The following is a 71,802-nucleotide window of genomic DNA, read 5'->3' as shown; positions in this document are numbered from 1 at the left end:
AGCTTGTTTTCTTCTTGTCACCATTGGCCTTTGAGAAAGGAACTACCCATACCTCAACCACTGACAATGTACATGGTATCCGAAAATGGATAAGCAGGACACATGGAAAAAGACTGTCAAATCTTGCAAAGACAGGGTAAGACAGTTATAAAAATTTCTTGCCTCTGAAAATGGTCTGTCAGTTACTCTAGGCCTTAGCCAAAGTTGGTTGCTTTAACGTTGCAGATGAGACTTTAGGTGATTGCACAGGTAGCTAATTGTCTCTGTCATATATTGCTCACTTTGGAAGCTGCTTGATTGTACTTCCTGCCTGCTCAAGTAATATTATCTCCCTTCTCAGGCCAATGATGTGGTTGAAGATTAGATAGTCATAGTTACTGTACTCTTCTATCTAGCCAAGCCATTTCCTACACAAGACTTAGACTCCTTAGGATAAAATGTTTATTAAAAAATTTAGCATATTTTCCTTGCTTAATATTGTTTATGCTGGTTGTAATTCTAATTAGACTTGATATCTGTTCCTAGTGTATATAGGTTTGTATTGGGTTTGGAACTCTCTTATTTAAACAAAAGGGGGAGGTGCTGTGGGAGCACTTTCCATTCCTTCAGACAATAACCTTTAAGATACCAGCCCACTTGGGCATGGTCTCTGATACTCTAAAAGCAGTTGTAAAGCATACACCTACTCTCTTGCTTTCAGCTCCCACTTCCCACTCCTAGACTCTGTTCCTGTTCGCGCAGAGGACTGTTTTCTAGAACAGTGATTTGAAAGTTTTCCCCTTAAATAAATAACTCTTTTATTATTCATAATTCTCAAATGGTGTGGGAATATTTTGTGACTTCCATCATCAGATAACTTCATCTTTCTTCTCCTTTTTTCTTTTCTTTCTTCTTTTATTTCTTCATCTTTCCATTTTTATTTATTTACTATTATGTGTATGGGTGTTTTTATGCCTGTATGCATGTTTGCCTGTTCACCACTTGTGTGCAGTGCCCACAGGGTCCAGAGGAGGGATTCAGATCTCCTACAATTGAAGTTTCAGACAGTTGTTAGCATAATGTGGGTGTTGGGAAGTGAAACCTAGTCTTCTGGTGCTGAAAGATCCAACTCTTGGCTGAAGAAACTGGAGAGGAGGTGTGGAGTCATTGAGGTCTAGACACACACACACACACACACACACACACACACACGGACATTATCTGAGGTGCAATGCTTAATTCTTTCTTTTATTTATTTTTTTCTGTATTGTTACATACATTATTTTTCTCTTTTTCCTTTTATACCATCCAAGACAAAAGCCTCTATGTAAGAAGAAAATTACCTTACAACCACAAGTTGCGTATTTTCCAAAAACAAATTAAAATCTTTATGCAGGAAAAAAATCATATTATGATCACAAGTTACGTGTTTTTCTTAGAAGCCCACAAGTACTTAAAAACTTACCTTTGTATTAATTTTCCCACCATAACATCTTCTTCTCAAAGTAATGACTCTTTTATTATTGACTAACTTTTTTTTTATTTTCAATTTTTCAAAGCAGAGTTTCTCTGTGTAACAATCATGGCTGTCTGGGCATTTTCTCTGTAAATCAGTCTGGCCTTGAACCTACATTGATCCACAGGTTTCTGCCTTCTGAGTGCTGTGATTAAATACTTGCACTGCCATAATTAACAAAATTTTAAGCAAGTCAAGTATATTTCAGCCATTTCCGTTTGAACTGGCAGGCAGTTGTTTGCAGTTTCAGTGTAGCAGATTCCTATCTTATTTCTACTCTACAGAAAGTTTAGACATGTGGTCAGCTAGTCATCTATTTTGCTTTACACACAATAGGGTGATTTAATTTCCTTTCACAATTTTGTTTTTTCAAGGTATATACCAAAACCTGTGATTAATTATGTAAGCTACTTGATCAAGGAACTCATTCTAACCTTGGGTACAAAGACAAAATTGTTTTCTTTGATCAAAAGACTGTTATTTTTACAGGCAGAATCCATGGGTTCATAATGCATAAAACTTCTTGCTTTCATTTTATCCACTGTAGATCTCACATCTAATAGAGGGGAAGGTGACTTCTAGCCTACTTTAGCCTTTTTGTATCTCTTATTGGAGCAAATGACAGAATAACCTAAACCATTTTCCTAAACATCTTTACTTTCTTAACCCCTTGTATCTTAGGCTGACTCAGAAAGCTCACTTAAATCATTGATTCAGGTAAGTGTTATGGATCTTATAAAAGTCATCTTCATTATGATCTTTAAGTAAATTTCCCAGTGAGGAGTGGGATTTTCCCATGAAACAATCACATTATACTAGATACAGTGGGATCCTTTCACACAGCAATCACACCATGCCAAATACAGCAGGAACATGACAGTAACAAGCAAGAGGAAGCACAGCAGAAGCAAGGAGCATTCTGAAAACAATACTCCCAGGGTTTTGACTCTCCAGGATGTACCCATCTTAGCTTAGCGGGTGGGTTGTATTCCATAAGCTCTACTGCTGACTGACATGGCGACCAACACTCGGAAAGAGCAGCCAGTACTCCTACCCAGTAAGCCATTTTGAAGCAACACTAGCCCATATGAACCTGGCACTGGCAAGGCTTGTCTTTCTCCCCCATTTCCTCTGCCTTGCTAAAAAAATGTTAGATAACATTCCTAAAATAATTCCCTTATTTGGCCACTTCCTCCTCCTTAGGTTGACCACCAAAGTCCAGCAATCAAGAAAAAAAATAAAAAACAACATCTTAAATTTTGTAGGCAAATGGATAGAGCTAGAAAACATCATTTTGAGTGAGGTAATCCAGATACAGAAAGACAATTGTCACATGTACTTACTCATAAGTGGTTTTTAAACAGAAAGCAAACAAAACCAGTCAACAAATCACAATTCCAGAGAACCTAGACAACAATGAGGACACTAAGAGAGACAGAAATGGATCTAATAATCTACATGGGAAGTAGATAAAGACAAGATCTCCTGAGTAAATTGGGAGCATGGGGATGATTGGAGAGGGTAGAAGGGGATGGGGAGGAAGGGAGAGGGGCAGAGAAAAATATATAGCTCAACAAAAACAATAAAAAAGAAAAGAGTATAAATATCTAGTCTTCCAACTGCCATCAGAGACCCATATCTAGTCTTCCAACTGCCATCAGAGACCCAAGAGGGACAAAATATTATCTGAGTAAACTGGAAGTGCAGAGCAAACAACTTCCAAAACTATAGAAATGACAGATACAGCTGGCTACCTAGACATTCACCTAAGTTTCCTCTGCCACATTGGAGCACCCATCTTTTGCCTACAGGCCTAGAATATCTGACAGGCTTCTGTGAAGCTGGAACTTTGAAGGGCTGTCCTAACTTTCTTGGCAAAATTTGACAGCTGCCTTCCTTTCTGTCCTGCTTGTCTAATTTGGACAGCACAGTCAGCAGGTGAGAAGAGGACAGTTTCCTGCCAAGTGACTGACTTTGCCACACTGAGAGTAAGCTCCATATGGAAGTTCCTCGATGTTCATCATCTTCTCTGAAGTAGATCGGTGCTGCCAAGAGCAGACATGGATCACTGTCATGAAAAGCCTTATGTTACTAAAACACCTTAAATGCCATATTCTGTAGATCTCTGAAGTGTTTGAAGGTCACCCATCTATCTAAAACATATCTATTTGACCTTGAAAACATACCTAACATGATTATAAGTTTGTTATAGATGACTAACTACTAACCTGCATTTCTACTACTAAACTGCCTTTCTTAATTATCTTAAATAGCTTGTAATGACAAATTTCAAGGACTAAGAACTTTACATTTGTAAATGAGCTGCATAGGTATAACCTTAAACTAGAGAAGAAAGATAAATACAATACGTTCTAGCAAAAATAACTTTCAACTTGTATCAGTATGAAAAATATCTTAAACATGAGTAGAAACATATATACAGTATGTTATAACAAAAATAACCTTAAATTTTATTAATATACAAAAATTCATACCAATGTAAAATATTTGAGACTAGTGGTTTTTTTTAGTTTAAAAGTAGATATAATAATGTACCCTTTTATCCTGCCATTCCTATGTCCCCCCGTTTTCTTTTCAGAAAGAGATCCCTGAATCTACCCTTCTTTGCTTAGTTTTTTACCTGACTATGACTAGTAACAACTTAGAACCAACTACCCTAAATGGTGACAAACATGCTTAAGCTGCTGAATGACCAAAACCTACCCACTCCACCTTTTGGGAATGTGGGCATCATGTTCTTAAAATTACTTCCTGTTATCTGGGGGTGAAAGTATCTTTAGGGGACCCTGAGAAAATTGAAATAATGGTCAAGTCCTGGGAGACCTTGCTCTTGTCCAGTTTCAGTGCGCTAGGAAAATGTGGAGCTTATCTGAAGTCCTGAATGCAGTAGTCTTTGAGGCTGGACCATCTTAGCTAACTGCTTTTAAGTTGGCATGAGCAGTTTGCAGTCCAAAGCTGATCTTTGGGTGGTTTATTAATTTACTGGCATTATCAAAGTCCAGGTGGATTTGTTTTTGCAGGGCCCCATAATCTTCTCGAAGAGCTCAAATGTTACTGCTAGGAATGGTCATAATTCACAGCAGAAATCTTAAACATTTCAACTTTCATATACATCTAATCTTTGAGAGGTTAAAGGACCACAGTCTGTTAAATACACACACTTACTTCCTAGTTACCTGCTTCAGACTAAAACCCAAACACATGTACAGGAAGCTAGATGAAGCTTATTTCTAGAATTAATGAGTACTTTATTGTGATCACCAATATCATGGCAGAAAGCTTATGTATATAATAATATTATAAATTTTGAGATAATATTTTTGATTTAAGAAAAAATTTAAAGAATCAAATGGAAACCAAAGGATTATGAGATTAGTGGCAATAGACTATTTGTTTAGTTTTGTTTTTTCTTCTATCCCATACCAGGTGACTCTTCTGACATGAGACAGAGATTTTGGATTCATTAAGGAGCATGCTTGGGTTTATGGAAAAGAGTTACACTTAAAGCCAGTTTTAATTTTTAACTGAACAGGAACCACAAAAGACTATTTGCCTTATATGTCTGTAGAGAACAACAGAGAAAAACATTTGGGAAGATTTATGAAATTCTACTCTGTTGGAGGTGTGCTATATCATTAGGCCAATTTATATTTTTTCTTGGGACACTTTCTTTTCAAAATTTCTTTCCAGGAGCAATTTGTAATCCCCAACAAAGCAAAATTCTCTTTACTTTATCATAACATATTTTCTAAGGTATCTGCATCTGAATCAGCTAGTAAGATATCATCCATGTTATATATTATATAATATATAAATATACATATAAATTTAAATTGTACATTGGGGAAACTGTTTACAAAATATTTTCTAATGGCTGTTGTATGAAATATTGACACAAAGTGGGGCTTTTTAACTTGCCTTGAGGTAAGACCCTCCACTAACATCTTCTAAGAGGTTGAGAATTACTGTAAGGGGCACTGTTTTTTGTTTGTTTTGTTTTATAAGTAGGACAATTTTTTCTATCCTGTTTTTAATAAATGTATAGAAAAAAAGCACTCCTTTAAGTCAATCACTAACTAGACCATCCCTTAGTTAATAAGGAAGACAAAGAAATTTCAGACTGTAAAGAATTCATTGGCAGGATCACCTTACTTACAGATCTGTTATCATTCTCCATTTTCAAAATTTTTAAAATGACAAATATAGGAGAATTCCAAGGAATGAGAAATTCAATATATTGAGCATTTGGCTGTTTCTGGGCCAGCTGTTATAGTGCCTGAAATTTTTCTGATGTCAAAGGCCATTGTTCCACCTACACAGGTTTGTCAGTTAATCTTTTCAAAGATAGGGCTGCTGATACTATTGAAAGACCAACAGCTGTTTTGCCCTGTTTATGTACAACCTGAATGGTTGGTGACTGTTCTTGATAACACTTTTGACCAATTCTCTCAGAAGCATTATTTATTTATGGTTTGTTTCTGAGGTTGGAGGAATGTTAATCTATGTTTTTCCTCTGCTGCAAAAAAAAAAAAACCACATCCCTGTAAATTAATTGCTGTGTTAGCTTTAATTTCCCTATCTGTCCTTCTGGTCCTATACAGTTGACTCATCTTGTACTTTGTTTTACCTGAGATAAATTCCTAATCCCTAGAAGCTAAATATTTACCTCAGAAAGATGCTAATCTGGATGCCAAAATTTTGGTGAAATTATTGTTATATCTGTATATATGTCTAACAAACATTCTATTATAATATCATTTATTTGTATTTTTAGCAATGGTCTTTGATCATTTATAGAAGTCTGCCAAAATACTTATCTTATCATCTCTCCTAAATTTTTTGTTTTATCTAATGAAGCTTTTTTTTTGTCCTTGATCACATTGAAAGCAGTATGGTTTTTAACAACAGGCATTAAGTCTTTTAATTGCTTTTTGGATGCATTTTTCCAATGATGAAGGAATGATTGAACCAAATTTGATATTGGGGCCTGTGGGAGGTTCCCCAAGGTATTTTCCAATGCAAAGGCTTATTATGCACCCCATCAGACACTGTATAGCATGAAGATGGGAATCAGGGAGTTTCATGGTATTCATCAATACAAATGAGGATATTGGAGCATGAACAGGGATCATGAGTACCCTTTCCAACTTATATTTCTTGCCCTTTGGTGATCTGCAGGTCAGTCTTTGCCACACCTTCTGCATACACCAGAAGTCTCGGGCTTTCTATTTGTATTATCTCTAGAAAAAAAACATTGTTTTTTTTGAAGGAATGTCTTGCCTTCAATCCCTTTTCAGATGATTTTGTTGATCACAATTAAAACATCTGACATTTTGATTTTTCTTAAAATTTTTAGAAATCACTTCTATCAAGAAAGCATCATATGTTTGAGATTCAATATCAGATGAATACTCCAATTCATCTATTGGTGCTGATCTTGCTTTTAAGACCTAAGCACCCTTTTGCTGAATTAGTGTTTTCAAAAGCCAAATATTATATTAATATTTGTCTGAAATATGGATCTGATACTATTCTATTTGTAACTGAAGTCAATCTTTGAAAAAATTCAGTAAAGACTTCTTTGGGGTCTTGTATAATTTTAGAAAATGACTAAGATCTCTTTATTGATTCTTCAACCTTGTCCCAAGTATTTGAAGCTTCTAGATACAGACATAGAGCCAAGGTGTCATCATCAAATCCATACAGTCCTTTCAAATCACCATATTGATCCTCATCAAGAAACTGGTCTTGGAAAGTACCAATACCTCTATCCCTATTTCATGGCTCAATGACTCTAGTTTCACCACCTTCTCTATTGTAACTGGGTACCAGATACCAATATTTGCTGGTAGAAAAGCTAAATCTTTTCTATCTCTGGAAATAATTCCATTCTGAGTTGCCTATAAATTTAACATCTGTTTCACATAAAGTGAAAACATACCGTATGAACAATTGCTTTCTTAAATCTCCTCAAATCTAGCATTTCTTATAGGATTCTGTTTAACTTCTGAATAGCCCTAGGATTGCCTATCATCTGCTGGTCATTCTTGTATAGTAACTGGATAAACTAAGGTTGATTTTCTAATAATCATGGGCTGCTACCCTTCATTTTCATCTTACAGTGGTGCCGTAGGTTGTGGTCTAAATTCCTCTGTCTGTGTCTGAATATTTTTCTTATTTTCATGAGTAGGACTTTCTAAGCCTTGTACCTTATCAATAATAAGACTTTCTAAAGCTTACCAGCCATTTTTTTTTGTACTTGGCATAGTTATCAACCTCCCTTTTAGGATAAAATATGAATTATCAAATTGACAGTAATTATAACTGACATTATGCTAATCTCAGCTAAGTCAGTTAACCCTTCATTTATTTTTTTTTCCATTTTCAAACCATCCATTTTGGTACTATATAGAGTCCAAATTCCCTGCATGGTGAGGTTTCCCGTTCTTACTGAGGGAAAGACTTTTCTTTGGACTTTCACAGGTGTTTTACCCAATCTGCTGACTTTACAGTTTGTTCCTAGCAGCAGTGACTGGCAGGCAGCCTGGGCACTGGGTGTGTGGGCAGCAGGATCATGACCAGAGACAAGAGTGTGGTTGACACTGGCAGGAGGGTGCCTGGATGACATAGCAGGCTGTGAGCTGCAGTGTCCTGTGTGTATATGTGGAGGATTAGCAGTAGCAGAAGCCTGAATGGGTATTGTAGCAGGAATGGGTGTCACATGGTTGGTGCCTGCTGTGTTCAGGGAACACAGTGTGGTTGGGAAGGTCAAAGCCCTCAACCTCCGGAGAGAGCTTGAGAGGGGGTGGAGTTGGAAGAAGCCACCAAAGCATTGGCTGTGGCTGTGATGGGGAGAAGTGGATCTTGTGCCACACATTGAATTCCAGATGTTGTGTTTATCTATCTATTACCAATAAAGACTCGGGAGTCAGTTACTGGGATGAAAACCTGATAAAAGAAAGAAGTGGCAGAGAAGCAACCAGTTATCTTCTATCTACAATTTCCAGGTGAAAAAGATGGTAAATTCTCTGAGTCCCTCCTTACTCTTTCTTGTGTGTCTTCTCTATCCACATTTCTGGGTTCTCTATGATTAATTCTGGTCAGCTAGTCACTGGTTCTGCCCCCTGATTCAAGGTTAACTAAATTAACACAGCCTCAGGGTGTCACAGTATGGTAAAATATGCTGCAACAGATGAATAAGGGAATTCCTTTGGTGTAGGAGGTCCTTTTCTCTATGTGTTGCTTTCATTGGTTAATGAATAAAGAAACTGCCTTGGCCTTTTGATAGGGCAGAACTTAGGTAGGCAGAGAAAAGAGAACTGAATGCTGGGAAGAAAGCAGAGTCAGAAGAGAAGCCATGGATCCTCCGCCTGAGACAGACACGGGTTAGGATCTCCGGTAAGCCACTGCCACGTGGTACTACACAGATTAATGGGGATAGGTTAAACAAATATGTAAGAGTTAGCCAATAAGAAGTTAGAGCTAATGGCCAAGAAGTGTTTTAATTAATACAGTTTCTATGTGCTTATTTTGAGTGTAAGCTAGCCAGGTGGCCAGTATAAACAAGCGGGCCCTCTCCCCCTGCATCATTCCCTCATTTTTGGTAACATTTGTAATTCTCTTTGATGCTCCTCCTGCTCTTTAATCAATTTACAATTTCATTATAAATGACTTTAATGTGAATTGAAGTGTACTTAGCTTCAGCTTTAGCCCCTACCCACTAATTACCAGAAGTGCATTTCCCTGTTCCAGTTTTAATCACCATAATGACTCTAGAAAACCTACCCCATCCAAGAACCACTGAGGTAGATTATTCCTATCCAAGGCTTTAAAGTTGGGAAGACAATGAAGTTTTACCATCTGCTCATTTCCCTGTCCTATTCCCATTATTTGGTTTGCATGCATGTTATATTATGGTGGTAAACCAGAACTGTTAAATGGACTTTTCGAAGGTGTTGTTTACCACAATAGCAATTTGTACTAGAATGCTAACGTTGTAGGTTTGGCATTGTCAGAAAATATTTTGTCAGTGTTTAGAGAGTGCTTTCCAGAGAGTGAAGCCAGCAAGGGGAAAAAGAATAAGAGATAGGACAGATTCTTCAGGAAATAAACTAGTCTTCGGTTCCTGTAGGTTTTTTTTCTTTTTAATTATTTTATTTTCTGTGCCCGGCTATTTTGTCATACATGTATGTTTGTATACCTTGTGTGTGCCTAGTGTCATAGCCTCCAGAAGAGACAGTCTAATTCCCTGAACTAGAGTTATAGACAGTTGTGAGCTGACATGCCAATTCTGGGAATCAAACTCAGGTCTTCTGGAAGATCAGCAAGTGTTATTAACTGCTAAGCCATCTTGCCATCCCTCCATGTGATTTTTCTTATTTTTTATTTTTATTGAGATCTACATTTTTCTATGCTCCTTTCCCTACCACTCCCCTCCCCTTCAACCCTGTCCCAAGATACCCACGCTCCCGATTTACTCAGGAGATCTTGTCTTTTTCTACTTCCCATGTAGATTAGATCTACGCATGTCTCTCTTAAGGTCCTCATTGTTGTCTAGGCTCTCTGGGATTGTAATTTGTGGGCTGGTTTTCTTCGCTTTCTGTTTAAAAACCACTTATGAGTGAGTACATGTGATAATTGTCTTTCTGTATCTGGGTTACCTCACTCAAAATGATGTTTTTTAGCTCCATCCATTTGCCTGCAAAATTCAAGATGTCGTTATTTTTTTCTGCTGTGTAGTACTCCATAGGGTAAATGTACCATATTTTCCTTATCCATTCTTTGATCGAGGGGCATTTAGGTTGTTTTCAGGTTCTGGCTATGACAAACAAAGCTGCTGTGAACATAGTTGAGCACATGTCCTTGTGGCATAATTGAGCATCCTTTGAATATATACTCAAAAGTAGTATTACTGGGTCTTGAGGAAGGTTGTTTCCTAATTTTCAGAGAAACTGCCACACTGACATCCAAATGGGCTGTACCAGCTTGCATTCCCATCAGCAATGCAGGAGGGTTCACTTTACCGCAAACCTCTCCAACATAAGTTGTCATCAGTGTTTTTGATCTTGGCCATTCTTACAGGTGTAAGATGGACTCTCAGAGTTGTTTTGATTGGCATTTTTTTGATGACTAAGGATGTTGAGCATTTCATTAAGTGTCTTTCAGCCATTTTCGATTCCTCTGTTGAGAGTTCTCTATTTAGGTATGTACTCCATTTTTTTTATTGGATTATGTAGTCTTTTGGTGTCCAATTTCTTGAGTTCTTTGTATGTTTTGGAGATCAGACCATTGTCTAATGTCGGGTTAGTGCAGGTCTTTTCCCATTCTGTAGGCTGTCATTTTTTCTTATTGATCATGCCCTTTGCTATACAGAAGCCTTTTAGTTTCAAGAGGGCCCATTTATTGTTTCTCTCAGTGTCTGTGCTGTTGGGGTTGTATTTAGGAAGTGGTCTCCTGTGCCAATACGTTCAAGTGTACTTTCCACTTTCTCTTCTATAAGGTTCAGTGTGGCTGACTTTATGTTGAGGTCTTTAATCCATTTGGACCTTACTTTTGTGCATGGTGATAGATATGGGTCTATTTTCATTCTTCTACATGTTGATATTCAGTTACTCCAGCACAATTTATTAAATATGCTTTCTTTTTTTCATTTGATATGTTTTGCTTCTTTGTCAAAAATCAGGTGTTCAAAAGTGTGTGGATTAATATCCAGATCCTTGATTCAGTTCCATTGATCCTCCTGTCTGTTTTTATGCCAATACCAGGCTGTTTTCAGTACTGTAGCTTTGTAGAGTTTGAAGTCAGGGATTTTGATGCCTCTAGAAGTTCTTTTATTGTGCAGGATTGTTTTGGCTATCCTGGGTGTTTTCTTTTACATATGAAGTTGAGTACCATTCTTTCAAGGTCTGTGAGGAATTTTGTTGGGATTTCAATAGACATTGCATTGAAACTGTAGAATGCTTTTGGTTATAATGCCATTTTTACTATGTTAATTCTACCTACTCAAGAACATGGGAGATCTTTCCACTTTCTGGTGTCTTCAATTTCTTTCTTCAAAGATTTAGAGTTCTTGTCATACAAGTCTTCCACTTGTTTGGTTAGAGTTACTCCAAAATATTTTATGTTATTTGTGGCTATTGTAAATGGTGATGCTTCTCTGATTTCTTTCTCAGCCCTTTTATCATCTGAGTACAGGAGGGCTACTATATTTTTTTTGAGTTAATTTTGTATCCTGCTACATTGCTGAAAGTGTTTATGAGTTGTAGAAATTTCTTGGTAGAATTTTTGGGATCACTTATGTAAACTATCATATCATCAGCAAATAGTGAGAGTTTGACTTCTTTTCCGATTTGTATCCCCTTGATCTCCTTTTGGTGTCTTATTGCTCTAACTAGGACCTCAAGAACTATATTGAATAGATATATTGAATGGAGAGAGTGGACAACCTTGTCTTTTTCCTGATTTAAGTGGGATTACTGGGAGTTTCTCTTCATTTAGTTTGATGTTGGCTGTTGGTTTGCTGTATATTGCCTTAATTATGTTTAGGTTTGTTCCTTGTATCCCTGCTCTCTCCAAGACCTTTATCATGAAGGGATGTTGTATTTTGTCAAAAGCTTTTTTGGCAACTAATGAGATGATCATATGGTTTCTATTTTTCAGTTTGTTTATATGGTGGATTACATTGATAGATTTTCATATGTTGAACCATCCCTGCATCTGTGGGATGAAGCCGACTTGATCATGGTGAATGATGGTTCTGATATGTTCTTGGATTTGATTTGCCAGTATTTTATTTAATATTTTTCTTCAACGTTTATGAGTGAGATTGGTCAATAATTCTCTTTCTAAGTAATGCCTTTCTGTGGTTTGGGTATCAGGTTAATTGTAGCCTCATAAAAAGAGTTTGACAATGTTCCTTTTGTTTCTATTATGTGGAATAATTTGAGGAATATTGGTATTAGTTCTTCTTTGAAAATCTTATAGAATTTGAGCTGAAGCCATCTGGTCCTGAGCTTTTTTTTGGTTGGGAGACTTTTGATGACTGTTTCTATTTCTTCAGCAGTTATAGGTCTATTTATTTGCTTATCTGGTCTTGATATAATTTTGGTAAGTGATATTCACCCAGAAAGTTGTACATTTCCTTTAAGTTTTTTAATTTTGTGGAGTACAGGTTGTCAAAACATGACCTGATCGTTCTCTATTTCCTCTGTGTCTGTTGTTCTGTTCCCCCTTTCATATATGATTTTGTTAATTTGAATATTCTCTCTGCCTTTTGGTTAGTTTGGATAAAGGTTTGTCTATTTTGTTGATTTTATCAAAGAACTAACTCTTTGTCTCATTGATTCTTTGTATTGTTTTCTTTGTTTCTATTTTGTTGATTTCAGCTCTCAATTTGATTATTTCCTGCCATCTAGTTCTCTTGGGTGAGTTTCCTTCTTTTTTTTCTAAATTCTGCAAATGTTCTGTTAATTCACTAGTGTGGGATTTCCCCAGCTTCTTTATGTAGGCATTTAGTGCTGTGAAGTTTCCTCTTCACACTGCTTTCATTGTGTCCCATAAATTTGGGTATGTTTTGTGGTCATTTTCATTAAATTTTGGAAGTCTTTAATTTCTCTCTTTATTTCTTCCTTGACCCATTGATGATTCAGGTGAGGACTATTTAATTTCCATATGCTTTTGGGCTTTCTGGAATTAGTATTGCTGTTGACTTCTATTTTTAAACCATGGTGATTTGATAAGATACATGTGGTTATTCCAATTTTTTTTGTATTTGTTGAGGTTTGTTTTGTTACTGAGAATGTGGTCAATTTTTGAGAAGGTTCCATGAGGTGCTGAGAAAAAGGTATATTCTTTTTTGTTTGGATGGAATATTCTATAGATGTCTGTTAAGTCCATTTGAGTCATAACATCTGTTAATTCCCTTATTTCTCTGTTAATTTTTTTGTCTGATTGACCTATCAGTGATGAGAATGGAGTGTTGAAGTCTCCCACTATTAGTGTGTGGGGTTTAATGTATGGTTTAAGCTTTAGAAGTGTTTTTTTTCATATGAGGGTGTTCTTGTATTTGGGGCATAGATGTTCAGTATTGAGATTTCCTCTTGATGGATTTTTCTGTGACTAATATAAAATGTCCTTCTTTGTCTCTTTTGATTGATTTTAGTTTGAAGTCTATTTTGTTAGATATCAGGATAATTACTCCCACTTGTTTCTTAGGTCCATTTAATTGGAATATTTTTCCCAACCCTTTTACTCTGGGATGATGTCTGTCTTTGAGGTTGAGGTGTGCTTCTTGTATGCAGAAGAAGCATGGATTCTGTTTTCATATCCAATCTGTTAGCCTGTGCTTTTTTTATAGGTGAGTTGAGTCCATTTATATTAAGTGATATTAATAACAAGTGATTATTATCTTCTGTTAATTTAGTTTTCATTGTTGGTGATGTTAATTTGTGCATTTTCCCATTTTTTGGGATTTGCTGCTATGAGACCATCAATTGTCTGTGTTTTTGTGGATGTAGCCAACTTCCTTGGGTTGGAGTTTTCCTTCTAGTATTTTGTATAGGGCTGGGTTTGTGGATAGGTATTGGTTAAATCTGGTTTTGTCATGGAATATCCTGTTTTGTCCTTCTACGGTGATTGAAAGTTTTATTGGGTATAGTAGTCTGGGCTGGCATTAATAGTCTCTTAATGTTTGCATAACACTTGACCATGACCTTCTGGCTTCCATTGTCTCAAATGAAAAATCAGGTGTAATTCTGATAGGTCTGCCTTTAAATGTTACTTGACCTTTTTCCTTTGAAGCTCTTAATATTCTTTTTTTACTCTGCATGTTTAGTGTTTTGATTATTATGTGGTGAGGGGATTTTTTTGGCTCTAGCCAATTTGTTGTTCTGTAAGCTTCTTGTGTCTTCATAGGCTTGTCTTTCTTTAGGTTGGGAACGTTTTCTTCTATGATTTTGTTAAATATATTTTCTGTGCTTTTGAGTTGAACTTCTCCTTCTATACCCTTTATTCTTAGGCTTGACCTTTTCATGGTGTCCCATATTTCCTGGATATTTTGGGTTAAGCTTTTGGTAGATTTAATGTTTTCTTTGACTGGAGTCTATTTCCTATATTGTATCTTCAGTGTTTGAGATTCTCTCTTCCATCTCTTGTATTCTGCTCTTCTTGCTTGCATTTGTAGTTCCTGATCTTTTTCTTATGATTTCTGTTTCTATAATTTCTTTGGTTTGTGTTTTCTTTATTTTCTCTATTTCAGTTTTCAAGTCTTGAATAGTTTCTTTCATACGTTTGATTGCTTTTTCTTGGTTTTCTTTAAGGGACTTGGTGATGTCTTCCATTTTTTGTCTTTTCCTCCATTTCTTTGAGAGAATTTCTCATTTCCTCTTTAAGAGTTTCAAACATTCTCCTAAAGTTATTTTTTTTGGTCATTTTCTTCTGCTTCTTCTAGATTTGGTTGTTCAAGTCTTGCTGTTGTAGGATCTTTAGGTTTTACTGGTGTCATATTGCTCTTTGTGGTGTTGCATGTGTTCTTACCTTTTCTACTCACCTTTTCCTCTAATAGGTGTGTTTGGGGCTGTTAGTGATTCTGTTGATTCATATTCTAGGTGCCTGTGAATCCAAGGCTCAGATGGTTGTTCCTCATGGTACAGTCAGTGCCATGGTTCTAGTTACCACTTTGGTCACTCTGTGTTTTGGAGGTCCCTCAGTGCTCCCGGGCTTTGCTCCACCTTCTTGGAGTTTGCTATCTCAGGCTTGCTCTAGCCTAGGTTATCGGCTCAGACCAGTTTCTGTAAATCTTTGTCTGGATCTGTTCCTGCAGAGGTCCCTGACTTGGTCCTGCAAAAGTCTCTGTCTCTGGTGTACTCCCTCGGAGTTCCCTGACTCATGCCTGAACCTGCAGAGATCTCTGGTTCCTGCCTACTCCCTTGGAGGTCCCAGATTCATGTCTGGACCCTCAGCGGTCTCTGTTTATGGCTTAATCACTCAGCGGTTGCTCCCCTGTATCTGTTCTTGTGGAATTCCCTGTTTCAGGTCTGCTCTGGCCCAGGTCACTGGCTCAGTCTTGATCCTCCAATGTCCATGAAGTGGATCCACTCCTCCTCCTGTGGAATTTGCTTCCTCAGGCCCACTCCAGCCTAGGTAGCTGGTTCAGTCCCACTCTTGTGGAATTTGTTGTCTCAGGCCAGCTCCAGCCCAAGATGTAGTTTGTTGTTTTGGGCCTACTTTGGCCTAGGTTACCCTCTCCATGTGATTTTTATAGCCAGAGTTATAACTGTGCCACACACACACACACACACACACACACACACACACACACAATAGCACACCTCCTCTAGGAGATGAGGTAGAAAGCTGGTTAGTGACGGGAAGGTTTTGTTGTTGCTGTTGTTTTCCTCAATAGGCTATAGTTTAGATCTAAGGTAGAGTGGAAGAATACAGTGGGTGGAGGAAACTTGTTCCATGGATATCATGTAAGTCAAGTTGGAGGGAGCTAAATCTATAGATTGAGGCATTGGCTAAAATAACCAAATGGTGTGTTCCAGAGTGAATTATTATTAAATTATAAACTCTAAGACCCTAGAATTGTGCATATTATTTAGGAAATGACTGACTTCAGAAAGACAAATCATTTAAGATTTTTAAAAATACAGTTTATTTGAATAGTGAATATATTACTACTAAATGGCCTTTCATAAAAAGCTGAAGCTTATGAGAAAACTGCTAAAAAATAAACAAATTTTGAATAAAAACTCAGCTTTTATAGTTTCCAAAATTTTGTGAAAATTGGAATTACAGAATGATTGTGAATAGGCAACAAATACACAATATTATGAGAAAAACATTAACCGAAGTGAGTATGCTTAGCCAAATCCGAGAAGGAAGTTTCTATTAAAGTCATTATTTCCAGTTAGGTGTGCTCATCACAACTGCAGAAAATACTTCAGAAACAAGAATGCCCAACCTTTTGGTTTTTCCAACATGTGTCATCATCTAAAAAGTTCCTACTTGAGAACTATACAACTAAATTACAGAATAAATGTTACAAAAGGAAATTCCATGATATTTTAAGTAAGTTTTTGATTTTGTGTTGGACTATATTCATAGGTATCCTGGGCTTCTTTTGGCCCACAGGCCACAGTTTGGTCATCCTTGGTAGATGTTGAAATCTCTATTGTAATCCAAAGCTGTTCTGGAAATAGCTCTGTAGCACAGGCTGGCCTCCAACTCACAGAACTCTGCCTGCCTCTGCCTTCTTAATGCTGGGATTAAAGGCATGTGCCACCACCGCCTGGCTAAGAATTAGTTTTCTGCTTTTTTCTTTTTTTCTTGTTTTTAAGATAGGGTTTCTCTGTACCTTTGGAGCCTGTCCTGGTACTAGCTCTTGTAGACCAGGCTGGCCTCGAACTCATAGAGTAGTTTTCTTTAATAAGCTTATGATTGCAGTGTTATTTCTAGTTCCATATCCACAGCCTGGCTTCAGTCCAGTCACAAATAAAGCTCCATAGAGTAGGCCTCACTGCAAGATGGCTGTGAACCATCTTTAACATCAAACAAGCATTGCTTAAGAATAAATTGCATATACAAAAAGTTACAGTTTATGGTATTAGTTCACTGATGCTACAATCACTCAGAGATTTACTGATACTCAGATGCTTTCTTTATTATCAATGCTCAATGCAATTTCAAGCCACAAGACACAGAAGCATAATTTCTATGTAGGTGACAATGTGAATAATATAACTCAAGTTTAAATAACATGACTAGAACATCAACATTCTCTCTATTTGACAACTAAAACCATTAATGAATTAGATGATATTATTATATTAGGAAGCACTTTAAGTAATATGAACTGGAGCACATAACTATATTTTATGCTGATAAATACAAATAAAATAACAATCAATGTCTATGCAACAAATAAATAAAACCTTTTGTTTGGGAACCTTGTTTTGAGTTTGGAATCCCTCTGATACAATGTTCCCTTTCTCCTACATTCCTTTGCTAAGACTCCCCAGGAGCAAGTAACATTTTCATCTTCAAATACTACAACAACTTCTCTGTACTTTGCCTATGACATTTATTCTTATTCTATGGTATTTGTCTTTTGTCCTAATAAAGTAAGTCCAAGAGGACAGAGTGTAAGGTGTATGTCAAATATATGGGAATCATTTTAAAATCACAACTGGCCCTAAATTAATTTTTAAAACAATTTATGCATATGTGTGTGCCTGAATGTATATATGTGCACATATGTGCAAAAGCTCACAGAAGTCAATAGAAAGCATCAGATCTTCTGGAACTGGAGTTGCAGATGGTTCTGAGCTACCATGTAGGTTCTGGGTATTAAACTTGGGTCCTCTGCAAGAGCAATAAGTGCTTTTAACCTCTGAATCATTCATTTTTCCAGACCCTGATCTGAAGTCTTTGGCCAAGAGAATATTTTAGCTTTAGTTTTTTCATCTGGACTGTTACTTCAGCTTGGTATCATCTTTCCTCTTTATTTATACAAAAAGTCTTGTCAGTTACATTAACAAATTTTATGCTGCTAATCCAATGGTCCGTTTTCATTTCTTATCATTTTTGAGCTATTAATCTTTCAAAATGATCCTGAGGTCTGAGTGAAATACGGTATCAAATACTCAGCAAAACATACCTTCTAATGTCACCAGTATTTTCTGTGACCTTTGGTAGATTATAAATAGTGCTTGTTCACCTTTCTGAACTTTTCATCATTCAATTTTCTACTTCCAGATCACTTCAATATTTTATCCTTTCTCTTAATTTCTAGCATCTCCTCCAGTCTTATTCTCATTGAACCAGTTCGCTTCCTAGTCACTGCACACTATCACGTTAAAGGGGAGTGGATGTGCATTTGCCATCACATCATATGGGAGCATCTTCTTTGTTTCTGTTTGTTATAGTTTTCATTTTATTTTATTAGTAAGCCTTTATTTCCGAGAAACTACTCCACTAAAATTCAAGCTTAGAAACCCTTTTCTTTCTCCCTTGCTTTCATTTTTTTTTCTATTAGGTCATCTTGATCATCTTATAGGAACTGTGGGATAGATGCATATATTAATCATTCAAAAGTCTTTTTTAAATAGCTATTTTTCTATGATTATCTGATCCATTACAGAAGCACTCCTAGATATAGCACATCTACCTATAGTTTGTACTTCAATTTCTGTTCTTTCTCTTAAGATTAATCCAACTTCTTTCTCCTTTATTTCTACTAAAACTATTTTTGTCAGGTTCACCAACAAATTTTGTGCTCCTAAATCCAATGGTCAATTTTCATTGCTTGTCATTTTTAAGCTGTCAATAGCAATTTCCTTCTTCCCCAAGCTCTCTGTACCTCTGCACACCACACTTGTGGGTGGGTCTCTCTTTTGCAGCCTTTTTTTCCTTATTTTACAGCTCCTCACATTAGAAGTCATAAGGTTCGGTTCTTGGACTTTTTCTTGTCTGTAGACTCTTTAAACTCCATGATGATCTGATTCAGTCTCTTTATTTATGTATGCATTTGTATGTTCAGTATTATCTGTGATGGTTGAGATGTGAATTTTTCAACTGCCTCCTTGATACTTTTATTTGATTATTTATTAGATATCTCACATTTAACGCCCCCAAAGTAGTCTGTTCATCACATTCTGAATCATCTTAATAACAACTTTATCACTCCAATGACTTAGGTCCCAAATTCCTGGCATCATGATCAATACCTTTCTTCATCCTTTAAATCCAGACACAAAACATCGTTTAAGCTCCCTTCCTAATTATCTTTAAAACGCATGCAGTGTATGGCCTCTTCTTGCCAGATTGTTGTTCCTTGCCTGAATTGTATCAGCCTCTTTGTTGATTCCCTTCTTCTACCCTTAACTTTCTATAGCGTCTTATTTACCCAGTAATTAAGATGACTATGTAGTTCTTCTGCTTAGTATGCTTCACATCTCAAAATAAAATCTTATTACAATGACCTAGCCCACCCTATCTAATCATCCAGCTCCTTCAACAGTACCTCTCTGAGTATGTATTTCCTATTTGATCAATTCACTTTAGGTCACACAAGCCACTTTGTATGCAAACACAGCAAGACTTCTTAGTCTTTGAACTTGCTCCTGTTTGTATATTCTTTGCATCCTCTTCTTCTATGTACTTACTTGGTTGACTCACTACTTTCTCCAGTCTTTGAATAAATGCCATTTTCTTAGTGAATACTTTCTATGTAATCACTTTCATTTATCTATCTTCTTTCCCTGTTTAATTCTCTTTAATGATACTTACTTTATTCTTATCCCCCGCCCTTTGAGACAGGTCCTCATCCAGCCACCCTACCCTCAAATTCGCAATGTGACTGAGACCAGGCATAAATTCCTGATCTTTCTTCTGTTTCCCAAGTGCTAGAATCATAAGCATGCACTACCATACTTGACTTTATTTCATTCTTAAGCATTTTAAATTATTCTTAATAATTTTATTAATCACATTTGTTACATATTTACTAAATAATAGACATTTTAAAAACTAAGACCTTCAGTTAGCAATATAAAGTAGGTAAGTAAATAATATTGTACATGACTATTAAAGACTGATACAAACAATATTTACTTAAGACCATGTTTAAGAAAGACTTGAGAAAATATTAAAGCAAATCTTGAACATATATATATATATGTATATATATATATTTCAGTTTCATTATATACCAGCTTGTCATGTTATCAGCTTGCTGAGTTGTATGGATCAACAGAATATACTTCTCGTGTTTCTAAATGAAAAGTTCCTTCTTTAGGTCTTGTCTTTGTAGAATAATTGCTAAAAGAGAAACATAAGAAAAAGCTGTCAAATCTTTACTAATTAACTGTGATTATGGTGAGGGTTCATTAGCTGTCTGCTTTTTATCATCCAGAAAATTGTATTTTCATGTGTGATTTCATCTCATTTTCTTAAATATTAAAAACCATAGGCCCCCATTTTAAGGGCACCTAAAAATAAATAATTTACTAGTTTGATATTTGTTCAAGTTAGAATTAAATTTAGAATTTAACAAGTCTAAAATGTTATCACTAGAGTGAAATGCTTTGTGATATAGAGGGTAGACTTCTCTACAGGAACTTAAAAGATACCCAATACACATCTTAATTTGTAAAAAGTAAATTAAAAAATGTATAAAATAACACATAAAAGTCAAACAAACAAACATCCAATGATAACACTTGAAGATATTTTGAAATATTCTGTTTAATGGTTTTTTTAATATTCCTTCCTTTGTTTTGTAAACTTTCATATAACCTTTTGTGTAACTTCCTTTGGTTTATATAAAGCTTTTCAATCATTATTGTATTTCTAAAATATAAAAGTAAATATATTGGTTCTAAAATTAAATGATTTATGTAGGAAATACTGCATTTATTCTTCTATACTACTATTGATGTCTTTAAAGCCCAAATGTTAAAGAATTCCAGTGATTTTCTGAGAATATATAATGTGTCACTATGTCTAGGATTCATACACATGATTTTATAAAAAGTTTGAAAGTAATGCTAGAGAAATAGGAGGCATATGAAGAGATAATGATCATGTCTGATCATTGGTAATATAGTAACTATTGATTGCCTCCTTATATTAGCACCATGCTATACTACCAGGACATAGACTTTGACGTTAAGAAGGTCATAGTAGGGTAAAAGAGGTCAAACTTGCAACTCAACAAGTATCATGATGTTACCATAGTTAATTATATTTGGTGAGGACACAAAGCAGTGATTAATGTCTAATAGTTTTATTTGAATAGTTAAAAAAACCCCAAAGGTAAAAACAAAGAGAGGACTGTGTTCTAGGTAGAATGAAGTATTTGATAATGGACAAGAGCCTTGGCTTTCTACTATGGACTTTGAGAACATCCATATAATTGGATATGACTGGAAATAGTGTATGTGACAGTAAAGATGGCATAGGTTTAGATACAGATGTGACATAAAAGCCCTCTGACCCTTGAATCTTGTGGAAACTACAGAACAATGCTATATGTAAAGGATATCTTTCATAAAGTATGTACACCAGGTATCTACCTGGGTATGTTTTGTGCATGCTAGTATCAGAAAAGATACTCAGAGAAAAATTTGCCAAGTATCAGGTAACATAGAGCTGGGAAAGCTTAAGTCATGCTAGCCCAACCATTACACACACACACACACACACACACACACACACACACACACACACACACACATCAGTTCATATAAGTTGTGTTTTTAAAATTGGAGACAAGAACCCAAAAACTGTAGTACTTATTGGTCAAACATTCATTTGAACTTACCGTTCTTTATGTCTTAACATCATACAGAAGATGACACCAACCAAAATAATGACTACTGAGCCTGCAGAAACACCTGAAGGGGGAAAATAAACGTTTAATGCCAGAAAAAAATGACTTAGATTGCTAGGAGCTGATTGTAGGGCTTACTCCTACTGGTACAGAAGTTGTTAATGTGATTTTTTTTTATGTAGGAGGGTTATCTGTCTATGTGTTACTTTCATTGGTTAATAAAGAAACTGCCTTGGCTTTTGATAGGACATCAGCTTAGATAGGTGGAGTAGACAGAACAGAATGCTGGGAGAAAGAAGCAGAGTCAGGCAGACACCATGGCTCTCCTCTCTGAGATGGATGTGGGTTAGAATCTTCCCGGTAAGCCATGAAATCGTGGTGATATACAGATTATTAGAAATGGGTTAATTAATATGTGAGAGTTAGCCAATAAGGGGCTGGAGACAATGGACCAGGCAGTGTTTAAACAAACACAATTTGTGTGTTGTTATTTTGGGTGTAAAGCTATCTGTGTGGGAGCCAGGTGGGACAAAAAGCAGGCCTGCTTGCCTCTTCACTACAATTTTTTAGTACATTTTTCTTAACCATAAACTCTAAATTACTGAATAATCATGATTGAGCTTTAAGTTTTTCTAGTTGTATCTAGTCGATGTTTTGTCTGCAGCACATGGACCACAGGACTCCAGTCAACTTTCCATCATGTTTTCTCTGTTCTTTTTCAGTTTCATTGGTAAACAATTTTGTCCTTAGAGTGTAATTAGGAACACAGGATAGGATACCAGAGTCCCATGATTTTTGCATAGTAACATTTGACCCTTCGTTGTGAAGTATACTTTGATGTCGCAGAATAAGATTTCTTATTTCAATTGTACCAAATATCAAGAGCAAATGAAAAGAGACTTTCAATTTAAAAACCTTGAAAACACTTTCAACTCTAACTTAAGTGGACAGTTTATAATGCACCAAGAATATTAAAATACCTTTAAAACATTTTATAATGCACCAAAAATATTAAAATACCTTTAACCCAAAGAATTAAAATTAAACATATTAATGTGTATAATGTAGAACATCTAATTATATATATTTATTAAAAATTATAAAAACTCTTCTCCAAATATTTAAGAGAACTCACCACAAATAAGAGGCATAGTTGACCCTAAAGAGAAATAAAAAAATCATGAAACATCAGTCTGGCAGTACAAGTCAATGTCATTTAGGTACCATTACATCTGGAAATGTCCCAGAAGTCGATACTCAGATCCCATTTTGTCTAGGATATAGATAGTGGTTACACAAGTTATAATTACTCTTATATTTTGTTAAAATTAAATGGATATCATCCCGCTTCAATTAGTTAAGTTGTGGGAGTTTATCAGTACACTCAGCTCTATAGTCAGTGATTTTCGAGATCAAATGAAAATATGAACTGTTATAACAGGCTAGTTGACATGTTTTTGGAATTCTTCTCAAGTTGGTAAGCACTTAAATATCAGCAAAGAGAAAAGTCTCACAGAAGTTTCTTTCAAATAGAAGGCTATAAGTTTGACATGTTTGCCCCTTTTAGAGTATTGATGTGATATGCCCCATCCTAATCTATACTTTTCTTTATATTGACTATTGCCTTTCAGTCAATCTGTTGTCACAAAACTGTTCATTATGTCAAAGCCCTGTGAATTTCCTACACTGATAGATACTCAATTCCCCTCCTTCACAGGCCACATATAAATAGTGGTGAGACACTTGCACTTACGATATTTGCAGATAGCCAGGGGAGGATCCCACTGGTGATCATCCTGGCATTGGCTCTGAGGACTTCCCTCCAAGGTATAACCATCTTCACATTCCAAAGTCACAGTAGCTCCATACCGATACATTTTCCCAAGCTGGAGTCCCTTCTGGATTCCATTTGTAGCCTCAGGAAAGCTACAGTTTACCTCTGCAATTAAAAAAATCTTACTAATACATAGTCATGATTTGTCCTTTACCAAAAAAGTAGAAACTGTCTTTACTAGAAAGGTTATGAAATCAACTTACTTCATGATCACTAAACAAAGCTTCAGTGGATAGCATAAGCCAATACCCTGGGCAGTTATTGCAAAGCATTTTTCAACAGCTACCTGGCAATTTAAACTGCGTTGTTTTTTGTTTGTGTGTCTATGTTAACAGTGTTTAAATACTTCTAATGCTTTCTTAAAGAAATACTAAGGGTCTCTTAAAGAATTGGAGGAAAAGACAACCAAAAATTTGGAGGAAACTAGTACATCTCTTAAAGAATGTCAGAAAATCAGTGTGGCGATTTCTCAGGAAATTAGAATCAACCTACCTCAAGATCCAGCAATACCACTCTTGGGAATATACCCAAGAGATGCCCAATCATACTACAAAAGCATTTGTTCAACTATGTTCATAGCAGTGTTATTTGTAATAGCCAGAACCCAGAAGCAACCTGGATGCCCCTCAATGGAAGAATGGATAAAGAAAGTGTGGAACATATACACATTAGAGTACTACTCAGTGGTAAAAAAAACAATGACATCTTGAATTTTGCATGCAAGTGGATGGAAATAGAAAACACTATCCTGAGTGAGATAACCCAGACCCAAAAAGATGAATATGGTATGTACTCACTCATTAGTGGATTCTAGCCATAAACAAAGGACATTGAGCATATAGTTCACAAGCCTAGATAAGCCAAATAATAAGGTGAACCCGAAGAAAAGCATATTTAGATCCTCCTGGAAATTGAAAGCAGACAAGATCGCCAGGTAAAGTTGGGAGCATAAGGGTGGGGGTGGAGGGAGGGGAAGGGGAGAGGGGGAAGGGAGAAGGGAAGGATTAGGGAGAGCTTGGGGGAGTGGGAGGGTTGAAATGGAGGTAGGGCAGATATAGGAGTAGGGAAGAAGATACCTACATTAAGGGAGCCATTTTAGGTGTGGCAAGAGACTTGGCTCTAGAGAGGATCCCAAGTGTCCACAGGGATGTCCCCAGCTAGGTCCTTGGGAAGCAGAAGAGAGGGTGCCTGAACTGGCCTTGTCCTATAGTCACACTGATGAATATCTCGAATATCACCATAGAACCTTCATCTGGCGATGGATGGAGATAGAGACAGAGACTCACATCAGATCACTGGACTGAGCTCCCAAGGTCCAGTTAGAGTGCAGAAGGAGGGAGAAGATAAGAAAGGAAGTCAGGACCGCGAGGGGTTGGTCCACCCACTGAGACAGTGTGCCTGATTTAATGGGAGCTCACCAAATCCAGCTGGACTGGGACTGAGTGAGCATGTGATCAAACCGAACTCTCTGATTCTGGCTGACGATGGGGGCTGACTGAGAAGCCATTGATAATGGCACTGGGACTTGTTTCTACTGCATGTACCAGCTTTTTGGAATCTTAGTCTGTTTGGATGCACACCTTCCTAGGCCTGGATGGAGGTGGGAGAGCCTTGGACTTCCCATAGGGCCCTCTCTTAAGACTGGAGAGGGAGTGGGGAAGCAGGAGGGGAATGGGAGGAGGGGAGGAAGTAGAAATTTTTGAATGGAAAAATAAATAAAAATTTTAAAAAAGAATGTTGGGAAAACTAAGAAGAAAAACCAAACAGTTGGTGGAAACAAATATAACTGTTAAAGACCTTAAAATGGAAATAGAAGCAATAGAAAAAATACAAACTGAGGGAATGCTGGAAAAGAATAAGTGATGTAAGAATCACCAAGACAATACAAGAGATGGAAGAGAAAATCTCAGGCACTGAAGATCTGATCAAGGAGATAGATTCATTAGGCAAAGAAAATGTTAAATCTAAAAAATTCCTAACAGAAAATTTCTAGGAAATCTCGAATACTATGAAAAGACAAAACCTAAGAATAATAGAGATAGAAGAAGGAGAAGAATTTCTGCTCAAAGGCCCAGAAAATGTATCCAACAAAATTATAGAAGAAAAATCTCCCAACCTAAAGAAGGATATACCTATAGAGGTACAAAAAATGTATATAACACCAATAGACTGGACCAGACAAAACATCCCTTCACAATATAATAATCAAAACACTAATCATACAGAATAAAGAAAGAATTTTAAAAGCTGTAAAGGAAAAAGGTCAAGTAACATATACAGGCAGCCTGTCAGAATTATGCCTGACTTCTCAATGGAGACTCTAAAAGCCAGAAGAACATGGATAGAGTTTCTTCAAACTTTAAGAGACCACAGATTCTGGTCCAGACTATTAAACCCAGCAAAACTTTCAAAACCATTGATGGAGAAAACAAGATACTTCAGAACAAAAGTTAAATTTAATCAATATCTATCTACAAATCCAGCTCAACAGAAGTACTAGAAGGAAAAGTCCAACACAAAGAAGTTAGCTACACCCACAAATACACAGGCAATAGATAATTACACATCAACAAAACCCAAAAAGGGAAGCACACCACTACCACCATCACCAAATAACAGGAATTAGCAAACACTAGTCATTAATTGATGCGGGAATTCCTTCTGTATATGTGTTGCTTTCATTGGTTAATGAATAAAGAAACTGCTTAGGCCTATGACAGGGCAAAATAGAGCTAGGCAGGAAAACTAAACTGAATACTGGGAGAAAGAAGGCAGAGTCAGAGAGATGTCATGTAGCTGCTGAAGGAGAAAGATGTAAGATGCCAGCTTGAGTCTCATGGTAAAACACAAAATAACAGAAATAGGTTAATTTGAGATGTAAGAGTTAATTAATGAGAAGCCTAAGCTAACAGGCCAAGCAGCATTGTAATTAATATATTTTCTGTGTGATTATTTTTTGTGTCTGGGCATCTGGGAGCAAATAAACAGCCTCTGCCTACAATTAATATCAATGAACTCAATTTGCCAATATAAAGACACAGGCTAACAGAATGGATATAAAAACATCTTTCTGCTGCATACAAGAAACATACCTCAACTTCAAAGACAAACATTACCTCAGAGTAAAGGGTTGGAAAAAGATTTTCCAACTATGCTGACCTAAGAAGCAAGCTGGTGTGGCAATCCTTAAGCATTTTTCAACAACTACCTAGCAACTTAAGCTGTAATGTTTTTTGTTTGTGTGTCTATGTTAACAGTGTTTAAGCAATTCTAATGCCTTCTTAAAAAATACTAAGGGGTGAATCAATAATATTAATTTTTCTAAATCACTGTTCCTTCTTGGTTTCTAGTCTTACTCTCTAATTCTTCATAGATCCATGCTCATTCTCATTTCTTCTTTGATATTTTGATCATAAGAGCTATCAATAGTGTTCAACTTGCAACCGCAGGTGACCACATTCAGCTGAATAACAATGAATGTGACCTAACACAAAATCTTAAACATATTTAGAATATTATGATTTTTGTGACAATTTTGATAACTTATTTTTAAAGATTTCTGTGTGTGTGTGTGTGTCTTTGTGTGTGTGCACGTGCATGTGTGTGTGTAAGAACAGCATATGTGTGCAGGTGCTTTAGAGAGCAGAAAATCCTCTTTTTCTGCGTTGGATTCTCTGGATCTGGAGTTATAGGTGGCTGTGAGTCACCCTATGTAAGTGGTAAGTAAAGAACTTGGGTCCTGTGGAAGAACAGCTTGACTCTTAACCACTGAGCTATCGTTTCCCCCAATTGCATGGTTCTTGAACATGAATTTTGTATATGATTGCATCATTTTACAATATGAAAATTAGAAACATGTCTGGTAAGACCTTTGACTTGAATCCTCACTGCTAGTTGTATGACTTTGGGTAAGTCACAGATCTCTCTGAGACATTGGAACCTTATCTAGAAAGCAGGAATAACAATGGTACCACTCTTATGGGTTTCGTGAACATTAAATGAGATAATAATGGAAGCAATGCACAGCATCTGGCATAAATATAATCCTCAGCAATGTTATATACGGACTTATTATTCCTATTTAATACACATTACTGATAATAATTATTTTGTATGTAAAATTGTTAAAAAAATTGTCTGTATTGTGGGAGAGCTGGCCCCAGCCCTCATCTGCCAGTGTGCAATGATGGCAGGTACAGGAGAGCTGTCCCAGCATCTTAGGCTGTTGAGTGGGCATTGGAAAACTGGCCCCTCCCTTGTCTGGACAACACTCTGCTCTCCTCAGTTGATGGCTTCTGGTGCAGATGCAGGTGGAGAAAGAGTTATTCTCACTTGGGAGGCTGGTCACTAGGAATAAACAATACAAAATTGACTTGTATTTTTCTTTTCTTTGTGGAGGGAGTGGTCACAGTGGAGGGATGCAGACATAAGAAGATTGGGAGGTGAATGCAATCAGGGTGAATGATGTGAGATTCCCAAATAATCAATAGAAAAACTTGCCCATAATCTCACTACCAAATAGGGAAACATAATCAAAAGGAAGTTGTGATTTTTATTGATTTTATGTCAAATGCCCTCTTACAAAAACTTTAACAATAGTGTGATTATAACCTTTGCTTAGTTACTTAAATTATAAAAATCACTTTAACTTTCCATGTATAAATAATTATTATTTAACTAAATATTAATTAATTTTTATTAACTAAATAATTAGTCATATAGTTATGCCATTTTCATTTTAAGATTTGAGATTAATATATTAATTTATTAAATGCATTCAATTAAATCATAGAATTACTCTCTAACAATTTTAAGACAAAATGCTTAACTGAACATATATGTTTGTGACAAATTACTTTGCTAGAAACAACAACAACAAAGCAGACAAAATACCTTTGCAATAAGGGACAGGTTGGCTCCAGGTACCCTCATGAGTACAGACAAGCAATGCCTCTCCAGCCAGAAGGTAACCATGGTGACAGCTGTACATGACTGACATTCCAGGAGAAAATCGAGCTGTATTCTCACCAGTATGATTTCCATTGGCAATTGTGGATGGAGAAGGACAACCTAAGAAAGCTTGGAGATCAACAAGGAAAGATTTAATAGGGCAAAGAATAACATTTAAACAACACAATCCCCGAGTATAGTAACACAGAAAAGCAATGTGAAACCAGCAAATTAGTTAATTCTCAAGTTTGGATGAATGTGTGCTTTTCCTCTCTATACCATATATGATTAGGAGAAAAGAGTAGAACACATGATGCTATGGTGCTATATCTGTAACTTTGGTCTACAAATATAATTTATTACTTTATGCTATTCTATTATAATCCCTCAATTGAACAAGAGTAGTGGTTTTTACAACTAATTGATCTATTATTTTTCCTCTATGTTATAAACAGGCTATTATCTAAGCATCAAACATCCTAATATCAACAAACAGATGCCCAGGAACAAGGAAGTGAAATCACACTGTTGGGGGCTATAGACCCCCAGACCCTGAATTTCCTGTAAACAGCTTGTTTTTCCTATGCTTGCAGCTGCTCTGAAAAAAAACAACTTGTTTTCCTGTGCTTGCAGCTGCTCTGAGCATAAGACAGGGGAGTGGTTTCTGGTGGCTTTGTAGCTGAAAATCCTGAAAGCTAGGACATGGCCATTGGTGAGGGAAGGCACTATATAAGCTGCCCTGGAACACAATAAAGTTGGCATTCTTGGGGAATTCAAGGATGACTCCTCTCTCTCTCTCTCTCTCTCTCTCTCTCTCTCTCTCTCTGTCTGTCTGTCTTTCTCTCTCTCTCCCTTTCTGTCTCTCTGTGTATTTCAATTTCAAAATATTTTTCAAGTATTTGCCAAAAGTTGTGCACACTTTTCCAAATAAAGTCATAAGAATGAATAAATTATAGATTGATTAATATATAAATTAATCATTATAATTTCAAGCTCTCTTGATCTGTACAAAGGAAAGAGAAAAAGGAATCAAGTGAAGAGAAAGGAAAAGGCAAATCATCTTATAAAACACTAACTGCTATAGCTTTTAGATGCTTTAGGTAGAATACATACTCAAAAGCCTTCTTTATTTTGTAAAAGATTTCACTTTTAACCAATAAAAATGGCTTACCTACTCTGATACAAGTTGGTATACTTGGTAGCCACGTGTTATTGGTATGACACCTTATCAAGTGACTGCCATTCATAATGAAGCCATGATTGCAGGCAACATGTAGTATGTCATTATGGGAATATGCAGAATGAGTTTTATTGAGTTTGTATCCATGTTTGACTTCTGGATCAGGGCAGTGAGTTGGAGGAGAAGATTTTAAGCACTTTGGTGGAGGTCCACTCCAAGATCCATGTCCTTTAGGATCATTTCTACATTGCAAACTTTTCTCTCCCTGAAGATCAAACCCTTGATCACATTCATAAAAGACTTCATTTCCATATAGGAAGTGCTCTATCATCATTCCTGTATGTTTTCCATTTGCAATTTTTGGTGGAGGTTGACAGAGAATAACTGCAGAAGAGATTTGGAGAATTTGAGTCTTCGTCGTAATATAAACACTATACAAGTGCCTTATAATTTATATGAATAGAAAATTATTTAAATTTTGGAAATTAGAACATGAAATTTATTTGCAAATTGATCCCAAAAATTTCAGAAAATAAAATGAAGTATAAAGGAAGAAATATAGCTGTGTTCCTATATCCTAGAAATATCCCACATATTTTTCTATTCAGTAAAATTAGAATATATATGTATATATATGCATATATATACACACACACACATTCACATTCATAAACATATGGTAAATACTTACTCCAACTTGGCAAATTGTTTACTAATACCAGCATTGATCAAGACTAAAATATTTTCCATATCTTATACATAGTAAGGAGAAGTATAAACTATTAAAGAAGTTGTAAACTTCCTCTCCACTAACTGATTATCCCTTTCTAACTCCCTAATTCATGGTTGGCTTCCCCAATGTCCATAATTTACCTTTACAAACTGCAATCTTTTGGAACCAAGTCCCATTCTCAGCATTTTGACACTTTTCATAAGTATGTCCAGTCAATTGGTACCTAGAAAAAGTTGTTATACTCATTTATTTTCAATATTTTACCTCTGCAACATAGACTGTATAACCACAGAGGTACTTCTAAATGTCAGTTTTAGCACAAAGAAACATAAACTCTTGGCCCTCCAAAAAAGAAAACTATTTCTATATAAGAAACTCTCAGCAAAGCTCTTTCCATGTCAGAAAAGCAGGCAGAACCTGCTGCTAGTTAGATCATTGTGGGTTGAAGCATGAGGAATCACCAAAGGGTTTTACCAAGACACAACTCTTTCTTAGAGTAGACAACTTCACACTCACCCATGTTGACAGGCTCTATTCACTAGTTTTATGTGTGAATCATCTGGAAGGTCATGAAGTTCTCGCATAGGCTCACATCCTTCTGGGGGGACAAAGTTGAAACTGTTTTTAGGTTACTTATAGCATAAAGAAAAATGACTCAGGAACCAAAATAACCTTCAACTTATGGGCAAGACTCTATTGTCCCGAAGGTGGATTTGTTTCCCGTAACTTGTGGTAAAGGTCACAAGTATATCGTTCACATTATTCCAGATACAGAGGAGCATATTTCTACATGCACATCAACAATGGTGGTGCCCAAGAGGGTGGTGGCCTGGAGAGCGAACTTGCCATATAAACAACAACAGCAGCACTCTATTCCAGAACTGTAAGAACACAAAACAACTGGTACCAATTTGAAACTTTGAAGGCATGGTTCAGTAAGTTCTCATCCATCATAGAATGTTTTCTGTTCTGTGGCTGTACTAGTGATCCTGGATTCATGCTGTAGGAAACTAGTCTATCTACTGTCTGACTTTAGGACTGTGAAGTCTTGACTATGATGTGAATGTTCCATTAGTTACTTGGTTGTCTTTTCTACTTCTATAAGGACAGCTAGGGGTGTTACACAGAAAAACTCTGTCTTGAGAAAAAAATAAAAAACAGAAAAGAAAATTATAAATAAGTATAATGCCATTTAAAATTCCCATTGGGTTTGACTTTTTACCTTTTTTGCAAAGTGGTATTTCAGGATCCCAGGTATTATTGGCTTTACAACGAATCTGACTACTTCCATTCAAAATGTATCCATTGTTACACTTGAAAGTCACACTATCATTGTAGAAATATGGGGCTCCTTTGCCAGGCAGCTTATATCCATTTGCCACACGGACATCTGAGCACTGCACAGCAGGGAGGGAAAGTTTACAGAGAGGAGCAGGGCCACTCCAGGAGCCTCTCCCTCCGCTTCCACCTGTACAGTGGATGCTGCGTTCCCCAATGAGGTTGAATTGCACTCCTTCCTCTGGCCCGGGATAACACGTGTAGGTGACCACAGTTCCATATGGGACATCTTCCGAGAAACTCCCTGTATGTGTCCCATTGTAGATAATAGGAGGTGGTGGACAGGTAATTTCTATAGACATAAAAAGATACTGTAGACATCTGAACCAGGGTTAGACGTGCAACAGTTATGACCATGTTTCTATGAAGGGTGTGGATGAATGTTCATGCTATGAGCTATATTAAACATTATTGTATATATAAAATTTGATTTTTATGAAAATAAGATTGGTATGAAAATGAATATGAGGTATTAAGACTCAATATTCACTAATTAAATTAATAATTATTTTATCACGGTCAATATGAGAATAAAAGGTACAAGTGACAGAATCACACTTTTGGAGTATATTTTGTTACAATAGTTATTTGATTGACTAAGGATAGTTATTGTTGGTTGAGCACCTGCTTTACAATAGGAATTTTCATCATCCAGAAAGTAGGTACAGTACCATTTTATTCTAATAACCCAAACGTGCAGTTTAGTGGAACTTTTACAGATGAGACTAGAGTTTCTACAAGTCATATATATTGCCAAAGGTCATACAGGTATTAGACAGTAGGAACAGAATCTGAGTCCATATTGGACATCAGTCTCCTAATCTCTTCACTAAACCTTGATGTAAACCAAAGTAGGGTAGTGACTCAGATAGTTATCACCCTCTATATTCTGATAATCCTAAACCACAACATAAACTTGGTAACTAAGTACATGGAATTTGACTGATTAAAGTAGTAAGAGGTGAGAGAAGAAAGATGACAAAATAAATAGCCATAAAACTTGACAAAATAGTGTGCTAATTCCAATAACACAGCCTAAAATAGGGCACTCATCTATTTTATATCACTGTAAGTCCTCTGTCATTTTTGTCACTCACCTTTACAAAGACGAATCTCTAAAAACCAAGGAATTGTACCTTGGCACAGCTGATAAGCACTCTCACTTAACTGGGACCTGGAGACAAAGAGTCATATCATTTGACTATGTCATTAACAATAAGCTAAGCAAGCACTATGGGCTCCAGAGGCAGACTGACAAATTTTAGGACAAAGTGCAACAGAAAAAAAATATAGCCTACTTCAGCACCATCCATCCATTGTACAGTTTCCACGCATGGAAAAGCATTGTGATAAATAACCCATGAGCACATGACAAAGGAAGACCTTTAAGGCGAACTCTTACACACAGTTTTCAGTGGGTACTGATAAGACAGACCTCATTCAGGATGAGACATGCTTTACTCACCCCTCCTCACAAGAAGAATTAACAGCTGTCCTAATAAACTGATTCTGAGGCCTCTTAAAGAGATGTGGTCCTTCTGGTTTACATTCTGCAACTAAGAAAAAAAGATAAAAATGAGTAACAACACAAGACAATTTTAGGCTAAATATCTGTAGTTGTAGTGCAATACCTTTGCACTGGGGGACAATGGGTCTCCACTTTCCCTCAGGAGTACAGTGTATAGTATCCTCTCCCACCAGTAAATAGCCAGGGTCACAGCTATATCTTATGGATGTTCCAGGATCAAAGGTGAGGAAGTGCCTATCTTCTTTTTGCCCATTGATGATTTTAGGAGGAGCTGGACATTCTAAAGGAAAAACAGATACAATAAAACAATTTTAGAGTAAAAAATAGAAACTGAGCTAAAGAAGTCAAAATTAATAGAACCCCATTCTCATGGCAGTTGTCTGGAACAGAAGGTATTTTTGCAGTCCTTGGGTAATTTCATGTTATCATTTCTCAGTTATATTTTCTTTTCTGTACTCAGACTGCCATTGATCTGTTAGGCTCCTACTTGCTATAACTCATTTCCTGCACCCCAGTCAATCCACTCTTTTTTAATTCCTTTCACTTTTCTTTTAAAAGACAGGATTTTACTCTATACCCCAGGTTGATTTCAAATTCACAACCTTCTTGTATCAGTCTCCCCAGTTGCAGCATTTTTGACATGTGCCATCACACCAGCTTTTACCTTCTGAAGGAATTATCTTAGAAGACTTTATGGAAGATTTTAATATACCTGCAGGTGAAAGCTTTGGTAATTTCCCTTTTAAAAATTACTGTTAAAGCTGGGCAATGGTGGTGCATGCCTTTAATCCCAGCACTCAAGAGGCATAGTCAGACGGATTTCTGTGAGCTCCAGGCTAGCCTGGTCTACAAGAGCTAGTTCCAAAGCTCCAAAGCTACAGAGAAACCCTGTCTCTAAAAACCAGGAAAAAATACTGTTAAGGCAAACAAGTATTTTTGCTCTTATGTTTCTTAAAGAAATGAACAACTTAGTAAACTTTAGAGTATTTCCATAGAGGCGAGGGAGGGCTAAGAAAGACTTCTTTGTTATTTATATCCACTATTGTGTGACTGAATGTATGGGGACTACAAAGGACCCTGTGTAAAGTCCATAGGCCCTTCCTCTAAATTTTTGAAATGATTCATGCTCTGATAGCACCCACCTTTTTCACATACTGGTACTGATGGCTCCCATGTGCCTTGGGCATTGCATCGAATTCTCTTGCTGCCCTTCAAGTTGAAGCCAGATTCACAAGACAATATCACAGTGTCATTATAGGAATATTTATCTTTCAAAATAGATAACATTTGACCTCTATCTATTTGTGGTTTTAGACATTGAACTGCAGAAGTCGAAAGTTCACAACGTGGAGCAGGGCCACTCCAGATCCCACTCTTCTTACTGTCGCTGGTACAATAGATAGTCTTCTCCCCAATAAGAATGAAGTTCACTCCTTTCTCTGGGCTTGGGTCACAGGTGTAGGTAACTGTGCTTCCATATGATACATTTGCTGAAAAGCTGCCTGTATGTCTTCCATTAAGAACAGGTGGAGGTGGGGGGCAGAGAATTTCTAGAGAAGGCAAAGGACAGTGATTTCTGAATCTGCAATGAGTCATTCAGTTAACTAATGTAATATAATTAAAATGTGATTTTAAAACTTTATTTTTGAGTATGTCTCCTTTGCTGAATTCTTCGTTCTTGTTACCAAATACACAATCTTCTTTATGTGCATGGCTCAAATTCCCTCACTAAGAACATGAGTCTTTGAGAGAAAGAAAAGTTACTTGCTTCATTTGACTTAAACAGAGTAAAAAGATAACTGAAGGGCATTGCGGTGTAGATCAGACCCTTAAGATTTCTAGTTTTGTTTTATTTTGCTCACGCGTGCTCTCTCTCTCTCCCCCCTACTTTCTTTCTTTCTTCCTTCCTTTCTTCCTTCTTTCCTTCCTTTCTTTCTTACACACACACACACACACACACACACACACACACACACACACACACCCCACACACACACGCTTATAGGAAAGCCAAGGATGCATTGTGTGTGAACCCCTGTATTTCCTTACCAAACCACCATTGTCTTACCTACCTTTACATATTGGCTTCTTGGTCCAAATGGCTTTCTGTTCAACAATTACACACTGACTAGAAGGTTGTCCTTGTAATTGGTATCTGGAGACAGGTTGAAATTTAGTACTATTAGGCAGTTTGTGTTGAAAAACTAGTAAGCTTGACTTTAAATCTACTATAGGTCCATTTAATCTGTACAGTTACCCATTTATTATTCTCTTGCACTACCTCATTCCAGATTATTCCTGAATAACATCTAGGCTCATTCACATTCTTTCTCCTGACTTTATAGTGTGGTGGGACAATTCTGTATTCTGTCAATTATGTTTTAAATAAATACTGATTGCCTAGTAGCCAGGCGGGAAGTATAGGTGGGACAATCAGACAGGAAGTAGAGGCAGGACAATGAGAACAGGAGAATTCTGGGAAGAGGAAAGCCCATTCCCCTGCAGTCCTGCCCAGACACAGAAGAAGGAAATTGTGACTGCCTCACTGAAAAAGGTACCAAGCCATGTGACTAACACAGATAAGAATAATGGGTTAATATAAGTTATAAGAGTTAATAAGAAGCCTGAGCTAATGGGCCAATCAGTAGATTAATGTAGACCTCTGTGTGATTTTTTTGGGGGGACTTAATGATTGCAGGAACTGGATAGCCAAAGGTATACAGAAACCTCAGACAACATTATAGTTTACAGCAGGCACATATAATCTAAGGGCATTAAAATTTACAGACCCTCCTGATACTCACCCTTCATTACAGGAGAAGTGCACAGTTTTGCCAACCTGAAGACCTATAGGTTCTTTTATCTGTCCATTGGGAAACTGTCCTGGAGGTTCACATTTGGCCTCTAGGAAAGAATGGCAAGAATAAGAAGTAAGTCTTGGCAAATATCAGGCCAGTTCTCAGTAGATAGTAAATTTAAGATACCTTTGCATGTGGGGATGACACCATCCCAGTCTCCCGAAGATAAGCACTTAATTGTCTTTTTTCCATCAAGCAAATAACCAGAATCACAACTGTATGTCACAGACAACCCTGGAATAAACTTGGCAACATGCTGTTCTGTACGGTGTCCATGATCGATCTTGGGAAGTGATGGGCACTCTTGAGGGAAATCTTTATACATACACAAAGGAGAAAAGGCCATCAGATAATATATACTTAAGAATCTAGATGCCAGCTTAGAACACAGATCTAAATAAATGGCATGCAATCTTTGATGACCAGTCACCATCAGTTTTCAACTCAATCCCAACCAGATATGGCTTGTTTCCTTTTATGCAAAACAATTGCAATTTTGGGAGGATAGGGTCTCACTAAGCAACCCTGGCTGTCCTGGAACTCTCTATGTAAATCAAGCTATCTTTAACTCACAAAGATCCACCTTCCTCTGCCTCCCAACTGCGGAGATTAAAGGTATGTGCCACTATACCCAGTTTTATTGTTCTATTTTCATTTTTAGTTATATTTTTGCCTTGAGAAAAATTTCAGTTGCTAGAAGGCTCATTTTTATTCATCTTTAAGCCTATCATTCAGAGGGTTACCCTAATAAACATTACTAATACAATTTATCATTATCTTATATATAGCATGCATATAAATATGTACATTATGCATAACACATACTATTCTAATTTCTTTTTATTACTTGATAAAAGTATTAGATTTTTTTCATTTGAATATGTATAGGTTCACCAAAATCTTTAAGGTTTTTTCATAGACAATCCATTTTGACGTTACTGGTAATCAACCTATTGATATATAAGCAAGATAAATATAATTTGTGGTACTTGGGACTGAACTAGGCAAGCACTCTGCCATTGACTTATACCCACAATGCCTTTAGTTACTTTTTATTTTGAGACAAGATCTGGCTAAGTTGCCCAGGCTGGCTTTAAAAACACAGTATGAACCAGGTGGTGGTGGTGCACACTTTTAAACTCAACACTCGGGAGACAGAGGCAGGCTTATCTCTGTGAGTTCGAGGCCAGCCTGGTCTACAAGAGCTAATTCCAGGACAGGCTCCTAAGCCTGTCTCAAAAACAAAATAAACCCTGTCTCAAAAACAAAAATAAAAACAAAAAATTACAGTGTGGCCCAGGCAGGCCATGGACTTGTAATCTCTTACTCAGCCTACTGTGAAGCTGAGATTGCAGCTGTGCCCCAAAGTCAGAGTGCTTCCTATGTTCTATAATCTATTTAGAATTTATCAATATTGTTCTTTATTAAAATGTTTTGATAGTATAATTTTGTCAAATACTGACAATTTCTATGCCCACAGAATTAAACTTAAGAATTAGATTCAGTAACAATATAAACTAGATGAAACATGAATAAAACATTCACAGTAATATGCTAATTGATTTGAAATGCTAGAGCCCAGGAGATGGTGTGAGTAGAGAGTAGATCTCTTGTGAACATGTTTGCAGAGACACCCTGGCATTGGGGATGGGTTCCCAAAAGTCAGCTCAAACTCCAGGGACAAGACCTATACAATTCAGCCTTTGGGAGCATGCAACAAAATAATCTGCCCATAAATGGAAGATCCTTGTCTTCCGTGAGGTTCCACTTCCGTACTCAACACTCTCACAGGTTGGCAGTTCTCAGGCCTTGATGAAGCTTCATTTTCACACTCAACGCTCACAACTGGTAAACCCCAGGCCCTTGACTAGGTTTTATTTCTATACTTACTGCTCTCACAGACTGGCAGTGGTGTTGGTCCCCACTCATTATTTGCTTGGCACCAGACTGTTTTGTTTCCTTTCATGGTGAAGTTGGCTTTACAGGTAAATGTCACAGAATCACCATGTTTGAATGGTAGTGATCCAGATTGTTTACTTTTGAATCCTCCTAGTATGCTGGGCTCTGAACATTCAGAATCTTTATTCAATTTTTCACATACAGGAGGAGGTTTATCCCAAGCGGCCTTCACTTGATCTTTGCTTTTACAAAAAATCGTCTTTTCTCCAATGAGGCGGTAGTTACGTAAACAACTGTACTGCACAACAGTGTCAATGGGTATGGGAAGAGAATAATGGAGTGTCCGAGCATTTTTGACTTCAGGAGGAGGGTCACAAGAAATCTCTGAAAAGTAGAAGAGACCAGATGAGTATATTAATCATTAAGAAAATAAGTAAAAGCTCCAAGTATAGGTCAAGTCACTTTTCAAGAAATATTCCTTAGAAATTGAATGCTTGGCTATGACTTTACTTATAGTGTTTTAATTTCCAAATGCTTATGTTCTTACTTCTTTCTTGATCCTTGTCAAAGAAATCAATATGAATCACTCTAACCAGACAACAAAGAATAGAGAAAATAGAAAAAAATTTATCTAATCTATACTTTCAGGGATTTTTCTATAATATTTTCTACTCTACTTTTAATAAAAAGGAAAAATATGTTAATGACATGCTAATTGCTTGTAGGGAGCCAATGTGGGCTGATTTGGGCTTAATAGCCCTAATTTCAAAACCTCACTGTCATTCAATAGCTGTATGACCTTAGGCAAGTCGTACCCTCCCCTAGCCTCAGCTTCCCAGTCTATAGTTCAGGCTACATAAAGTATGATAAGAATACAGAGAGACAAAAGCATGTGAAATGAGCAGATCCAGTACCCAAAGTACACTAGTTATTCAGTGCCTATTTGAAATATGCGGGTGGCATAGTCACATGAGACACTGTTACCGAAGACACTGCAACCTCATTACAAGTCATTTGTAATACTTTAATCCTGGATACCTTTGAGAAAACCATTTGAGTATTGAGCTCATATTCTTTATACATCCTTAAGAGTATTAGCTGTTAACAGCTACTATGACATATATACATCTTTTCTGGACAAGTTGCAGAATGAATTTCCAGTAATGTCCACTTGACCCTAGATGGAGCTCTTGAGTACAAGACATGACATATGGAGGCACAACCAGAGTTTTAGTACTATGCTTAGTTTTGGGGCTATGCTTAGTTTTGTTACAGGCAATTTTCAAAGCCTTTGTTACTTTGTTTACAGAATCACAATTTAACAAATTTAACAAGTGAACAAATTTAATACTTTTTCCCTGCATTTTTAAAAAGAGAAAAGTGACAAATATCTATTTAAATTACATAGTTGGGTGAGGTGTTTTATTTGATAACTGCATGGGAATACAGAATCAAAAGACAGGATCTGTATTTGATTATGTTTATTTTCTACTCACGTTCACAAACAGGAAACTTATTGTTCCAGATTACTGTCTCTCCTTCTGGGACACACTGACTAGAAGATTTGCCATTTAACTGGAACCTTAAACAATAAGGAGCAGCAAATCATCACTAGAACAACCCATCTTTCAATTGTACAGATTGAATAACTTCTTTCAAGTATTTGTAGGATGGTATGCATTTTAAAATATTTATGACTTAAGAAAAAGCACATAGTTATTTGTGAATCTGCTCCATCAAACAATAAATCAATAATGGATTAAAACATACAAAAATGCATCTTTTCTTTAGAATTCTCCCTCTCCTCTTTAGCATCCACATGTCAAGAGTATCTAGATAATTTTGAGGAAAACAGTCTCAATTCCTATGGAGAAAATAGCAAAGACATTGTTACCCAAACTTATTTCAATGAGTATCACTAAGTCCAAAGTTTTCATTCATTCTCCATAACAGGAGTCTTAATTTGTGAACCAAAACTTTGAATTTCCAGATGATGAAATGACATTTCCTACTTTTGCTGGTCAAGCACAAAATATACACACTTCAAGAAAAGAAAAAGGAATTGGTTAATGACAGAGTTCTTAGTCAGAAAAGGTCAAGAAAAGGAAAGAAAATATAAGACAGTAAAAGCTTAACTAACTTTAGAATTCATATTTTGAAATCGTTATGGGAAACCATCAGGGCAGGACCTATCACGTCACACTCACCCTTTATTACAAACAAAGGAAACCTCTGCCCCAAGTTGGAGATTAGAAGGAAGAAACACACGGCCATTGAGAAGTTGGTTTGGAATGGCATCACATGATTTCACTAGGAAAAAAAAGAGACAGCTTGCACATGAAGAGTCAGGAAACAGTTGAGTTTCCTTTGAATATAGTAGAGTGTCTAGGCACCTTCACATGTTGGGGCTGCATGGCTCCAGGTTCCAAAGGATGTACACTGGACCAAGTTAGTTCCAATGAGATTATAGCCAGGATCACAGGTATATGTCACTTCCTGGCCTACAGAAAAGAATTCCTTATCTTTTTCGTTATAATCACCATGATGGATGTTTTCAGGTGGTAGACATCCTGAAGAAAGAATAGGACCAGAAAGTTCTTTTATTTCTGCAATAAGAACTTTATTCTTCATAACTTACAGCTAGTTGTCTTGTGCTTAGTTGGGTGGGATACAGGGGTTCATAGCAACTCTCCCATACTAAGGCTGAGAAGTAGGGTCATAGAGTGGGCTTAATGTGCCTTTTTCTGCCCAGATGTGAAAAGCCATATGTTTATCTGCATTCTCTTTCTTGATCCATGCCGGTGAATATTACTGTTACTCATTTTCACTTTATTCTATTAAAAAATCTGAGATAGCCTTCCATCAACAGGCTAGAAAAGGAACCAAACTTTTATAACACAAATTTTCCCCACCCAAATCTGCCACATTCTTTTAAGTTAAAAAACAAAGCTTCTGAGCCTTCTGAATTTTGTTGCCAGGCTTTTAAAAAGGCAGACAGTTTATATTAGGAGTAGAAGGAGAGAATGGGGGCCACAGGCTCAAGATAACTATCAGCTTTCTTCCACAAAACTTATTTTCATTATCAAGATGGATCTCTACAAAATTTTGAATCAAATTCTTATCTTAGTCAATTCCATCTTTCAGTATGACCAATATAATGAAGAATTTATCTTCATTTAAATCAAATATAATTATCTAAAACTCTAATGATGAACTTTTGTATTGGGTTTTAAAATTACTTTTATTCTTTAAAAGATGTAATTGTACATATTTATGATAACCCACGTGATGCTTAGATAAGTATATTGTGTAATATGAAAATAAGGGTAAACGTCTGTCTTCTAAAACTTATTTCTTTGCAAGTGAAAACTTTCAAAATCTTTTATTCTAGATTTTAAAATATATATGAAAAGATATAATAAACTGTGGGAATTCTACTGTTTATAGGGACGCTGGAACTTATTTCCCCTATCTAATCTGACTTTTGTTTCTGTTCTTAACAGCATTTGATATATTGTACAATGGAGGCGTCTTTATATGTGTAGAAATTGATTCAGGCCCTCATGCCTGTGTGTGTGTATGTGTATGTATGTGGGAGTGTACACTGATACATATGTATATAGAGGAGATTATCTTATTTTATGAGACAAGGGAACTGGCTCACCAGCTAAGCTAGACTGGCTGCTTGTCAGCAAGCCCTAAGGATCTGTCTGTCTCTGCCTCTCAGATTCTGGGATTATAAGCATGTGCCACTACAAAAGGTATTTTTTAATATATGGGTTTTGTTTATTAAGCTCAAGCCTTCACATTTGTACAAGCACTTTATACACTGAGCCAACTTCCTAGTTCTATATTTTTTGATGAGTCATTATAAAGTGAAGAGAAGTCATATATAATTGTGGTTTGATTTGCGTTTCCCTGATGATTAGTAATGTTAAACATTTTGCCATGTATTTGTTGCCCAGATACCCAAAGTTTCAGCTCAACTTACCCCTGAAGCATGTTGGCAGTGGAGGGCTCCATTTTCTGTTTGGCTGGCACCACACTATACTGCTGCCTTTCATAGTAAAGCCAGGCTTGCACTTAAACATTACTGTGTCATTTAAGAAGAAGGAACGTTTAAATCCAGACTCCACTTCTCCATTTTCAATTTGTGGCACTGGGCACTTGACTATAGGAATACACTGAGGGGGTGGACTGTTCCAGATGCCAACTTGATTGTCTTTGCTGGTGCAATGTATTGACTCCTTACCCACCAGGTCAAACAGTTTTTCCCCATTTTTTCCAACATGGCAATGATACTTTACTACCATTCCATAGAAAAAGGTGTCTCTACTGCTTCTGTAAACGTCCCCATTGGCAATGGCTGGAGGTGACTCACAAGGAATAGCTTTTGAAGGGAAGTAGTTAAGAAAAGAGAGAAGGCATTGAAATGTTATATTTTCTAAAAATTTAGTCTTCATTTTCATAAACCAAACTTAAACTTTACCTACAACTTATTTTTAATAATGAAATTCTGTATTCTGATCAAATAAAAATAAGTCAGAAAGGAAAATACATGGAACTGGCTGATTAAAAAGTCAAAAAGCTATGAGGCCAGACAGAGTACAGAGTCTGTTACTAGAGACTTCTTGGGGTGATCTAATTTTACTTGGTTGCATTTGTCATGTGTAAACTCATGCATATTTTAAATTTAGGAACCTATTCATCACTAAATAACATCATAAAAGAACATTAATGGAATAGTGTGATAGGATTAGAGATCATGGAAGAATATCAGTCAGAGCTGTGTCCATAATAACCCAAACCGAGTGAAATGTCTCAGGCACTCATTTTTATGCGCTGATACCTAGTTTCCCTTTAGAAAGGGATAAGAAAAATTTAGTAGGATGCCATAAAGAGATCATTTTACTCACATTCACAAGTAGGCCTGTCATTATCCCAAATTAGATTATTGTCTGAGAGAATACATGTAGCAGATGAGTCACCAATGAGTCGATATCTGGAGGCAAAGACGTGCTTGATCACATCTGGGTCACACTTAACACTTTAGAAAAGCCTAATTTTTTCCACTTAAAGAATGAGAAAGGGTAGAATAACATGCATGATATAGTGAAATAGTGATAAAGAAGGCTTCTTTAATAGGTTCAACTTTAGAGCAAATGAAGTCTGACTTTCTTGTCAATAACACCGGAGACTTAAAATTGAAGCAAGGTAGCTCCATCTTCTTTCTTTCTAAGGATCCCCTTAACTGAGCAACACTGAAATGTTATTTCTAAAGCATACCAAGGAGGCCATGCTTCTGTTTTTATTCATACTAAAGGGTTTCTGGTTAGAAATATTATTTCTGTATCCATATACCCTGAAGAGGCTTCCTGCCTACTCACCCTGTATTACAAGAATATGTAATTGTTGACCCAAACTTGATACCCATACTTATATTCACAGAGCCATGGAGGAGGTCTCCAGGAGTTGTACAAGATCTACCTACAAGGAAAACAAAACAGGATTTGGGGCGGGGATTGAGAAGACTTTATGCGTTTTTTATTAAATTCCTTGGCTGGACTTGCTGATTGTTCTGTGTATGTTTTCTCAAAGCAATTTTTGAAATTTGTAAAATGTGTGCTTTCTCAAGGAGAAACACTGTTCAAACCCTATTGTCTATATTTCTGTGTATGAAAGAAAACTTTACTTGTGGTCAATTCCATATTAAAAACTCTATGTTCTCATTATTAAAATCTATCAGCTAATGGCATCATTTACCAAGTCTCATATATTAAAAGCCTACAGTCATTATTTCCTCTCTATAACTCATCCTCTAATCCTTCAGTTCAATTAGTTACAAAATTTTAGGGCCTGGATTCCAGAATATCTCCCAAACCACTTACTTTGGCATTTTTATTGTTTTACTGTATTGTTGAGTGGCTGGCCTCCCTTGGTCTAGTACTTCCTCCATAACATGGCATGAGTTTCTTTTCCTTCCTTCCTTCCTTCCTTCCTTCCTTCCTTCCTTCCTTCCTTCCTTCCTTCCTTTATTTTTTTAAGATTTATTTAATTATTGTGTATTCAGTATTCTGCCTGCATGCATGCTTGCAGGCCAGAAGAGGGCACCAGATTTCACTCTAGATGGTTGCGAGCTATCATCTGGTTCCTGGGAATTGAACTCAGGACTTTAGAAGAGCAGGCAGTGCTCTTAACCACTGAGCCATCTCTCTAGCCCAAATTTCTTCTTTTATATATAATATAATTAATATAATAATAAAAATATAATATAAATAAATATAAATATATCAGACTTCCCACTCAAAAAATTATGATGAATTACTACTATTCACAGGAAAAAGTATACAATCTTGGAGTTTATATGTACTCAAACCATACTGATCTTTCTCCAGTTTTTCCAAAGATATCATTTCTGCTGGGTGATGGTGGTGCACACCTTTAATTCCAGCACTCTGGAGGAAGAGGTAGGCATTGCTTTGTGAGTTCGAGGCCAGTTTAGTCTACAAGATCTAGTTCCAGGACACCTAGGACTGTTACACAAAGAAACTCTGTCTAAAAAAAAAAACAAGCAAAAAACTAAAATATCAAAGATACCATTTCCTCCAAATTTCTCTTCAGAAGGCCTCAATATCCCTAATTCTCTTAGACAGCATTTACTTTCCTATGGTTGAATAGCAGTTTACCTCTACTATTAAACAACATCATAAAGCCTGGAGATAGAGTGCTTGCCTCGCCTGAACAACGCCTTGTGTTCAATCCTTGGTTATATGTTATATATGTGTAATTTGTGTTGTCCCTTACACAATCCATTGTCTACTGCTTTACTCATGTTAATTAATAAAAATATCTCTTGAATTAAATGTGGTAAGAATAAGATGAAACTAATGTTATTTTGAATACTAACATTTGATCTCTAACATAATGTAAAAATCATAGAATGATGTCAGAAAGATGATGCTAAACCATGATGATGACTTAAATCCTAGTATTCAGAAAATTTAGGAGTTAAAGGAAACAAAAAGGCTGGGATCACACTTTGCTTGCCATGACATACTAATTTACTTGTCTTTTGTCTGGAAAATGGCATACTATCCTGTACAGATAGAATGATAAAGACAAACATGGCTTGTAGGAATACTCACGATTACAGAACTGCTGAGCATCTGACCACTTGGAGTTCTTTAAGCAGGTGATTAAGAATGGCTTCCCACTATACCCAGGGAGGCATTTGTATTTCCAAGTTGTGTCAACAGCAAACTCAGTCTTATCACTCTCAATATTAGGTTTAGCAAAAGTATATCTTGGCAGCGACTTACACTGACCTAGAAATAAGGACCACAGAAATATCAAAGCTGAGAAAGGCTGAAGTTTCTCTGCTTCTCTCCTGCCACCAATTATTCTAACAAATTTGATCTTTAGACGTATTCTTGTCTGGAGCAAAATTATCTAAGAAAATTATTCTAGTATGGATAGACACAGAGAAATTCAGAGATTCAAAAGCTTTTAAAGCAGAGCAGAGAAATAATATCTGGAGAACTTTTTTCATAAAATTCCAGCCTTTTACAATTTTACAATTTAAAACTGTGGGTGGATTGCTTGTTTTTTTTTTTAATACAGTGAATTCAGGAAAAATAAGAAAAGCATGTAGAACTTCAATAATGAATATATAAAACTTAATATATAACACAAAACTCAGAAAGCAATAGAAGAAAATGAAGGAGGAATGCTGCAAGATGTCAGCATAGGAAAACACTTGTAAGGGTCCAGTGGCTTAGGAAACACTGCCAAGTGACAAATGAGACTTCATGAAAGTATAAAGCATCTGCTCAACAAAAAAAGGTGAAGAGATCATCTACAAAATGGGAGAAAATCTTTGCTAACTAGATATCTGATTAATATCCAGAAAATAAAAGGGAATAAAAGCATAAACATCCAAAATTCCTCATTTATAAGTGAACTAATGGAGTAAACATAGGACTCTTAAATAAAGTATAAAATGTTCAATAAATATGAAAAATGTGTTAAACCTCACTAGTCATCAGAAAAATGACAATAAAAACCACATTAAGGTTTCATCTTTCACTAGTCAGAATGACAGTCATGAAGAAAATAAGTAAACAAATGCTGAAAAGGATTTGTACAAAAAGGAACACTTTTACATTGCTGATGAGACTAAACTAGTCCAGCCACTGTAAAAATCTGTCTGGAGATTTCTCAACAAAATAATAGTAAGTAGTATTTAATAATAACAAAAATAGATCTACCACATGATAATGCACTTTTGTCAATATTTACGCAGAAGAGCCCAAGTCAGCATTCCAGATATACTTGCACATCAATGCTTATTGTAGTACTATTCACAGTGGCTAAGTTATGAAACCAGCCTATGTTCCCAGCAATAGAATAAATTAAGAAAATGTATATCTACACAATGGAACCTTTTCAGCTATCAAGAATGAAGTTATATTGTTTGTAAGAAGATGAATGTGACCAGAGATAATATCAAGTGAATTAAGTCAAATTTAGAAAAGCGAGTATCTCTTTTTTTCTCTCTCATATATATTTGAATGAGATACAAACTGTCTATAGAACAAAAGGTACTAATGGGAGGGGAAAAGATTAATAAGGGGGGGTCATAGGATATCCTCAAAGTATATTATATACTTGCGTGAGACTGGCCTTATATAACCTTATGTAATAAGATAACCTTATGTGATAAAATAGTAATAAAATGATGAGCCTATATACGTTTTGGTGGGGTTGAAGGGAAGTTATGTCAGCTATTTGTACCAGCTATTTTTCTTATCATTGTGACCAAATGCTTGACAGATACAACTTAAGGGAGGGGGGATTAGTTGGCTTATAGTCCAGGGGATACCATTCATTATGATGAGGAAGGCATATGACTGGAGCAGCTTGGTCTTTAGGGGAAGAAAACTTCAATAGCTGCTGGTTACATGACACCAGTCAGGAAGCGGAAAGTTTAGCTGGAAATGGGGAGGAGATATAACCTCCAAGGTCCACTCTCCAGATAGATCTATGGCCTTCTAAAGGTTCTACAGAACAGTTGTAGACTGTTCAGATACATGAGCTAATGGGAGACACATTATAATCAAACAATAATGGGTACAAAAAATAAAAAAATCCTCTGGTTTTATAATAAAAACAAAAAATATACATATAAAATATCTTTAAAAGTTTTTTTTAAGATTTTATTTTTTATTTCATATCTAACAGTGTTTTACCTACATGTGTGTATGTATACTATATGTGATCAGTGACTGCAAAGCCCTTAAGACAGTTATGTATTCCCTAGAACTGGAGTTGCGGGTGATTATGGGGCACCAAGTGGATGCTGGAAACCAAACCTTGTCCTCTGCAAGAACAGCAAGTGCTCTAACTACTGAGCCATCTCTCCAACCTTACAAGCAAAAATCTTATAAATGAAAGCTTTTAGCATAGGATACTAAATTATCAAAGAGATCTTATAAAATCAAATTTACTTTAATTGATTTATATGTGATACCACTTCTACCAGTTATTCTAATTAGATAATAATGTGTGATTATCAAGCATAAATAAGGACAAAGCTAAATTATCTTTCACAATATGGGAAACCATTTACATTCATAAGATTCAATCAGTGGTAACAATACAGACCAAGAAGAATGCAAGATCTGGAAACTACAAAGGAAGAGGGAACTTTATAATGTGACTTTCCATGTCAAAAAGAGGCAAGAATTTTTCTTTCTGGGTGAGGATTAATGGAAGTCTCATCTCTGGTAAAGAGACCTTGGACTTTTACTGAAACTACCCACCTCCCAGGCCTCAGTACAGAATCTCCAAAGACTGGATTCTCCTCCAATCAGAAAGGCAAAGGAGCAGTGACTTGTCTCACTGGCTAAAGACACGGCTGTCTAACCTGACTGAACAATTGAGTTCAATCCCTGGAGCCACAGGTGAAAGGAGAGAGCTAACTCTTTTTAAACAGTCCCTGACATCCAAGCACATGCCATTGAATGCATACCCTCCAGTAAACAAATAAATACAAGTAATAATTTTTCAAATTGCATGATATGGGTTTTCTTAACAGTCCCTGTTCCCTCTTTACCTCTTTCTCGCATCAGAGTGAAGATCAGAGCAGCGACTATAACACAGAAAATGTTTCTGGAGGACAGGGTGCAGTGAACTACTTAGATCTAAGGGGCTTTACATGGATGATTTAGAAATCCTTTGGAAGTAGATGAAGGATTTATGAATGGGATGAATATAAATCTGAAAAGCTGACCAGAAATCAGGAACGGGGTGGGAGACCATTATTGAGAATTATCATCAAATGCCTTAACACTGGGACTCTGAATATCTAATAGCTGACTTTTTAAAATGAGAGTTATGTATGTTAAGGAAAATATGGTACTAAGCATAAAACATTCATCAGTGAACATAAAACGAGGTCCAGTCATCCCTAGAACTTGTTTTCCAGTAGAAGTTGTACCATTTAATGACTAGATTCACCATTAACTGCTAATTGCTACACTTGAAAGTGTCAACAATCAAGTACCGTGACCTAATTTCCCCAGCAGCCCATGATTTCTCACAGCTCTGTGGGACGGTAGCACAGCTTATTTCTAACTTCATTTCATATGTGAGAAGTTGAGTGGTCGGGGCTCTAACCGACTTTCTAACATTTACCCAGCTATTGATATTTGCTTATAGTAAATATTTTATAACCTATGAATATATTCACTACGAGAATAAATTATATCACGACTTGCCAAAATTCACCCAGCTATTGAGGTTGTCTTATAACCTATGTCTTCACTACCAGAGCAAACTATACTACTTTAAAAGCAAGCCAATCTGTGAAACAAAAACAATAAAAAACAAAAACTGTTACAGAGAACATTGAAGGAGAACCTATGTAAGCACACACTGCTACAGAAGTCACAGTCTTAAATATCCTATCAAAGTCAAACAAAATCTGAGAGCCATACTGGAGAATCAGGCATTATTCTTTAAGAAAAGCAGGGACTCAACAACCCTTCCATGGCTAGAGAGGATTTCTACATGCACAGAAGCACATGAGCCCTATGATCCTTGAACACAGCTCTTGGCTGAATTCTCAAGAGGCTGGGAGCCTGAGAGAGAGAGAACCACCAAACAGCGGCAACAATCATTCAAAAGCGCCCACGCGTGGCTCAGGTTTCAGTGGTGGTGGTCCAGTTCCCAGAAGAGGTGGGGCCATTCTGCTTCAAAGACTGACTGAGTCTCCCAAGTTGTCAGGGACAGACAAGTATCCAGAAGGGCCCCCATATCCCTGGTTTGGTCTCTAACCTTTGTGTAGGTGCAGAAAAATTTCTAGCCCTGAAGGAGTTCCCTTATCTGCACTCCCGTGCCCAGCTCACCAAGAACTCCTGGCGCGATGAGAGTGAAGAAAACCCAGAGCGAACCCAAGGCTCCCATGCCACCGCAGCGGCGCATCAGAAGGTTGCTTTCTGAGTGTTCTGAGTCTCCAGCAAGGATAGGGGGATTTGGCTAAGTGCCGGCGGCGTCTGGCTGTAAGCTGTGGGGAAGGACCATTAAATAGCGTCTGCTCCGCGCTGGGTACTGAAGACTTGTGGGGCACATCTGCAGGTGGCCAGGGGCGGAAGAGGCAGGGAGGGCGGCCCCGGATAAATCTGCTTTTGGCTCAAACTGAGTCCTGCTCAGCGCCTGGCTTGCCTACTTTTTGTTGACTGTGCAACCACGTACATTAACCTTTTCTCTGCCTAGATCTGAAACATTTCACAAAATAATACTAATCTACAATATTCGTATGTTGTGTCAATTTACAGTATTGTATTCATTAAACCTGCTTTGCATTTTGTTCCAGTAAATTCATTTCCAAACCCAATTAATATAGTCAACTCTCAGTTTGAGAAAACAACCTAAAGTGGCTTACTTAAAGTGGAAATTCAGGAATTACACTGCCTGGCATTGCAGTCTTTTTACTCTAGTGTAAGTAGTGAAAATTTTAATTTCTGTATATCTATAAAGGGGTTTCCTAAAGGGTAATATTTTAGAAATTTTGTCTCTCTATCGGTTAAAAAGTATATAAAAGTATATATCTTTGACTATGTAATTATCTTATGTAATTGCTACATTTGATATTTTAATAAATTATAGGCATTTATCTCTCCTTTATTTTAATGTGTAGTTCTTAAAAAATAAGGGCATGTTTCCACAATTATAATACAATGATTAATTGCAAGACACCAATATTGGTACATTTCTATTTTATAATTTTTACTGTATTCAAATTTTGATGATTACATCAATAGTCTGTAATGGCAAAATAAGAACAACAAAACTATACACCCTCAGGATCATATATTTGATTCTTGGGTCTCTTTTTTTTAATTTGAAAAAAAAATCTCATTTTTTAATTGAGTTAATTATAGTTTTAATGTTTAGTTTCTTGAGTTCTTTATATATTTTGGAGATCAGACCTTTGTCTGATGCAGGGTTGGTGAAGATCTTCTCCAAATCAGTAGGTTGCCTTTTTGTCTTAATGACAGTGTCCTTTGCTTTACAGAAGCTTCTCAGTTCAGGAGGTCCCATTTATTCACTGTTGCTCTTATTGTCTGTGTTACTGGGGTTTTGTGTAGGAAGTGGTCTCCTGTGACCATGTGTTGTAGACTACTTCCCACTTTCTCTTCTATCAGGTTCAATGTGTTCAGATTAATATTGAGGTCATTAATCCATTTGGACTTGAGTTTTGTGCATGGTCATAGATATAGATCTATTTTCATTCTTCTACAGGTTGACATCCAGTTATGCCAGCACCATTTGTTGAAGGTGCTTTCTTTCTTCCATTGTATACTTTTAGCTCCTTTGTCGAAAATCAGGTGTTCATAGGTTTGTGGGTTAATATCCGGGTCTTCTATTTGATTCCATTGGTCGACTTTTAATGTCTAGTTTCTTCACCATAGAACCTTCATCCGGCGATGGATGGAGATAGAGACAGAGACCCATACCGGAGCACTGGACTGAGCTCCCAAGGTCCAAATGAGGAGCAGAAGGAGGGAGAACACGAGCAAGGAAGTCAGGATCACGAGGGGTGCATTCACCCACTGAGACGGGATCTAATGTGAGCTCACCAAGGCCAGCTGAACTGGGAGTGATGGAACACGTGATCAAACCGGACTCTCTGAATGTGGCTGTCAATGAGGGCTGGCTGAGAAGCCAAGGACAATGGCACTGGGTTTTGATTCTACTGCATGGACTGGCTTTGTGGGAGCCTAGTTTGTTTGGATGCTCACCTTCCTAGACCTGGATGGAAGGGGGAGGTTCTTGGACTTCCCACAGGGCAGGGAACCCTGACTGCTCTTAGGACTGGAGAGGGAGAGGAGAGGGAGTGGGGGGAGTAGGAGGGAAATGTGAGGTGGGGAGGAAGTGGAAATTTTTAATAAATAAAAAAATTAAAAAAAAAATCTCCCAGAGTATTTTGTGTGTGTATGTGTGTGTGTGTGTGTTGTAGTATGTGATTGTACGTGTTCATGTGTTTACACATGTGCATAAAGATGTATATGGAGACTAGAGGCTAATGTCAATGTTTTTCTTATCTGCTTTCCACTCTCTTGTTTGAGGCAAGGTCTCTCTCTGAACCCCAAACTTGCAGATTATGCTAGGCTGGCTGCTTAGTGAGTTCCATTTGCCTGTTTCCGCCTCCCTTGTGCTAGGATGACAGGTATACTGGGTGTAGCTTTTTACCTGGATTCTGGAAATTTGAACTCAAACCCTGGTGCTGGTATTGACTGAGCCCTCCCCAATTCCTGGATCGGAAACTATGTTGTTCTTTCATTGTTTGTCTTTGATATCTTTGAAGTAATTATTTTTCTAGAATGGCACTCAAAGTATTTGTCTATTATACAGTATGGTAACAAATTACCCTATGATTATTGGTGGCTTAAAGTGAGACTTAATAGTACTTTTTAATTTCTGAAGTCATAATTTGGAGGAATTTAGCTGGACTGGACATCTTCTCCAATACTGTGGTCAAAATGATAGCTGGAACTGCAGCTATCTGGATGACTGAGATAGGAAAAACACACAGAAGATGCACAGTCAGTGGCTGTTGGCTGGATTCCTCATTTCTTCATCATGTGTATGTGGAAAATGGACTCTTGAGTTATAGGGGTTGAAACTTCTTCCATTATGAGAGACAGCTAACTTATTTCAGATCAAGAAGAACAAAAGTCAGAATGCCTTTCATGATTCTCAGAAGTCATAATATTTTCAGAACAAAGATCAGTTCTTCTCAGTGCCAGACACTATGCATGGATGGGGATACTGGGAGTCAAAGATGAAGAGGGACCATCCTGGAGACTGGTTGCCAACATCACTCAGTTTGGTTTTATATAATGTTTCTTCACAATTAGATTGAAATTTTGCATTTCTTGGCAGAGATATCAGAGGATGGATGCTCTCGTTTGTTTGTATGTACATGTTACCTGATGGTCCTTTTATTGGTAGTGGTCACCTTTATCATATAAACAGGTTTTTACAGTTAAGTAATTATTATCCCCTTATTATTGACAAGTATTTTGGGGGAGGAATCTTTCAAAACTATATAAACACTTCATTTAAAAATCAAAATTTCACCTGCTAATTTTTGCTCATTAATAATTTTTTTATCTTACTCAATTACTACTTTATGACTCCTGTATGATAGTCAGCCGTTACATTTATATTCATTAATTGATATTCCACTGAAAAGACTTTCTCATCTATTCATTTATTTATTAATTTTTCTATATAAAATCACCACGGAACCAGTATCTATATCAATGTGAAATTACTTATTTAGTGAGCCATCATCTTTTATTGAAGTTATTTAATTCATAAATTGTACTTGACTTGCCCTGTATGAGATCTCAAAATAGTCCCTGTTTCTCTTTTGTCCAATTCTTATAAATTTCTGAGTACTTCAATTTGTGATTTTCTAGATCCACCACTGGAATTTCCTCTTTCTCTAAGGAATATTGGCTCTTCTTCTTTTTTTTTTTAAATCAGTGTACACGTTTTCATTTTGCTTTTATTGTCATGGTTAGACTCTAAACCCTGAACACTGCATTCATTGTTAGTGGAGTACCACTGCTTCTTTACCTTCTTTGCAGACAAAATGAGAAAAAGCATAAAGCTGTAGTCTAGTCCTATGTCTCTGTAAACTTTTTCCTTCTTTACATCTGCCATTGATCTATGTTACGTCTTCTAATTCCAGTCTCTGACTATAGATTTCCCCATCTTTCCTTCTGTCTCATTTGTAACTCTGTCCTCCAAAGGCAAATCACTTAGTTCCACAATATACTTATTTATTTGTTCTACAGAAAAATAAGTTTAAGAGTTGCTAAATTTATCATGGTAAAATGAAACCTGGAAAATTTTTAAGTTTTATTTTATTTGTGCCCTGAAAGCATAGAAACCACTAATCTTCAACTCACAGTATTCTCTTCCATTCCGGAACATAGAGGAACCCTAAACTGCTTAAGTTAACTAGCCTTCTCCAGTGCAATTATGTCAATCATTTATATTGGCTTATTTTCCTTTGTATTACATTTTAGTTTATTTCTCATCATTTTTACTTAGAAAACACACAGTTTTAAATATAAAAACTGTTCAAAATGTATGATCAGAGAAGTACTCTCCTTTTTTATTGTATTTTCACCTACTGGCTATAGGTAATATATTTCAGTATTTTCTTGTTTATCTATTTTATTTTTTCCCCAGTGAGCAAACACATAATTGTGTTCTTATTTCTTTTTCACATGTAAAAGAAAGTATGCTATTGCTTAGGGTTATAACCCTAACCTTCCTTTATTTTCCTTCACTTAACAAATGCATTAGACTTCACTCCTTATACAGTAAGAGATACTCCTTACTCTCTTTATTGATGCATGGTACTTCGCTGAATGGATGTACTATGACTTATTCAACCATTTTTATATGAATACATAAGGCTATTCAATAAAAACTCTCAATATTAACAGTTTCCATTCTGCACAGAGTAACAGATTAGATTAGGAAACAGGATTTATCTTTTTATTTTTATGTTTCTGTTGTTGAATGTATACCTTCAATTAAAAACTCTCCGAATGAAATTGCTTGATCAAATGGAAAACATGTATATAGTTTTATTAGCTAATGACAAATTCCTTTTTAAAAAAGTTATTTCAACTACAGAGAATTGGAAGCATGGAGTGGGAGTAGGGGAGAGGGTGGAAGGTGAGAAGGGAGGAAGGAAAGAGAGTGGGAAAAATACATAGCTCAATAAAAAAGTTTTAAAAATTTGTGTAAACATTCATTCTATTGTAGAACTCTGACATTTAGACATGACATGACTGCTGTTTTAAAAAAATCACAACATCTGTAATTATACATAGTAATCTCATAAACATGCAAAGTCCCACTCCTCTGTGAGAATATGCAAGTGGTAAACATTTGGTAATGAGGAAGACTTTTTTTCTTCAATTATATCTCCACTGTAAGCCTGTGCTCCTGCCAGGAACAACATTTAAACTCATTTGTTCACCAAGTTAGACTTATTTGGAATATTTCATGGATTATAGCATTGGTACCTTATACTGGATGAAAAGTATTTGTTCATGTTTTCCTAAGAAAAGTCAACACAACAGGTAGCATATAAATTGGGTTTGTAAGGTGTGTCTCCACTGTAAGTACTCAGGTGGGGATAAAGAAAGGGAAGGCAGATGATGAAGTCTATTTTAGTCCCTGCAAAACAAAAGTGAAAGAATATGTCAAGAAAAAGTCTCTAGGGGAAGGAAATTTGACAGGAAGCTGAATCTAATGCTCATGAACCTTCAGAAGGCTTTAAAGTTTAAATAACAGTTCAATAAAGGTGCAGAAAAAGTGTGTGTTTCATATTATGCCCTCTGTGAAGATGAGGATGAGAGCCATCCCAGCCATTCTGCTAAAGGAGTAGCCAAGTTTCTCACAACTGAGGGCTAGACAAGGCACCTTGAGGTCCTCTGTGAAAGTGTAAAATACTTGTACATTAGCGAATGTGGAAACTGAGTGTACGTTGATTATGACAACTCCTAGGGTGCTGGAACAATGAGCAGTAGTGGATGGACACAGAGATAGAACAGTCAAAATGAAAAAGGGCATTGCTTGCCCCAAGGGAGGTGATTATCTCTCTTAAGAGCATACTGTGAACATTTTTCTCTTGCCAGAAAATATACTGGAGATGGATATACTGATAAGACACCTTCTACATACCATGGTTGGAGAGTTTCTCCTGGGAATAAGAATTTTAAATTAGTCATGTGTTGTTGGGTGAATTGAGTATCTGAAGGGAGGTAAATAAGAATACAGGTGTCATGAGAAATATGAAGTTACAGAAATCATCAAACATTTAGAAAAGGTAGAGATTATTTGTCCCTCTTGAACCCCTTTTGCAAACCTTATGGGGCCAGTAAATAAACTAGGTGATTCATGAAAAATGGCCATGGATTATAGACAACTAAATGAAGTTGTGCCTCTCATGCATTCTAGTACTCAACATTGCTCTTTTGACAAAAAAAAAAAAATTGCAAGTAACGGAACACTTCCATGTTGCACTGGACAATGTTAGCATTTTTTTTGTTTTTTGTATTCCTTCCACATCTCCAAGCTTGGAATAGATAGCAACTCACTTTCCTCAAGTTTATCTTCAGGGTCCTACTGTTTGTCATGGGCATTGTTTTCTTTATCCTGCAAGTCCTGTAATCGGCGTCATTATATAACTTATACAAGTTTATATAATGGCATCCTTTCAGGGTCTTCAAGATTTAGAAAAGTACCTTTAAGTTACACAAATGTACCTATAGAAGTGAGGATAAGAAGTCAGTCTATACAAAGCATGAGGGTCAGGCACAATTGTGAAATTCTTTGGAGTATGATGGTCAGGTAAGTTCTGTCTAACACCTGACAAGTTTGTTGAAACAAATTTACATCAGCCTGTGCAGTGGCTGTGAATGCAAAACAGCTGCAGGTATTTTGGGGGATTTTTAGAGGAACTGCTTCACTGTCACAGCCATCTTGTTTTAAATGCCCATCCTTTATATGATTTGATGAGGAGTCCCACATGGGATACAGACAGTAATACATCAAGAGGCTTTGGAGAAAGCTAGAATCATTGGAGAACAGGCTAATTTGTATGCCTCAATACTTTTGATGATAAATTTATGGTGCAAGTTAATAGAAGCTCAAAGGATTACATCTAGAACCCAGATAGAAAAACCAAGTAAACAACTTCTATAGAATGCTGATCCTAGTCATGGAAAGAGATAGACACTCAGATTTCACACTAGGACAACAATTATTAGCACTATAGAAGGCATTTCAATAGACAGAATCCTTTGTAGATTCAATTTCAGTAGTAGTTAAAACAGCATATCTAATTTTGCGCCAGACTCAATTCTGTGATAGCATAGAATCAAACTCTGCAAAAATGGCAAAAATATTTATAGCAATGTGATTTGGTGTCTGTGAGTGCTACAACCAATGCCATACAGGCTGTGCTGTGACCAGTGTTCTTTCAAGTTGCTGAGCCCCCTAGAATTAATGAAACCAAAACCCAAGCCACACGAAGTATTGTATGGAATTCTGGCCATGTCTGTTATTGCCTGGTGCACTGATGGTATCATGAAGGGCACCAGAGAAGAAGGAATGGCAACACCAATACAAATGAATACAGATACCGTATAGTTTACCTTCTAACTGTTCCAAATGACATACTGATTTAATACCCTTTGCTGTTTGCTGTTTCCCTTCTTCCCAAAAGAGGTAGGCAGATAGATAGAGGGAGTTTTGGAGAACACTTGGAATAAACATACTGGAATCTGGGAAAAGGGAGCTCTTCTCAGGCTCAGAGTTTGCTTTCAGTCAAGCACAAGCACCACATGATAATTTATAAATATAACTTTATACCATATTCTTCACAGTATAGCTCCCTTTAAATTTCTCATACTCCTGTTACTTGCTGAAAGTGGGCCCAATTAAGCACATTGTTCATGAAGCCACACTTGACGGATTCATTTCTTTGGTCTGCTCTTACCCCATCTGGGTGCTCCAGACAAAAAAATCATGCAACACATTCCTATGAGGAATAAATAAGAGCACCTGTGTCCACTGAGTCTTGTGTTATTTTCTTATAAAATAGTATTTTACTAATTTATTGAGATTTTCATACAATATAGTTTGATCATATTTATCCCTTCCTTCCAGCTCACCCAGATTCATCCTCACATCATTCCCAACCAACTTCATGTTCCAAAAAGAAGCCCAATTTTTACAACCCAAATATTTTTGGGTGGCTAGCCACCTCCTGGAGTGTGGTCAAACCCTTAAAGAAAACTGATGCTCCTTCTTTCAAGGACTTGAATTGCTATGTATTGCCAAGAACACAGATAGGCATACTGCTTGGTCAACAGCCCACAGATTGCTTTAAGATAAATAGACCAGTTTCTTCAATACTTAGTTTTTCCTAGTCAAATATTTTGAAAGTCATTTGGGGGTTCCTGTCATTACATGAATATGGGATATCTACAATGCTTTACTATCTAAACCCATGACTTGCAATGTGGGTATGCTGCATACAACATAAAAGTTATATGTACACAATTAAAATAAACTTATAAAGACTTCTTGCAAAAGCATTTTTGTCAGTTAGCTTAAAGAGCGAAGAGGAACTGCTTATTTTAGGGGATTTCCATGCTGTCATGTGGGGTACAGAATGTTGATCCCTTAAGAGTGAAAGAAGTTCATTCATATCATTAAAAAAAAGGTTCTTTCCTTTTTGGAAATTAGAATTAATGTGGTATTAAATGAGAAGAATCAGTCTAAACCATGGTTATGATTTTTCTTTTCCCCTCTCCCAACCCATCTGTTAGTGGATGGGTATTTAAATAAATACCTTCTAAAAGTACCACAGGATACTTAAATTTCTTTAATTTTGATTTTTATTTATATGTATGCATGTAAATTTATGGTGTGTGTGTGTGTGTGTGTGTGTGTGTGTGTTTGTGTGTGTGTGTCCACAAATGCAAGAAAAGGGAACTGGGTTCTAGAACTTTAGTTAAAGGCAACTGTAAGTCAGGCAATGTGGAAAGCAAACTTGGGCACTCTGGGAGAGCAGAAAGTGCTCTTGGCCATGAAACCATCTCTCCAGCCCTACCTCAGAATACTTCTATCTGAACTGTATATGAAAATGCTTGAACATATATTGCAGCCTTAAAACAAGATGCTGTTGGTGGTAGTGATAATGGGATGTGGTGATTTGGAGAATATTGGGCAAGGACATTTATATGAGCTTTCTGGTACTTAGCACTGCAGGCATTTCATAATCATTTCTGTTTTTATCCCTATGAGGTCAAGACAAAGGATATTTTTCTGTCATTTGGAGCCACTTTCCTGCAAAACTCATGGATTTTTATAACCTGTTTGACCATATTTAATCTGTTTCAGGCATTTTATTTTTGGGGTGCTAAAGCAAAGTATTGGCCATTCATAGTTTCTAGATATGCAGAATAACCAAGCAAACTACTCTTGGGTCCTCAGTTATGGTGATTGGTACCATCATGACATCCTATGTCTGTCTTCTGACCATGATCCAGAAGAGCAGTGAAAGCCAGGAAGTAGCGCGAGAGGATGTCCCCATGCTCTAGACATCAACACTCATTCTTAGTTGTCTTTGTTTCTCCTATTTGATATTTATCCAACTTTTTGTCTAAACAGAGATCATTGACCTCTAGAAAACGCGGGTTAGTCTCATCATTTTCCTCTCATTTATAAAAATTCTTCATTTTTCTTCTCAACCTAGAACTCTCTTTAAATAGAACTGCAATAATCTAAATTATGGGTGACAGTCAAACATTTTTTTTAGAACTCTCTAATTCAAATCAGAAATCAAAATGTAATCAGCGATCATTTTTTTATAAAAAGTTTTCACTGAATTTAAATATTAAATAGTCACATTATACTTATTATTGATAGATAATTGAAATATCCATCTGTCTTTTTTAGGGTTTCTATTGCTGTAACAAAACGCCATGACCAAAAAGGAAGTTGAGGAGGAAAGGGCTTATTCAGCTTACACTTCCACATTGCTGTTCACACCAAAGGAAGTCAGAATAGGGACTCAAGCAGGGCAGAAAACTGAAGGCAGGAGCTGATGCAGAGGCCATGGAAGATGCTGTTTACTGGCTTGCTCCCCTGGTCTGCTCAACCTGCTTGAGAACCCAGGACCACGAGCCCAGGGATGACCCCACCTATAATGGACAGGGCTCTTCCCCATCAATCACTAATTAAGAAAATGTCTTACAGCTGACTCTAATGGAGGAATTTTCTCAATTGAAGTTTTCTCCTTACAGATAATTTTAGTTTGTGTCCAGTAGACATAAGTCTGTCTATCTATCTATCTATCTATCTATCTATCTATCTATCTATCTATCATCTATCTATCTATCATCTATCTATCTATCTATCTACCTACCTACCTACCTACCTACCTACCTACCTACCTACCTACCTATCATCTATCACTTATCTATCTAGTATTACAAAAACAAATGAAGTGGAAATTTTAAAAGGCACTTTGCTTCGAATTGAAAGCAAAAATGCTTTTGCAAGTTGGAGTTCAGTTTGTTTACTATATTATGAAAAATTAGAGAAAGGTTGGAGAGATAGCTAAGCAGGTTAGAGCACTTGCTACTTCTGCAGAGGAACTGTGTTTGGTTCCTAGCACCCATATGGTGGCTCACTTTGTTGATACCTCCAGTTCCACGGAATCTGATATTCTCTTCTGTCCTCCATGGGTACCAGGCAGGAACATGATTGTACATACATATATGCAAATACTCATACACATAACACAAAAATAAATAAATCCTTAAAATAAAAATAAAAAGAGAAGATAGACTGTTTCTCAATATTAGATATAAAACAAGTGAAATAGTTTTGAATTTGATATTAAAAAGCTGTTAAAGACTGTAGGTAGTGTTTTCATTACTGCCAAGCCTACTACCTCTTTCAGTGACCTTTATAAATCTGATTTGTTCTTATTTTAAAAGTTCTAAATTATTAACTGGTAAAAACCAACATAATTAGCAGTTAAGATCAAACTTTTCCATTATAGGAATGATAACATCTATTAAAATTGTTAAACTCATTAAAAGAATTTTAATATACCTGTAAGAGCACCAAGTCAGAATGTTTATTTGAGTTTATAGAAATTAAAGATCAAAATAATTACTTTTCTGTAAATACAAAAGCAGTAAGATACAGCAGCAATAAACTGTTTTTTGAAATTCCACATAACACACACACACACATATATATATATTGTTTTTTAAAATTAATTATGAAAACCTATCTTTTCTCATTTAACATGCCAAATCTATTTCCCACTCCCTCCCTTTCTCCTGCTCTCTCTACCTTCTCCCCTCCCCCTCCCATCCCAACCACCATCCACTCTTCAGAGTAGGAAAGGCTTCCCATGGGGAACGAACAAAATCTAGACATTGCTTTGAGGCAAGACGCTATATCTAGGCTGAGCAAGGTATCCCTCCAAAGAGATACCTTGGGTTCCAAAGAGCCAGAACAATTTGTAGGGATAAATCCTGGTCTCATTGCCAGTGGCTCCACAGTCTGCCCCAGCGATACAACTATCACCCACATTCAGAGGGCCTAGTTTGGTCCTATGATGGTTCCCTCGCTGTCAAGCTGGAGTTAGAAGGCTTCTATCAGCTCAGGTAAACTGTTTCAGTGGGTGTCTCCATTATGGTCTTGACCTCTTTGTATTGTCATTTCTCCCGCTCTTCGACTGGACTTTGGGAGCTCAGTCCAATGCTCCACTGTGGATCTCTGCATCTGCTTCCATCAGTTTCTGGATGTAGGTTCTATGGTGACATTTAAGATAGTCATCTATCTAACTACAGGGCAAGGTCAGTTCGGACACCCCCTCCACTATTGCTTAGGGTCTTAGCTGGGGTCATCCTTGTGGAATCCTGGGAATTTCTCTAGTGTCAGATTTCTTACTAGCCCCACAATGGCTCCCTCAATCAAGATATCTTTCCTTGTTCTCTGTCTTTGTCCTTCCCCTGTCTCGATCATCCTGCTCCCTCTAGTTCTGCCCCCTTTCTCCCCTCCTCCTTCCCTTCTGCCTTCCCTTCTCCCCTCCACCCCCATGCTCCCAATTTTCTCAGGAGGTCTCTATTTCCCTTTCCCCTGGGGATCTACGTATGTTTCTCTTAGGGTTCTCCTTGTTACTTATCTTCTCTGGGGTTGTGAACTACAGGCTCCTTATCCTTTACTTTATAGCTAGTATTCACCTATGAGTGGGTACATACCATGCTCATCTTTTACAACAATAAACTTAATAAAATATTTTATAAATAATTTCAAGGCCTAATTAAAATTTTCTTAAATTTTTGAGCAATACAATACTTTTTGAGATTATAATATTTTCATAAACATTTGTGACATGTGTGAGTATGTATGTATGGTGTAAATAAATTAATACTATCTAAATTTTACAAAACAGGTATAGATAAAAAGATCAAAGTTCCTTAAAGATATATAACAACACAAGGAGGCCAACCTAGTCTACAGAATAAGTTCTAGGACATACTCCAAAGCCACACAGAGAAACCCTGTCTAGATCCCTTCCCCCCAAAATGTATAGGTGCAAAATGTGTAATTGCTCATTAGGTGCAAAATGTGTAATTGCTCATAGTGATTAGAAACACAGTTTTTCCTAAAGATCATTTCTTGTATTCACCAGTACCACTCGGACTGGTGCGTTTGAAAGCTTAGCCGCAGTCCTGAAGATTGGTTGATGGACATTTTGCTCTGTGCAGAGCTGCTGCCTGAGGCCAAGTCTGGGATCGTGGTTCAGCTGCAGCTGGTGTCTGTTCTGAAGTCTGTGGCCGAGGTTGCCACTAGGGCCAATACAGAGGCCAAGGATCTGTGCTGGAGTCTTCGGCTTGGTTGGAATCCGGGGGCCACACCACAGCAGGGACCATATAGATCTGGGTGGCTTGTGGTATCACTCGGAGCCATGGTGTCATCTAGGCCCAGGCTGCTGCTGAGGGCCGTGTCTGGGTTCTTGGCCCTATAGCAGTCAGGGTCTGGATTGACATCTGTGGCCCCTGTTGTCACCGAGTGCCATGAGAATGCCCAGGGTCAGATCAACCACATGAGTCCAGGTTGGTGTTTGAGGGCCAGGATGTATCCAGATCTGAGTGACCTGCACTGCTACTCAATGTCATAGTTGTATCCAGGCCAGAGCTGCAGCTGAGGGCCATGTCTGTGGCCCTACTACAGCCAGAGTCTGTGCTGAGCACCTGTTACCATTACAGGCCGTATAGACACTTAAGATCGAGGGTCATGCTGGTGTCTTAGGGCCACACTGCCTTTGGGGCAGTGGTGACATCCAGACCCAGGTGCTGCCAAGGACCACTTCTCCTACCACGGTTGGTGTCTGTGCTGAAGTCTGGGTCCTGCAATGCCACCAAAGGTCACATTGAGACCTAGAGTTAGGAAAACAACCTGAGGCCTTGGTGGTGTCTGGTGGCCATATGGTAGCTGGAACCATTCCCACTTGAGGGCCTATTCCTTCCACCCAGAGCCAGAATGTCATCCGAGCCCAAGCTACTGCCAAGGGCCATGTCTGGGTGGGTGGTCCAGCTACAGCTGAGGTCTGTGTGTATGTTTGTGGCTTGTGTCACCTCAGGAGGTCTTAGAACACGTACAAGATGAAATCAGAGGGCCATGTTGAGCCAGCCCCTGCATGCTGCAGAGATGGTCCCCACCCCTCATCACAGGACAGTGTGGATTGACCCCGAGGGCATGCATGTAGAAGAGTCCTCTCCTAGCCAGAGGCGGGTGGCCCCAGGGGCTGGGCTGAATAGCTTGGCTACCACCCATGCCCACAGCCTGGGCTTGGATTGACCAACCTTAGCACCCACCCTTCTAGGACCTGCTGGAGCTAGTAAAGGGACTGCTCTTGTGGAATGATACTGGCAAAATCTCCAAGACTAGTGGCAGCCTTAGGATATCCCAGAAGAGTTCCGGTGGGGATCCTGGGATGGTGGTATATGAGAAACCAGAGTCCATAAACCAGACCAGTGACTCATTTCAATGAATGTTTGTCAGTAAAACTGATGGGACAAAGAGGTATACTATATAGCACACTGAAGCCCCCAGTGTCATCAGACTAAATAGAGAGGAGTCGGAGAGGCAGGGAAGAAGGAGAAGCAGAGATTTTTCTGTTGTGTTTATTTTGTTTGGGTTTGGATATTTTTGTTTTTGTGTTTGTTTTGGTTTGGGTTTTTTGTTTTTTGCTTTTGTTTGTTTGTTTGCTTGCTTGCTTTGATTTGTTTCCTTTTGTAGGGGCGAGCAGCAGGGATGAGGGGAGGAAATGGGGCACTGGGAGATGAGCTGAATAGGGATACATGATGCGAAACTCCCAAAGAGATAATAAAGAAGTTAAATAAAAAATAGAAAGTCTTCCCAAAAAACTCGTTATCTTATACTCATTCTTGAGCTTCTGAGAGTCAAAAGGACTTTCTGGAGCTAAAATGCCGACAGATCAATAGAGCTGGTAAACCCTCCCATCATTGGCCACCCACTTCTCTTGTGGTTTTAACTGATGTTTCCCATAGGTTCTGGCTCTGACAGGATTTATATTTTGAAAACTCACAGGCAAGAAGAATAGTAATAGCTGTACATTTGTATTAATTTGTTTTCTTGCCTATTCAATAAATATATTGAACACATGATATGGTTCGGGGATTATTCTCATAGCTGGATGGAATAAGTAAGTCTCCTTTTAGTGGATTATGTGATACTAAACATTAATAGAAGGCTCCAACCTCTAAAGGATTCCATATATACTCCAGCTTCCTGCCGATTTCAGCATTGTGAAAACCCCATTCTTCCTGGAAAGCACCTTTTAGAATGGCAGGGGATGGTGCAAGTCATCTCTGTCATACCCAATCCATTTCAAGAGATATATTTTATCTGGCAGACAGGATGGGAAATTCAGAGAAGCAATGAAAGTTCATACTGCTTTGTTGTCGAGATAGAATAACTCACTTGATTAATTCCCACTATTTTATCCTAATCTCTCTCTTTCCTAAAGTGTTCATTTGCATTATTGCTTTCCTTTATTCTTTTAGGTAAGAGATATTTTAAGATGGTAGACATGATCAACATACCATATATTTTATGCATGGACCTATCACAACAAAATTCATTAACAAACTGATATATTAATGACTGTAACAGTCAAAAATTTATTTATGTGTTAGCTCAACTATGTCAACAACAATGTCACCTCTAGATATGTATTTAGAAGAAATTCTGGTATGAAATCTGTATCTATGTAAATTTTTATAACTTACATATCAGTGAAAGCAACATGCTTTCATTGATTAAGCAACATGCACCTATAAGATTAAAGCAACATGCACCTATATAGATAATTCTTTAAAACATACTGGAGCAGATATGGAAAGTTATAGGATACATGGATGAAATGATTTGTATACAAATAGGCAAAACAACACTCCTTTTGCATCCATTTTTGGTAAAAATACAAAACATGCAAACAAAGTTTTAAATATATTTTAGAGAAAATGCATACATAAAACCAGAGAAATTACATTAAACAAGTCTATCCGTTATTTTGAAAAGAAAATGAAATTTAAAACAAATAGAAGTGGCAAAATATTATGGAATTTGGTTGTCAATTGCTCTTTATTGTATTTTTTTATACTTGCAACATTTTATAATGACAAAGAAAATACATTTCAAACAGGAGTGTTTAGCCTCTTACTCCCCTCTCCATTACTGACTGCTTGCCAGTTTCTGAGATTTCTTTACTGTTGCAGTTTGAGTTTGAAATACTTCCTAAAACGTATGTGTTGAAGATTTAGTTTCTAATACAAAGGTGTTCCTGGACTGGGCTTTGAAGGAAATGATTGGATCTTGAGAGCTCTGGCATTAATTAATAGGTTATTGATGGGTTCATAATCTGTTAAGCTTTCTGAAAATGATAGAAGTAAGGTCTTTGGGGATGCACTTTGGGGACTAGATATCATGCCCAGCTATCTTACCTTTCTTTCTTTCCATTTCTTTCCTACAATGAAGCAAACAGCTTTGCTACTTACTATGGCAATCTGTCTGACCACAAACCAAGAAACAATTGAGCTAAATAAGTGGACTGAAAGTTTTGAAACTGGAAGAAAATAAATCTTTGATTGTTCAAATTTATTTTTTCAGGTATTTTGTCTTAGCAACAAAAACTGACCAACATAGTACTTGAACAAATGTTTTGGCTATTCCATGGTATTCCTTTTGAAAAAGTGTATTTAAAAAATGATTTATTTCTAATTCATTCATTTGAAAAACATTAATTGGGAAATTACTCTGTTCTTAGGCACATGTTAAAATCTGTTCTCTGCTGTTTCTCATAATATTCTTTTTGTCCACATCCTAGTGATTCTGCCTCAGTATTTGTTATAGACAATGCCTCCTGAGGATTAAATGAACTAAATATACAATATACAATTCTAAGAACAAGTGCGGCAATTACTAAACATAAGAAAAGATCCGGAACATCCTTAATCATCAAGGAAATTCAAATCAATGGTACACAGTTTCTATCTCATCTCAGTCAGAATGGCTACTTTCAAGAATACAAACAAGCACAAATACTAGCAAGTATCTAAAGACAAAGAAACTCTTAGACATTGTTGATGGGAATATAAGCTGATGTAGACATAGGGCTCGGTATTGAGGTTTCTAAAAAAAAAAAATCTAAAACTAGAACAAACACCTAACCCCGTTATACTACTCATGCACATACTCTTAATGTCAACATATCACAGTATTGGTACATCCTGCAGCACAATTCACAATAGCCAAGAGATGGAACCAACATAAAGGCCCATCGATGGATAAACAGATAAAGAAAATGTGGTATACATACAATAGAGTTTTTATCATTACAATTAATTTTTTAATTTCCGCATTTCCTTTATTCCCCCAGTATCTTCACTGTGCCCCACTCTCAACCCACTCTTGAAATTATGACCTCTTTTTCTTTATTGTCACGCACGAACACACACACACACACACACACACACACACACACACACACACACAGCCTCAATATATAAATGCAACGTGCTCTTACAGTCTTTCCACCTTGTCTTTTATCACCTCCCTTGAGTCTTAGGTGCAGGAGTTATATTGTAGATGTATCAATTGTATCAAACACAATCTCTTGTTCTCTACATTTTTGCCAGTTGTTTTCTGTAATGTATAATGGTCTCCTTCGTTGCAAAGAAAGACTTTGTTTTTTTTTTTTTTTTTTTGATGAGGGATAAGAGCTGCATTGTGACCAATGATTTGAAAGGGCGTTTCTTATGTCGGGTATTGGGAATTTTGTTAGATAGTCTTGGAAGGAGAATTATTACTCCACATGGGGTTTAAACTGTATTTGTTTATGTATATGTATATTATATGCAATTTTAGATAGACAAATATTAATATGATTTCTTATGACTTTTTCAAACATCTTTAGTATTACTTTACCCTACCTCTCCTCCTATATTGCTCTTCTGTACCTATCCTCAATCAAAACCTTCTACATTTTACCCATTTCCCTTCAAATAATGTACATTCTGCTATTACTCTCTCTAGATCTCTCCCTATTTTCCTGCTTTCTGCACTACTTTGGGTTATACATTCGCATATGAGCTTTATTCATTCATAAGGAATTTTTTTTTCATTTTCAGGGAAACAGATGAAACTGGGCATCATTTTATTACAGGAAATAAGTCAGATTCAAAAAACAAATATTGCATTTTGAATTTAGATTAAAATGTATACATAGGACTTGAAAGAAGGGAGAACTATGGGAGGGGAGAAAGTGGGTCAGAAGTAGGGAGAAAGGAAACAAGAGAGGGCAGTAGGGTGGAAATATTTATCAAAGTACAATGATACATATATGTGTATGAAGCTAATAATGAAACATTATTTTTAATTAAGGGATAATGAAAATTATAGTTTTTAAATAAAAATCAATGACATCTAGTTAAATTTTAGATTTATGGAACTTTTGTAAAGTCTTATTGTACCTAATTTTTTAAAAGACTTCATCAGTTTTCTTTCTATATGTGCTGCAATATCCCTTACTAGAAATAAGTCTTTTGAGGACTTTTCCAAAATTTTTAGCTTTAAATTATCTTAGTGTTGATGGTATGGATTTACCTGTGGTAGTGGAGGAGAAACCAGTGCTGTCTATCCAGGTTCATCGTAACAGCACATAGATTCTACACATCTAAATTTTACTCTTTGTAGTATTGTCATTTTGTGTGCATTGAGTTTTTGTCTCTGTCTCCTTATGATTTGCTTGTAATGTTAATATCACTCAATAAACACTAGTCAAGTCGTACCTTCTATATTCCTACCCTAATGACCTTGCTTTAGCTTCCAGCTCTTTTCTTTAGTTCTTCAATTACCAGTCATTGATCTACATCAGTGCCATCCTATGTATCACCACCCTGGTAGAATTTGTCAGTACAAACGGTATTGACTGTTAGATACATCTCCCTTTACACCACTCACCTCCATCTAAATGAGGAAAGCTGTGTCTAAAGCTGATGCTCCTCTGTGCCTGATATTGTTTGAAACTGAAAAGTCTCCTACAGGCTCATGCGTTGAATCTTGTTCTTTAGCGGTGGGAGGCTGTGGACTTTTAGAAAGAGGTTTAACTGGAGCAAAGTAATTATTTGTGAGGCCTCCATTTCAGGCCCATTTTCCACTTCCTCATGGACTGTGTCCATTGCCATGAATTAAGATGCTTCACCATGCATTCCCTACTAAGATGGGTTGAAATATTTTGTAACTATGAACCAAAATGGATCTTTCCTGACTTGGATAACTTCTGTTATGCATTTTAGTCGCAGCGACAATTTCAATTGAGTAATCCTTGCTCTAAGGAACAGATTATTCTTCAAGGTCCTCCTGATGCTGCATGTGAGAATGTACACAGGGGAAGTAGAATACAGAGGTTGGTAACTGAGCAAACAATGACACTTCTTGAGTGTTTCTGGTTCATGTTCATGTTTACTAAAGGACATTTGTGCTTTGTGAAACTTTTAATAATCAGCAACTTTCTTTCTAATGTTTTCAGTGAATTCCCATTGGGAACACTGGACAAAAGGCCCATTTCTCCTTTTTGGAAAATCCCTATACAAGACCAAAAATCATCGGTGCTTTCTGCAAAATAGTTAAGGAGTACTATACTCAATCCTGGGATTTCTTTAGCAACTGGCAAATGCCCATGGTTTCAGTTAAGTTACTTGAATAATGAAATAATAAGCAAAATAGCATTTATTTTAACTTGTTTCTTTTTATCTTTTTTTTCTTTCTTCAGATATGGGATCACTATATATTATAGGCTAGCCTAGAACTCTCTATGTTGCTCAGGCTGGCATCAGACTTGCAATATTTTTGCCTCAGACTTCCAAGTGCTGCAATTATAGGCATGTGCTACTCTGTTTAGTTTTTCTTTCATTTTTAACACTTCAAAATTTATTTTCAGATTAATTTTAGGATGTTTTACAAATTATGTAATAAAAGTTAAAAGATATACTAAAACTATAAGATATACTAAAACTATAAGCTCATTTAATATTTTATTAGTGCATTTGTTCAACAGCATGATTTTACATGTGTGTGTAAATATATGTGTATGTCTATATGTGATCATATGTGTGAGTACATACATCTGTACATGTCTGTGTGTGGAGACCTCACAACAACATTGGATGTTGTTTATTAGGAACTACCCACCTTGTTTCTGTTTGTTTGTTTTTTTAATCACAAATTCTCTCATTATCCTGGCTCTCACTGATTTGGCTAAACTGACTGGCCTGTAAACCCCAGAGATCTTCCTTTCTCTACCTCCATGGTACTAGAATTGTTAGCACCTTTTCACTTGAGTTCTTAAGATCAAACTGGGATTCTTATGCTTGCCTGACAACACCGCTACCAACTTAGCCATCTCCCAGTCCCTGTAACGTCATTTTTATAATGGCTTGTGATTACAGATTTGGAGTACAGTTTTAAAAACAATGTGAAGGATTTCCAAACATGGCTGACATCCCAATCAGCTGTGGGTATCTTAAAGATACATATTCCTGTGTGTGCCTGTGCCAAATAAACTTCTGTGCCCCCACACAGTAGATTTTTTTGTGTCTAAGCCTAAGAGATTTCTAATCTGCACCTAATGTGTTCTTGTACTTGAACTCAGTCTGAATAACTCAGAAGCCCCAGGTGAATTTGCATTTCTAATTACCTTCTAAATAATTAGTTTTATGTAGTCAGATTAGCATCAACATCTGAAAGACTTCTGGAGACCTTATGCAAAACATTCTACTTTTCCATTCATTCACAAAGAGATTGACTAGTTCTCTTTGGTCTTGACATTTTTTAAGTTATTGGCATCAAGGCAAATTTTTCTCTACCTTTTTTTCTTTTCTACATATTAGTTTTCTTTCCTGACCCCTTTAGTGTTAGTTTTTACCCTAATCTCTTCCTCTCCTTCTGCATTGCCTTCCTTTCCTTCTATCTATTCCTGTGATGTGGGATTTCCCTCTGTATGCTGTGATTACCATTAATGAATAAAGAGACTGCGTTGGCCTGTTGATAGGGCAGAACTTTTGTAGGCAGGGAGGACTGGACTGAATTTTGGGAGAAAGAAGGGTGAAATAAGGAAGACACCATAGACCTTAGGCTAGAGGTAGACATGCTGAAATTTTGCTGGTAGGCCACAACCTTGTGGTGATATACAGATTAATAGAAATGGGTTAAATTAAGATGTAGGAGTTAGCCAATACGAAGCTAGAGCTAATGGGCCAAGCAGAGTTTTAGTTAATACAGTTTCTGGGTGGTTAATTTGGTTCTGGGCAGCCAGGACAAACAAGCAGCTCCATCCAACATTTCTGCCTTATTTTAAGTAGCCCTTCACTTTCTAACATTTTGTATCCTTCTTTTCCATTCTCTAGTGACTCTTCCCCCTCCCTCTCTTTTTTTCTATTTCTTTCCTTCTTTATTGGTTCTGGGTACTAAACTAGGTCATCTTATGTACTAAGAACACTTGTACTCACCACCTGTTCTTTCCAGTTAGTAGCCTTACTAAGAACTGCCATTTGGAAGTACACAGAGTAAGGGGTGCTTTTCATCACATGTTTGACACAAGATAAACTATCCCATTCTATAAATCAACAGTTTTACTTCTTAAATTAATTATGTCATAGATAAACTTATTGTAGGATAAAATAATTTTGTTCTTGCTCCTAAAATGTAGTAGACAAAGCTAATCTAAACATTATGTAGTGTCTTTAACAAAGAAAAAAAAACTGTAATTATCACCTTAACACCAGAAAAATGTACTTGAGCAGTAGATGAGTCCTTAGATAACAGGAGTAAATTAGATAATTTTATAATATTACTCCTCTCAGGCCATGCTAGTTGGCATATTAAACTCAGGCCTTTTAACATTTGAAAGTGAAATATTTAATGAATTATCCATATTTGTAATAATATTTATAATATTTATTCAAGCTAGTTTTGCTCTAAAAGTTTTCCAAGATCAATGTTACTTTACAGTGTCATGTTTCAACCTGCCGTGGTCATTTGTTCTTACTTAGTATCCATCACAATTTCATATAATTGCCACAAAATTTCTTCCACGTCTCTGAGAAGACAAAGTTTGTTCTATGTTTGGACTATTAGTTATTAAGAATAATTCTTTACAAAAAATAAAGTGGATATAAACTAATATATAGTGATACACAACTGTGATCCCAAAACCATGGAAGTTGAGGCAGGAGGTCTGTGAGTCCAATGACAGCCTATATTGTGTAGTGAGACCTTGTGTCAAATATATATATAAATATACAAACAAATAAACAAAACAAATGAAGCTAACCAAACAAGAAAGAAACAAATGCAACCAGTTTAACTAGGCACAAACTCATAAATCATACATGTATTTTAAAATAAAATGTTTAGTTATATTTCTAAATGTGTGAACTTTAAAAGGGTTAATTTTACTCTACCAGGAATTATTAAGTCTTAGTACTATTTTAATCAAGCATTCTCTGGCTGACATGACTTACATAATTAAATTCACTTCCTTCCTTCTCCCAAGGGCTTTATCTTAAACTTTCATAAGAGCTCCCATAGGAAATAGGATACAAGGTTCATTGCACTTGCTTTTCAATTCTTCTTTTTCTGGCGACTTCCTAGGTGAGCAAATGTGACAACAGCAAATTTGAAATTTGGTTTTAAGTTTCTGGTTTTTGGTTGAAAAATAGCGAATGTTGTTACATTAATCACATAATTATAATCACATAATTTTAAATAAGACTAGATCTTCGAAGAAAGGTGAGGGAGGCCAGAACCAAGAAAAGAAGGGGGAAGGGGCTCAGAGCCAGACCAAAAAGGGGGAAGGACCCCAGAACCAGGGCAAGAAGGGGGAAACAACTCAAAACGAAGGGAAAAAAATTAAAAA

General features: G+C 36.8%; 1 protein-coding gene and 1 pseudogene across 8 annotated transcripts; one reads left to right on the top strand and one right to left on the bottom strand.

Annotated features, from left to right (window-relative positions):
• Positions 1-17,151: 17,151 nt before the first annotated feature.
• Cr2 (complement C3d receptor 2) lies at positions 17,152-49,809 on the bottom strand. 8 transcript variants are annotated; one of them, XM_048439318.3, is made up of 25 exons: positions 49,577-49,808; positions 45,314-45,493; positions 43,556-43,655; positions 43,085-43,170; positions 42,160-42,558; positions 40,562-40,738; positions 40,376-40,478; positions 39,665-39,750; positions 38,160-38,552; positions 36,396-36,584; positions 36,216-36,315; positions 35,484-35,566; positions 34,554-34,961; positions 33,515-33,691; positions 33,349-33,439; positions 32,981-33,057; positions 31,768-32,175; positions 31,062-31,143; positions 30,686-30,768; positions 29,804-30,196; positions 28,576-28,761; positions 23,602-23,787; positions 22,984-23,007; positions 21,840-21,912; positions 17,152-20,335 (listed from the first exon to the last, which is right to left on the bottom strand). In XM_048439318.3, the coding sequence occupies exons 1-25, from the start codon at positions 49,650-49,652 to the stop codon at positions 20,242-20,244; spliced, it is 4,254 nt and encodes a 1,417-aa protein (XP_048295275.3). In that variant the 5' UTR covers positions 49,653-49,808; the 3' UTR covers positions 17,152-20,241. The 8 variants fall into 8 exon arrangements, with proteins under 8 accessions (XP_048295275.3, XP_085543613.2, XP_085543611.2 ...); XM_085687487.2 differs by lacking the exon at positions 31,768-32,175 and having other exon boundaries at positions 49,577-49,809; XM_085687485.2 differs by lacking the exon at positions 40,562-40,738.
• Positions 49,810-62,046: 12,237 nt separating this feature from the next.
• LOC125403735 (uncharacterized) overlaps positions 62,047-71,802 on the top strand; it is an 11,134-nt pseudogene continuing 1,378 nt past the window's right edge.

Source organism: Myodes glareolus, chromosome 5 (genome assembly GCF_982192425.1).
Source record: "Myodes glareolus chromosome 5, mMyoGla1.1, whole genome shotgun sequence".
Classification (NCBI taxonomy): domain Eukaryota; kingdom Metazoa; phylum Chordata; class Mammalia; order Rodentia; family Cricetidae; genus Myodes; species Myodes glareolus.
Note: the sequence above shows the minus strand (reverse complement) of the source record. Positions and strands in the feature narration are given on the sequence as shown.

What these genes read in the sequence shown, in the direction of transcription:
- Cr2 (XM_048439318.3), bottom strand. Translation starts at nt 49,652, where the DNA reads ATGCGCCGCTGCGGTGGCATGGGAGCCTTGGGTTCGCTCTGGGTTTTC. An exon ending in TGCAGCCCCAACATGTGAAG is followed by an intron (nt 40,479 to 40,561) that starts GTGCCTAGACAC and finishes TTTTTTTCCTAG; the next exon opens with TGAAATCATGTGATGCCATT. An exon ending in TGTCATCCCCACATGCAAAG is followed by an intron (nt 36,316 to 36,395) that starts GTATCTTAAATT and finishes ATTCTTTCCTAG; the next exon opens with AGGCCAAATGTGAACCTCCA.